This window comes from Propithecus coquereli, unplaced genomic scaffold (assembly GCF_000956105.1).
Source record: "Propithecus coquereli isolate 6110/MARCELLA unplaced genomic scaffold, Pcoq_1.0 Scaffold126, whole genome shotgun sequence".
NCBI lineage: Eukaryota > Metazoa > Chordata > Mammalia > Primates > Indriidae > Propithecus > Propithecus coquereli.
Genome location: NW_012136747.1, coordinates 4,244,373 through 4,313,736, shown reverse-complemented (window position 1 = coordinate 4,313,736; position 69,364 = coordinate 4,244,373). Strand labels below are relative to the sequence as shown.

The 69,364-nt window shown below is 53.8% G+C and overlaps 3 protein-coding genes across 5 annotated transcripts in view; all 3 read right to left on the bottom strand.

Annotated features, from left to right (window-relative positions):
• Positions 1–205, bottom strand: part of SUN2 (Sad1 and UNC84 domain containing 2) — a 17,791-nt gene extending 17,586 nt beyond the window's left edge. For all 3 annotated transcript variants that reach the window (XM_012638144.1, XM_012638145.1, XM_012638146.1), the window contains exon 1: positions 77–205. The gene's annotated coding sequence lies outside the window, so the exon portion shown is untranslated. The remainder of the gene's footprint in view (positions 1–76) is intronic.
• Positions 206–18,319: 18,114 nt separating this feature from the next.
• On the bottom strand, positions 18,320–31,480 carry DNAL4 (dynein, axonemal, light chain 4). The gene is made up of 4 exons (XM_012638006.1): positions 31,375–31,480; positions 22,539–22,748; positions 20,792–20,875; positions 18,320–19,437 (listed from the first exon to the last, which is right to left on the bottom strand). Exons 2-4 carry the CDS (start codon positions 22,605–22,607, stop codon positions 19,273–19,275), a joined length of 318 nt encoding a protein of 105 aa, XP_012493460.1. The 5' UTR covers positions 22,608–22,748; positions 31,375–31,480; the 3' UTR covers positions 18,320–19,272.
• Positions 31,481–46,615: 15,135 nt separating this feature from the next.
• Positions 46,616–65,715, bottom strand: NPTXR (neuronal pentraxin receptor). Its single transcript, XM_012638069.1, has 5 exons — positions 64,965–65,715; positions 52,375–52,600; positions 50,041–50,288; positions 47,371–47,550; positions 46,616–47,122 (listed from the first exon to the last, which is right to left on the bottom strand). Exons 1-5 carry the CDS (start codon positions 65,553–65,555, stop codon positions 46,898–46,900), a joined length of 1,470 nt encoding a protein of 489 aa, XP_012493523.1. The 5' UTR covers positions 65,556–65,715; the 3' UTR covers positions 46,616–46,897.
• Between the last annotated feature and the right edge of the window lie 3,649 nt (positions 65,716–69,364).

Genomic DNA, 69,364 nt, shown 5'->3' with positions numbered 1-69,364 from the left:
CCCGGGGTCAGGCCGGGCCAGGGCCCGCTGGGAGGCAGGCCCACTACCCTCGCCCCGCGCGCCCGCTCGCAGTTACCTGCTGCCGCGGCTAGTCCGTGCGGGGCCGGGACGTCCGAGGCCCGCCGCGCCGCCCGGGCGCGCCCCCTTCACGCGTCGGGATCCCGCGGGCGGCGCTGAACGCAGGACCGAGGCGGCGGCCCGTCCGGGCCCGGAGCGCGCGGGCGCGCGGGGAGCGGCGACGCGGGACGACGCGGGGCTGGCGGACAATGAGACCGGCTGAGGCCCGCGCTGCGCGAGTGGGGCCCGGCGGCGCGCGCGTGGCCGAGTGTGTATGTGTGCGCCTGTCAGTCAACGCTGACAGGCCGCAGCCCATTGGCCATGCCCCGCCGGCCGTCACCGCCCACCGCCGCCGCCCATTGGCCGGTTTGAACACAAAGGCCCCCGGCTCGCTCCGCCCCCCGCGTGGGCCTGGCTGCCCAGCGCGCCCCGCCTTGCAGTCCGCGCGTGGGAGGCGCGGGGCAGGCTGCGACCCCTGGGCTGCGGTGGGCCTCCACTAGTGCCTGCATTGGGGGTCGGGCCTGACTGCACACTGGGCTCCCGGTCTGATGGAGCAAAACACCCCAGACCGCTCCGAGCGCCCCCACGCGCGCCTCGCAGGCTGGCTCAACAAGGCCGGGCGCCAGGGCCTTAAAGGCATTGGGTGACTAGGGGCACCGCCTCCCTGAGATGGCCCGAGGAAAAGGGGGGAGCCCACCTCCAGTGGTAGCCCTTAGTGTGCTCTGGGTAACGTTTGTTGAAGGCTTGCTAAACGCCAGGCACTTGCGTGATTGTCTTCGGAGCCAGCCATCTCTACACTCATTTTACATACAAGGAAACAGGTTCATAGGTGTTTTCAGCGATTTGCTTAAAGCCACACTGTTAGAAAGACAAAACTAGATTAGAAGATTCTGTCCATATCCAAGCCCGTGTTCCTTCCAATTTAGGGTTAGTTTGGGGATTCTAGACATGTACAAGGCTCTGCCCCTTCCCACTCCGTACCCAAAGTACAAAGTTCCACGGCAGCTCTTTGTTTTAAGGAGGGAGCTTGCCATAATTTTTGCTGAAAGAAGGCAGGACTGGCTACGTATTCTTCTGCCTTACTCAAACTTGGAAGAGTGCTCACTATTTGAGTAAAATACTGCCTGACTCCAGGGGTCCTGCTCTCCACCGGCCATCTGGCCATCTGCGCAGATGCAGCAAGTGCATGGTGTGCCAGGAGTCACTTCCTGTGAGAGCTCTTCTAAAGGAAGATGAAACAGAGTGTCACGCTTTTAAAGTGCCAAGAGGAAGCAAGAGAAGAAATAACAAAATCACTGAGGCAGGCACAGGAAGGCGCTGGGGTTAGGGGATTGAGGAAATGCAAAGCCCTTATGCTAAGTCCGCTGCAGCCCAACTCCAGACAAAAGCAGTCCCCCTTCCTCGGCCTCCACTGCCCCACCTGGAAAGAGGGGCATCACCTGCCCTTGCAGCATCCTAAAGACCACAGCGCCTGTCTGTGTTGTTCCTGGGTTTAAACTCTAAGCTCCCCGAGAACAAGGGCTGGCTCTACAGGGCCTGGTACAGGGCCTGGCTCTTGTCTGAGTATCTGCTGACTGTGAGTGAAGTGACAATTTACATCAGATTTAGGGGCAGAATCCAGGTAGGGAAGGGGCCCTCTCTTGGTTCCTCTCATCACCAGGGTGCTTAACTCCCCAACTCCGTCCTAGCCACCTGTAGTGGAGTCTCCACAGCCCCGCACCTCCCTTGCAGAGCCTGCTGCCTCCTCTCCGAGGGCTCCTTCCCAGGATGTGCTGGTTTGTGGAGCAAGGAGGCCGTGCAAGGCTCATGCCCATGGCTGACTGGAGGCAGCTCCCCTGACGCCGAGCTGCCTTGATGGGCCTGGAGTAGGTGAAATAACGGTCCCCACAGGTGGTAGATACTAATCCCTGGAATCTGTGACTGTCACCCTAACTGGAAAGACTCTACAGATGTGATTCAAGATTCTGAAATGAAGATTATCCTGGCTTAACAGGGTGGCCCTAAATGTAATCACAAGTGTCCTTGTAAGACAGAGGCAGAGCAGAAGAGGAGAGCGCAATGCGACCATGGAGGCCAAGATTGGGGTGATGCGGCCACATGCCAAAGAATGTGAATAATTATACCTGTCCTGTCTGCCACACCGATTGGCTCTGTGACCTTGGACAAGTCGACCAGGCTCTCTGGTCGTTCATTCTTCATGTGTGAGGTCAAGTGCATAAAGGAACGTGGAAGACCTTCAAATGCTGTTCAGTCACTAAGGGCTTTTGTCACCTGTGGTCTCTGGGGGGTGAAGGGAGGAGGTTGGGCCCCTGGTCTGTCCTGGACCCATAGTCAATGTCGGGTGGGCTTCTCTGCGCCCAGAGACCAGGCTTCCCCTGTTACACCCCATGTGGAGGTGGAATGAGCTATGTACCTGTCTGCCTCCCCCATGGACCCTGGACAGTGACAGGTCCACGGTGGTTCCTCAGTATGTTTGTGTCCAATGAACACACGAGCGAGGGAAGAGCCTCCAGTCACCTCCCTGCAGCCAAGGCCACATCCACTTCTCCCTCCCTCCTGTTAGCATCAGTCAGCAGCCAGCGTGTTGGCGGCGTCTGTCATTTAACCATCACAGGCAGACCTTGACGGGGGTGGGGGACTTTCATGTCAGGCTTCCTGGCTGTGGGAACACATTTGGCAGCTGTCAGGGGGTGGTGACCTCAGAGGAGCTTGGTGCCCTCGACTCCTGGGGGCTGTTTCTCTCATTCTCAGGGGTCTGATGTGGGCTCCCTCTCTACCCCACCCAGACCAGGGACACGGCTCTGTATTTACAGACTCTTTTATCCTGAGAGCTCAAAGAACTCCATCATCAGATGACAAGCGCAGTTAAGCTGTTTTTATGGAAGAAGTCCAGTCTGAGGGGAGAAAGGTTACAAAGTGGGTCAGCGAGGGCGTCGGGGACAGAACATGGGTCCCTGATCGAGGTGGACAGCCCCAGGCATGCAGAGATTTGCCCAGACTCTAATGGATGACTGTGCCTTAGTCATCTCTGTCCCCCCACACCTGTTACGGTGCCCGGCTCCTAATAAATGCTCAATAAATGCGCATCGACCAACTGCCTGACTGCAGCTTCCCAATCTTCAATCGCTGACTCCCTGGGGTGGTTCTGACCCCCTGTGGGCCTCACTTGCACCCCCAGGGCTGCACCCTGAGGCCTCTCCCACTCCCGAGCCTTGGCCTGGGATGCCCTTTTCTCCTTTTCTGCCTGATGAAATTCTACTAATCTTCCAAGGACAGACTCACACATCTCTTCTTGAGTGAAGGCTTCCCTGCCCCCACGTTCCCGAGACAGAAGCACTTCTCACACTGTGTTCTGGAACAGGAATAGTATTTGCTCATCGCCCCGGAGGACGGCATGAGGATCTGACAGGCTGATGCCTGGCTCTCAGTACGTGTGAGCTCCAATTGTCAGTCACGGTCGCCAAGGCCTCCAGCACAGTGCCCTGCCCAGGGTGTCCTGCTGGCATGGAGAACTGTCCTGAATGTGCTGTGTGCTAGAAGGATGGTTGGGGGTGCTGGGCCCCCGGAGGGCATGGATCCATGGGTCAGAATTTCCGGACTTGCCAGATGTCTCTGGAAGGTCTTTCCTCCTGGAAACCGACTCTAAACCTCTGACACACCCACCAGCGGCTCCACCTCCCATGGGAACATTGCTGCACCAGTGGTCCAGCAAGCAGGCTTGAGACTCAGACACTGAGCAACTTGGAGAAGTCATTTAACTTTTCCTAGCCTTGATGTCCTCATCTGTTGAATGGGGATGATATTAATGTGTCTACATCACAGGACCTTAGTACAGTGTCTGGCCTGGGTAAGTGCTCGATCAATGCTATTCTTTTATTTATAAGCATTTATTTATTTAGCAAATGCTTACAGCCTGACTGTTCTGACAACACTCTCTAGCGGCCGCTGGTGGAATAGGCAGTCAGATGAGCAGATCATGGCCAGGTACCATGGCTTATGCCTGTAATCCCAGCACTTTGGGAGGCTGAGGCGGGAGGATCCCTTGAACCCAGGAGTTGGAGGCTGCAATGAGCTATGATAGCACCACGGCACTCTAGCCAGGGTGACAGAATGAGACCCTGTCTCAAAAAAACAAAACAAAACAAAACAAAAGCAGATCATTACAACTCAGTAAGACATGTGTGCCCCAGGAGAGACATGGGGCTCTAAGGGTCCCCCATGGCCAGGGCCTCAGTGTGACTCTTTCATGGCCCTTCCTCTATCCTTAAGCACAGGCTAGAGCTGGCCACCTGCCTCTAGCTTATCTCCTGTTGGTGGCTCTGTCACCCCATGACCAAATCTATGGCCTAGAAGGGTCCCTGTGACATGGTCTCTAATCGGCTCCTCCCCTCCCCTCCTTACCCTCTAACTGTGCAGAAGAGAAAGAACACAGCAGGCCTGAGACAAAGGCCTGTTTGCGAGGCTGGCCCTTGGCTGGCATCCGGGAAGCAGACTCCTGCTTTCCTCCTGGGAGTCTGGAACTTTGATACGTGTCAGGCACAGGGTGCCCACCTGACAGTCCCTGGCAGACGTTTCACGTGTTGTCACAACTCATTGTGGGAGGAATTAAGCGCGTGCGGGTGACTGCGGTGTGAGAAGATCTGTGGCCGGGGCACACCCGTCCTGACCGTGCTCTGATGGTGCTCTATGTCCTTCTGCCGTAGTAGATCACAGCTAGCCATGAGCAGGGCTATAAACCGAGTCCTGTGAGCCCTCCTGGTGAATCATGGAACTGGGGTGGTCTTGGGGACCCGACACATTAACCTTCCCCAGCACTCTGTGACGTTCACGGGTCCCAGCCTTTGCTCACTCTGTTCCTGCTGCTGCATGAATTGAACGTCCTCCCTCATCTCCCTTCCTGCCAGCCCTGGGGCAGTGCCGCTTCCTTTGGGAAGGAGGAATCAGCGGCCCCCTCTACTGACTGCCCACGGCCCTCTGCCCTGGTATCTGTGACCCTGCACTGTGGGCACTGTCCCTACCAGCCTGAGCCTCCTGAGGGCAGGGACTGTGCCTCTCACCAAGCACATGCAGGTGCAGAATGAGGCCCGTGTGAAGATTTGCAAACTTGGACAGTGACATTTTGAAGCTGCAACAAGGGTCCCAGGGTTGGGGCGTGTTCCTGCCTAATTCCTGAGGCCTCCTGGCAGGGATGGGGACAGCTCACCTGTTCCAGGGGAGCCAGGATGGAGAACTCATCGCTGGAGTATTGGCCAAACCTGCCTGGCAGAAAACAAAGCATGTTAGAGGTGACACAGGCTTGGGTGTGTGCAGTGGAGTGTTGGGGGGGCGTCTGAGGGTCTGAGCCCACCCTGCTGGGTGCCCCACAAAAGGCACAGGTCTGTGCCAGGCCTGTGCTAGTCTGATATGAGGATCCCTAAGTCATTAGGGGATGGTTTTCTTTGTCCAAATCTTTTTGACTGGGGCGGGGGGCGGTTGAGGGAGACCCCTCTCTCCTTACATCTCCGAGCAAGCCCCCTGAGCATGCTGTAAATGAAAGATCGATTTTAGCACAGTTTTTTGGACCCCCCCACCCCCACCCCATCTATGAAACAGGGTCCAGCTGGTGACAGCTGGTAGGAGAGCTGGCCTGGTCCATGTCTGGGGACATTTCCCTCTGGACAGGGGCCAGGGACACCCGTACCACCACACTCTTATGCAGCTGGCAAAGACTCGAGGCTGGGCAGCTGGGGGTGGGGGGTGGGGTGACCAGAAAGGGGCTGAAAGACAGCAGGGATTCGGCTGTTAGACGTGCCCCTGCCTTTCGGTCCTTGGGGCGGTCATTGATGTCCCAGCCACCAGGAGGGAGGCCAGGTCACCAAGGGCCACGAGGCTCTCTAAATGGAATGTCCCTGGCTTCAGCCGCGGTGCCCCTCTGCCCAGGTGAGAGCTAGAAGGGAATTGTCCCTGCAGCGTGTGGCTGCCACAGCCCACCCTACCACGTCTTGCAGCAGGGACAGGGCTGGGGGTGGGAAGTCCCGAAGTTGCTGCTTCCTCATTATGGGACCTGGTCAAGCCACCTCCTCTCTCGGAGGACGATACACTGTGTAGAGTTACTGTGAAGGTTAAATGAAACGATTTTTATTTCAAAGGATTTTTTAAAAAATCATTTAAAATATGAACGGATTAATGAACCTGTGCTACACATTTCAGGATCAAGAAGGGGTGGGGCTGTGCATCCCCTGAGGCCCTTCCCGCGTTTAAGACTCGGTGTCCTTGTCCAAAGTCCCAGGGACCTCGCTGGTGGTGGTTCACAGACGTTTTCAGAACGCGGATGGCGGCGAGGACAAAACACCCCAGGGCAGCCCCCACCTCTCTCAGCGCTGGGACAGATGAAGGGGTCTGTCCACCTCCAGACACTGGCACAGACGCACAACCACACATGGACACATACAGAGATGCGCAAAGTCACATGCAGACAACACGGCAACACAGAGAGACACAGACACACTCAGATACGCTGAGACGCACTGAGACGCATGTGCGCACGGGCACCCAAGAAGCCCTGCGGCTCCAGGTTCTGTGGGGTGGGACCCGAGGCAGGGAGGAGAGGAAGGGTGTAGTGAGGGTTCCCCCCGGGGCCTGGGCTTCCTGGGAGAGAGGTAGGGAGGGCCTGGGGAATGGGGCTCCCCCAGACTGTTTGGGGTAACGGTGGGAGGGGTCCCCATTTAACCCTTGCAGCCACTGTCACCCTGGCAGTGCTTAGGTTGGGAAAGGCCCTCTGATCCTGGGTGAAGGGGCCCTAGGGGTCCACAGGGGGCCGGCGGATGCCCAGGGGTGGGGAGGCTACAGCCTGTGGGGTCAGGAGCCCCGGATCCTATCCAGCGACACTCCAGGACAGGCCGAAGGCAGGTGGGACCAGTTGCCAGCCGGGCTGAGCAGCTGCTCAGAGCCCGGCCCTCTCTGACCTCACTGGCCCTGCTTAGGATGAGGAGGTGGCCAAGACAGCAGGTTGCCAAAATGTTCCCCGACACCTGAGGAGGGGCCTCCTGCTAACCCCTCGCTTCAACTGGACTTGTTCTTCTCACCCGTGCAACGCTGGGTTTCCCTGGGCAAGTTTGTTTGAGCAAAAGGATTCTGCTGCCAAAAAAAAAAAAACCCAGACAACTGGCCTGTTGGGGCGCATGATGCTGGGGGGGCCTGGAGGGCCTACGGCTCCCGAGGGGGGGACCTGCTGCTCCGAGAGCAGGACCTACACAGGTAGGGCATGCAGTACGTGCTCGATAAATGTGTGCGAACGAAGAGCAGAAGGAAGTCAGGTCAGAGTGACTCAAAGCCCCCTTTTCCTTCCTGGGCCAGATGAAACTGAAGAGGAAGCCCATGGCCGGCAGGCCTCAGAGTGGGGCAGGGTGAGTCCCCTCCCAGCTGCTGGCCCTCCGAGCACCCCCGCCCTGCCCTGCCCAGTCCTCCCCGTGCTGGGCCGGCCCCGCAGGTGCCCTCCTGCCCTCCGAGTCCTCTCCTGTGGCCCTGGCCAGGGCTGGCGCTGGGGAACCATGTCATGCCCAGAGGTGGCCACGAGAGGTCGCCACACACCACCAGCCGCAGTGAGACTGTGCGGCAGGGGAAGGAGCTCATCCTGGAGAAACAGCAGGATGGGCCTGGCGGGTTGGAGGGTTGTGTTTTCTGTACGGTCGGGGGAGTGTCAGGGCTGCATGGAGGGTTGGCTGAACAGTGCCCCGCAAGGGGGCCTTTGGTGCCCAGAGGAGAGAAAGGCCCAGAGAGGGGGCGGCTGGCCCTGGGGACAAACAGCTGGCCCACAGCAGAGTCGAGAGGTTGCCCCCACCCAGGCCCTCACCTCCTGGGCTGTTGGAGCCCATCATGGTCAGCTCAGCTGGGTTCACCTAGACACCTGGACTGCAAGGTGGAGATGAGGTTGGAGGGGACAGTGCCGGCGTCCAAGGAGCATGGGGTGGTGGCACAGGGGTGGAACTGGCCGTACCCAAGGCCCCAGTCTTCTCTATTACAGTGGGCCCAGCAGGTCATGCCCGGGTACAACTCTTCCCTGTCAATGTGGAAAGGGAGCCAGTTGGGGCAAGTGATCCAGGGGGTCTGGCTTGGTGGCTCTGCCAACTTGGCTTGGACCTCACTGATCCTGGGAGCCCAGACCTGAGGGTCACGGCTGGACCTATAGGCCCAGGCTGCTGGGCCCTGCTGAGAGACAGCGCAACCTGGCCTGCGAGGCCCAGCATGGCCGGGTTGAAGAGCTGGCTTTTATCCAGGGGCAGTGGAGAAACCTTTAGGCTGGGAGTTAGGCCGGGTTTGGCCACGTGGTCCCTCTGGTTACTGTTGGGTGAAATGGGGTTGATAGCTGGCTTAGGAGGCTGGCTTTCCCACACCTACAGCGTGGCTTGAGGCCCAGCTCCACCCTTGACTGGCAGAACAGGTTACTGGCTCTCCGCGTTGCTATGTCCCCTCAGCCCTCGGAGCATGGCCCTATGGCATCACCATCCTGCAGGAAACCCTCCATGGCTCCCTGGTCCTGGCCCAATAGCATGTGTCCCTCGCCCTGCCCTGCCTGCAGCTTCTGCTCCCCACCCATAGCTCCTTTGGCATCAGTGCCCTGACCCCTCCTCACCTCTCTGGGACCTACAGAAATCCCTTCCAGGCCCAGCTCAAATGTCCCTTCCTCTGAGAAAACTGGCCAGTCCTGGGCATTGAAGTCTCCCCTCCTTGGGGCTCCCTGGCATCTCCAGCCCATGGGAGCTCAATGCCCACCACGTTAGCTGGGTTTGCAGCTGAGGCCCTGGCATGTAGGGAGCTGCTGCTGACTGCAGGGATGGCCACTTCCAGCCATTCCAGGGCCCAGTGGAATACACAGCGTTCAGCAAAAGGGATGGAGGAGAGGGGAAAGGAAGGGCGTCCAGGACAGGGGGCCCCGAGGGGACACAGAAACCAACTGAGGTCCCATCCTGGAGCCCCTGAATGTCCCGGCAGTGCAGGCCTCACAGTGCCCCCTTATTTCTCACCCAGCCCAGGCACAGGGCACCAATCCGAGGCCTATTTTCAAGGGGACAGCAGGGCTGGGCTCCGGTGCACTCGGTAACAGAAGGCTTGCCTGCCCTGGACAAACCTCCAAAGATGCTGGCCCTTCACCAACGCGGCGTTGCCCTCTCCAGGTCCACGGAGGCCCTGAGCTGGGAGGGGGTGGAAGCAAGGACCATCCAGCCCAAGGACTGAGCCCCCTCCCCATGCATCCACGCCTACATTCCCAACATTCGATCGGTCACTGTGCACTGTAGCCTCCCCCAGTTCAGCACCCTCTTTCCATCCTGGTACCTGCCCCCTGCTCCTCCCCAACAGCCTGCCCTCCAGGCAGCAGCTGGACCTGCCATGTGGACAGTGTCGCCTACTTCAGTACCACTCATTTCCACTCCTTACCTCAGTCCACGAGGCCCACAATGTTCTGGCCCCTGCCCACCTCTCTGGAGCGAGCTCTCATTATCCCCCACCCACTTGGCCGCCTCACTTTGGTCACACCAGATGGACTTGTTTTCTGAAAACATCACACTCTTTTGTTTTCAGCACTTGTGCACACACTCCTAGCTCTGCCTCAATCCCATCTTCTTGTGTTGAACTCCAAGTCCTTCCTAAAGACCATGTCCTTCCTCTGGTCTCTGCCCCGATCCTGGGCAGTCTCATTCCCCCCAACCGACGGCAGTCTGCACACAGAGCTGTCCCTGGTTACTCCCATGTCAGCCTAACTGCAAGGTTCTCAAGAGTGGCAACCGCGTCGCACTGTCCTATATTCCTGGCACAAAGAATGGGCTGGCACAAAGAACCTGGCACAAAGAATGGGCTGAAAGTTTTAATGAATGAATACATGGATGACAAGGGAATTTGTGTAATAAACATTTACTGAGCACCAGCTGTATACACAAGCCTGCACTAAGCCCCATAGAGGGTTACATAATGCAAGACCCTTTGGCTCCTATAAGTGCTCCAGACTTTGGGAGCATTCCAACTGGGGAGGTTCTGCCCCCCCCCCCACCAGAGTGATCATAGAAGGCTCTGGAGAAGCTCTGCAGGGGCTTCTGCTGGGAAGTGCTTCTGAACATCTGCCTGGCTTCCCTGTGGCCCTGCCAGCATTCCTCCAGGAGGCCCCGTTAGTGCCTGTGTCCCCTCAGACCATGATGAGTGTCTATTTCCCCCACACAGGACCTCGCACTTCACCAGAGCTCATGAAATATTTGCTGAGTGATGGGTTAATGAACCCACAAAGTTGTTTTTATTAAACCAATAATATTAAATTAGTTTTACTTATCAAAAATTACACAAATATAGATTACTTTGTTTTTGGCTGGTTTATAGTTTTATAACCTTTGTATCAAACTCTGACACCTTAAAAACATAAAAATGGCTCATAAACTCAGGGAAAAATGTATGTTGACAATTAAAAGACACTTTAATTTTTATTTTACCAATAATATTTTTAATAATTTATCAAAAATTTACTGAATTCATGTGAACTTGAAAAACATTTAGACTTATTTAATTTATGAGCATGCCTTTATCAATGTGGTACCTGTAGATAAACAACATATAACATATGTATACCTATATAACTACATTTAAACATATATATACACACACATGAAGATCTTAATAGTTTTTACTTCCAAATTCTAGCCATGAGATAATAACATAAACTCACCAGTTTGCAAAAGATGGTTGGATCTAAATTGTTTCTGACAAAGTTGGAACTTACTCATATGGCCAAACTTTAGTTGCCCCAGCAGGGGGCATAGTAATGAAAACTATGGACTGAAGTTTTGGATAAAGTAGTTTTTGTGGCAGTTTGAGTTTTTAAAAAGCCTCTTTTACCCATTTTCTTCACCTTCTGTTTCAAATGAGTTTTCAATATTCATATTGTTGCTAGAATAGGCTCCTCCAAGTAACCTTGAATTAGTGACACCATAGACAGTGAGTTTTATCTCAATACCAGTCATTTAGCAGCTGCAGTTTCAAAGTAGGCAGAAAAGAAAACACAGAGACAGAGAGCTTAGCAGACTCTACATTTTAACTCTATAGTGCAAGATTGACCATTTGAGCTCTGAATTTTCCTTGATGTAATTTGCCCATCAATTTAAATATGTGCCCAGAAATAGAACATAATATGTGGAGATGAGCTGGAGTCCTAGAAAACCTGGCATGTCTTTAAAGGTTCTCATAGACAGTACATTTACATGCCACTTACCAATATAGGTTAATACTCAATACAAAGAGAAATTCAAGAGGTTTCAAACAAAAGCCCAGGAATACCAAATCAAACAAAACAAAACTCAAAACAAGCAGAGTACATTCAGATAAATTCCCACAGAGGGAGACTGGAAAGAAGTTTTTAAGAATCTTATCTCAAACCAACTGGTACTGCAAATGACCTGTCCTAGGTCTAAATGGCATAAAAGCCCAAATGGCAGAGACAGAGGATTCCCAGTGTGCACACCAATTTTGAAGAATGCGACCAAAAGGGCTACATTGAGGGATCGGATTCTGATTGTCCATGGCCATATGCACATACACATACACCAAAAGCCAAACAAATGGATTGCAGTTCCAACAGATAAGCCTGGGGAGGGCCGAATAGAAACAGTCAGAGGTCCTACTCTCCCAAACGGTTGAGGCTTCCAACCCAAATTCAAATGCGAATTCCTCTGGAATTCTCCAAATTGAGAGAGAAGCTATTCTCTGTGTGGTACCCTCAAACAGCACTCACCGGTCTGGTTGCAGATGCCAAAGTCCAAAAGTCAAAGGTCCATTCTTCCCTAACAATCAGGGATGCGTTTGGGGCTGGTGACAGCAAAGCCAGTGGAAGAAACCAAAACCAACCTCTGGCAGAAACTCAGAAATCAGCCAGGGAGTCTTTAAAGTCTCTTCCCATTCTGTGGCCACCAAGCCACAAGCAACAGATCCTGGATGAGCCCTCAAATTGTTAATATACCTTCAAGAGGGGGCTCCCTCTGTTGTTTGCCACACAGAAAGCCAATTACTGAGACAACGAGGATTGTCAAGGAAGAAAGGAAATTTATTGTGAAGGACATCAACTAGGGGGTGGGAGGACTACCTCAAATCTGCCTCCCCAGCTGATGGGGTCAGGGGGTTTTCTAGAGGTGAAATGAATAATGCATGAAGTGAGTGAGCATCATGACAGGTTTAGGGTGGAGTGCAAGGCACGCAAGCACAGTGAGAAATCATATTGGCATGTACATTGCATGATCAAAAAATGGCAGATACGCCCCTCCCAGGGCAGAGATTTTAGTAGTACAATGACCTAGGGGTTAATATGGGTCATCTTTTCAGTCTGGTGCACATACAGGTGTGGGCAGTAGTTTGCTCAGCAGGTCCTTGGACACGATTTGTGGTGGGATGTCACTTATCTTGACGGATCTGAACAATCGGGTAGTGTAAAACCTTGTGATTATCTCGTTACTGCAAGGAGGGTCCACTGTTTCTAAAGAACAACTCAAAAGGGAGGGGAATCAGTGAAACAGATAATTATAAAGTTCTGGTCAGCAAATCTTACTTGCCTGGGAACTTGAAACATAAGAGAACTGCAAAAAGGCGTTTTTGTTCAGGGAGCCGGTTATAATGGCTGGTAAGACTACCAGGCGAGAGGCCAGTCCCCATCTGCAGGTGAGACCGAGAGCTGTCACAGGCCCATGGAGGCCTAGGGGCCAAGTTTGTCTCTTACTGCTGGTGGCAACTCTCTGGCAGCCGCTTCTTACAACAGTGGCTAACCCGCGGCCCATCTCACAGTTCCTCCTCTGTTCCCTTAAACCTCCCAGTGACCCTCTGGCATAGGACAAGGACTTCTCATTTTACACGCAAGGACAATGGGGCTCAGGAGATGAAGGGACTCACTCAAGGCCACATGGCTGGCATGGGGTGGAGCTGGCGTTAGAACTCAGGTCTAACTGCACGGCCGACGTTCTCTCCTGCCGTGCTGCCCCCGAGCACCGGCTCTTCCACTGTGGGGATCCACTCGTGCTACTCCCAGATTTTCACCTTTTCTTAGGAACCAGGCCAAAGAGGAGTGACTTTGTGAGCCCCAAACAAACCTGAGGCCTTTTGTGACAGGACTGGAAATTTGGCAAAGGTCATCAGAAGTCAAAGGACAGGGTTCGGCTCCTGACATAGTCACTCCTGATGTACTTCCTCGAGAAGTCTTTTCCACCCACCCGTCCATCCACCCACTTGTTTTTTTTTGTTGTTGCTGTTGTTTTTGTTTTTGTTTTTGTTTTTTGAGACAGAGTCTTGCTCTGTTGCCCTGGCTAGAGTGAGTGCCGTGGCGTCAGCCTAGCTCACAGCAACCTCAAACTGCTGACCTCAAGCGATCCATCCACCTCGGCCTCCGAGAGTGCTAGGATTACAGGCGTGAGCCACCGCACCCGGCCCATGTTAACCACCATACCCACCTTTCTAACCACCCCACCCACTCACCCATCCATCCATCCTTTCATTCCCTCACTTGCTAGGCACGATGCATTTTCAGTATGCATCAGACCCTGGGCCGGCCATCAGGATGCACAGAGAGATGACATGGTCCCAGCCGTTGAGTAAATCAAGTGTAGCAGGTGTAGACACCATGACAAAAGACATGGCACAGTGGGGACACACAGTGTATGTCTGGGTGTGCAGTAGGCAAGGGGTCCTGGAGACCCTCAGCCCAAGGCCAGCCTTTGTTCCGGCATGTCACAGGTTCTGTGTGACACCATTTCGCCACTGTTAGGGGAGAGGGGATCCTCACAGAACCCCCCTGGCCTGCTTTGTTGGCCATTTTGAGACTGGAAGAGCAAACTCAGTGTGGACACTGCTTGGTCAACAGCCAAGGCCTCACATGCATTTGCTGTTGGAATTGTCTGTCCAGGCTGAGGAGGAAGCGACAGGGCCTGGTCCCAGCTGTGTGGGGCCCAGCTGTCTGGGATGGGGGTATCTGTGTGTGCGGTCACCTGCTTTGGCTCTGCAGGGCCCAGGTGCCTACAGGGGCTAGAGGTGACAACCTACCTGCCCTGTGCGGCCAAGTCTTCCAGACTCCCAAGCCTCATACCCAGAGCTGAGGCCCGAGGTGGGGGTGGCTCCCCAGACTGGCCCTGGCCCAAATCCTCGACCAGCCCTCCAGCTTTACAGCAGGTTCGCATTCATGACCCCTTCTCCCGGGGCCCCACAGTGACTTTGGGAAGGAGGCAGGGTAGGAGCTGTGAATCCCGTCTTGCAGGTGAGGAAAATGAGACCTGGGAAGCCAAGTGGCTTGTCCAAGCTGGCGGGTGGCTACTGGAGAGGCGCAGGAGCTGGGCTCCGGTGTCACAGGCCCTGCCGCTTGCTCGCCGGCCTCAACTTCTCGTCTGTGAGAGGGGGACACTGATGGCATCACCTTACAGAATGCATGTAAGAATCAGACAGGATCGGGTTTGTAAAATGCTTGGTGGCGTGCCTGGTATTTAGGGCTCCTCAGAGTTTGGGGGTATCACTAATAATTCAAATCTTCTGCCTCCGAGGCGCGCTCTCTTCCCACCCCCAAGGCCTTTCCAAGGATTGAAGACAGCAGCTGGCAGTGGGAGGTGGTTGCTTTAAATATAGGATGAGGAGAACAAAAGGAAAATAGGACAGGGTGGTGGCTGTGGCTACACTTGGACAGCCCCCTTCCCAAACTTGTGGGGAGGGGACTGCAGGACGCCATCAGATGCTGCCTGCCACCTGTTCTTTGGGAACGCAGCCTTTCCTGCACAGCTTAGTCACTGCCTGGAGACAGAGACACTGGTTTGGGCTGGGACTTCACAACCCAAGGGGACACCCCCTGTCTGCCTAGAGGGTCTGTCCTCTGGAGAAGCAGGAAGTAGGTCAAGCAAGATGCCGGAGGTTGTCTGTACCTCCTCCAAGGCAACATGCAACACTGGATTTCTCCCCAGGCTCCACTGAGAGCTTCGAAGGCAGCTGCCCACTTCCGTGAGCTGGCCAGGGCACTCTGATCTGGCGGGGGTACTCACTGCCCTCCCAGGCAGGACGGGTCCCTGTGAGTTGGGGTCTGTGACTCGGCTTCCAGATATGTCAGGAAAGGTTGCTGATTTTCCCACACTGACTCCAGCTGGGCCCAGCAGAGGGGACTGAGGTGTTAGAGGGATGAGCCACTGCTCCCCACACCGCAGATGGCAGTGGAAAGGCAGGGCCGTGGCTGCAGGCCTGTGGTTGCTGCCTCACTAAGTAAGCAGTGGCGCTGCTGTGGTCAGAGCAGAGAGGACAGGGGAGGCCCAGGGACAGTGGGAGGAAGTAGTTAGGAGACGCGTGGACCCAGGCACAGCCAGGCCGTGGGGACCCCAGCTCTCTGCAGGGTGGGAGGTAGACAGAAGGCCTGAGAATGCAGCATGTGCTGGAGGAACAGGGACTATGGGGCTGGCAGCCTGGGTTAAAGTCCTGGCTGGAGCCGCTTCTGGCTGGACCCTGGGACAGATGCTCCGTCCTCTGAGCCTTGGTTTCTCGATTTGTAAACGGGGACAGCGATTCCTACCTCGCGGTCTGCTGGGGATTATACAACATCACAGTGCCGAGGGAGGTGCCTGCCAAGTGGGGTACAGTCGACAGAGGAAAGTCTCTTTCCTCCCGAACCCCAGCAAAACCTTCACCCTCTCCTGATCCATGCGCAACTGCTTGACTTCCCTGAACACCTGTGAGCCGCCGCTCTGCACGTGCTGTCGCTCCCTCAAAGGATGGTGACCTTCCCCTACCTACCCCCGTCTCATCCCTCCCTCGGAAAATGCCAGGGCGTAGTTCAATGCCACCTCCTCTGTGAAGCCTTCCCTAGTCCCCCAGGCAGTGAGAGTTGTTCCCTTCTTAGAACCCTAGATCCTCTGAACCCCACCTTCTCTCTTCTAGCAAATTACTTTAGCATGTGCTGCTTTCCTGTTCCTGGGTCTGTCCCCCCAGTAGACTGTGAGCCATTGGCCAGCAAGGATGGTGCTTTCTTCATTGTGATGTCCCTCTCCTTTCTAGCCCTGCAGCAAATGCTTGTTGAATCCCTGGCCACGGGCAGTGAGGACCCTGGGAGGAAGGCCAGGGTGACCCTGGCTAACACAGGCCCTGGAGAGTGGAGGGAAGTAAAGCCACTGGGAAGCCAAGAGAAGAAACCCCTGGGAAACACACATGTCATGGTCCCCGGTCACCTGATCTGGCCCAACAGTGACCACACAACCCTCTGGGAGCAGGACAGGGAGGCTGTTAATGACCCATTTCTGGAAAGGCAAGTGAGGAGGGGTGCAGTGGACAGAAGTGACTAAGAGGCCGGGCGTGGTGGCTCACGCCTATAATCCTAGCACTCTGAGTGGGAGGATCACTTGAGGTCAGGAGTTCCAGACCAGCCTAACCAAGAGCAAGACCCCATTTCTACTAAACACAGGAAAATTAGCTGGGCATGGCAGTGTGCACCTGTAGTCCCAGCTACTTGGGAGGCTCAGGCAGGACGACCACCTGAGCCCAGCAGTTTGAGATTGTAGTGATGATGCCACGGTACTCAACCTGGGGCAACAGAGCAAGACTCTGTCTCAAAAACAAAAAACTAAAAACAAAAAAAACCCAGAAATGACTAAGGTGGAAGGGGTGCTCGCCACCAGTGGCGCCGCTACATTGCACGCCTGTGAGGGGCGGGCACCGCACAAGCCCACTCTCACCGAATTCCCACCCAGTCCTGAGGGAGCTATCAGCACAGGTGACACCATCTACAGGTGGCAAGAGAAAGGTGTATAGTACGGGTACACCACATACCCTTGGTGTGTCACCTGATTCAGACGCAGTCCTAAGACTCCCCATCAGCCTCTTGAGGCTGGTGCTTTTTATCCTTGTTCCACGGACAAAGCAACTGAGTCACAGCAAGATTAGGAAGGGCAGGGACCTCAGACCCCACACCCCTGCCCGCCACCCCCACCACCTCGGTTGCAGGCTGAGCCAGCCTCACTTTTTGGCACCCACGTGCAGCAGACGAAAAGAGAGAACAGATGCAAAGCAGGCGGTTAATCAACCGTAGCTATTCCAGGCCTCAGCGCCCATTCCCCTCCTCCGGCGCCACCCCCGCCTCCCTCTCTCCTTCCACTCCCATCTGTGACGCTCGCCAACCCCTTGCCAGCACCTGCAGTGGCACAGGGCTCTGGCTAGCGTAGGCCTGAGGTCAAGGGGCTGCCCCGCCCACCAAGTCCTAGAGGGCCAGGACCCGTTCTGAGGTTAGATCCTAAGGCCACCCAGCCAGATGGCCAGCTTTGGGGCAGTGACTGCAACTCCATTCTTTCTTTCATCTGTCCCAGGATGTAGCATATGGCAGTAATCTCCCTCCTTGGCTGCACTGGTCTTTGTCTAAGCAAACTTATCTGCTTGATGCAACGCCACCCAGCAAGGCTGTTGGCAGATCTTGTTACATCGGACGCTCGGCCTCGGAAGGGCAGGACTGGGCCAGGGCTTGGCCTCCCAGGCCTGAGGGTCCTAGATGGGCCACGTGAGGAGGGCCGTGTACACAAGGCAAAGACAGGCTGCCCTGCTCTGCCCATGCCCAGCGTGTTCAGGTCCGAGGCTCGGATTTGGGGGCCAACCCTGAGCTGCAGGGGCTTCCCAGTCCTGCAGCGTGTCCCCTCATTCCCAAGCCACTTCTTATCTCCCACATTCACTCAGACTGTCCCTTGGCCTGGAACAGCCCTCTGCCTTGGTAAAATCCCACCCTTCTTTCAAGCGTCGGCTTTCAGGCCTCACCCTGCTGGAGACCCTGTTACTCCCCAAGCTGGGCTTGGAGCCCCTTCTTCCCCCTCCCAGAATGCCCTGTCCTTTATAATGTCACTTTTCACATTGGTTGAAACGATGGGGCCCAAGTATTCCTCCGCAGTAGACTGAGCTCACCGAGGGCCAGATCTGTGGCTTTTCCACCTTCCTTTGCTCGGTTCCTGGGCCTGGCACTCAGCAGCTGTTGAATAAACATCTGTTGAACTGAGCTAAATTGTGGGGGCCTGCAAACATCTTTGCAGCAGCTCGGTCTGGCCACTAGGGGTATCTCGGTGTCCATGTGGCCCCGTCCAACTGCACTTGGTCCCCAACTTCAGAGACATAATGGTGAAAAGGGCAGGGTCAGGGTGAGTGGGGCTGTGCCTGGGCCCGGAGCTTCTGTCGTTTAACCAGAAACACTTCTGAGCTCCTGGTACCCACCCAAGCCTGAAGATACAGATCACATCTTCCCCTAACCTTAAGAGACTATAGATCGAGGTCAGTTTTTGGAAGTTTTAATTGTAAAAACCAAGACATTTATATAAATAAGACTGCTGTGTAAAATACGATTCACCCTTCTACTAAAACCCTTCTCCCCACACTCAAAAAGAATATAGAAAAGCCAGCAGAGATAAGAAGTACAAATCAGCATGCGGTCCCTGATGACGAGTAGCTGGCGGGCCAGGTTCCCTGCGGAAGCAGCCTCGCGGCGAGAGCACCCCTGGCCCAGGCGTCTCGCCAGAGGCCCAGGGACACCTCCAGAAACTGCCTGGCAGCAGTTCCCACCCGCTGGCCCCTGGCTATCAACTGCGCGGGCTGAGGCAATGAGAAAGGTTCATGCCTGGGGGGTGGAGAGGGGACAAAGGCTGCTGGGTCTCCATGCCAAAGCCGGAGTGGTTTGTTCAGCCTGGGGCCAAGCAGGGGAGGGGCTTCTGCCTGGGTCAGCACTTCCCCGGAGGACAAGGAGAGAAGCTGCCCGTGTCCCTTGCGAGGAGAGGCTCCTTCTTGGGGCCATTTTCATATGGCCACTGATGATAAGGGCAGCGGACACTCCTCAGCAGTGCTGGGATGGAAGGGCAGTGGGACTCCGGGATTTGAGGGGAGGGCAGTCCTCGAGGAAGGGGGGCCTGGCACACCCTTATGGGAAAAATCCCATCTCCCCACCTCCTTTACCCTGTCACACTTCCTCATCCCACATTCCCCCCAGAGACTGCCACCTGCTGGCCCGTGGACACCTCGGGACTCGGCGTGAGATGGCTGAGAGCCTGGGGATAGAGATGTCAACAAGTTCACACACTGGGCGTGGCTCAGGAAACTGGCACACAGGACAAAAAGAAAAGACCCCAAACTCTCCTTGGAAAACCCAGGACCTGCCTGGGGCTGCTCCCCGTCCCAGATGAGTGGCAGGAAAAGGCCCTGCAGGGGACGGGGACAGGAGCTGGGGACAGAGCATCAGGAACACTTCCAGACACACACAGCCAGGGTCCCCCCGAAGTAGAGGTAGAGGAGGTTCTTCACCTCGTGTGTGATCTCAAACCCAAAGCCTTCACCGATCACCACATGCCAGGAGGAGCCGAACTTCTTGTCCATCGTTTCTTTGATCATCTTGGCGGCGCTCTGGAACAAAGAGGGCGCTCATCAGCGGGGACGTGGGGGAGAGAGTGGGCATGAGTCAGGTCCCTCTCCAGGAGGGAGAAGTCTGGCAACAAGGTCTTGGCAAGAGGAAGGCCTGCTGTCCTATTTCTGTTGTCCTCCTGCTCAGAGAACCGTCACAATGGGCTTCCACACGGGTCACCTCCTGCCAGGGCTATTACACAGGGACAGAAAGCTAGACATTACCTCAGCAGTCAAGAAGAAACTGGCTGAGGCGGGAAAGCGAGCATTAGGTCTAGAGACAGCCCGGGTCTGAGTCCTGGCTCGGCACTTGGTGCTGGGTTTCTGGGTCGGTACCAATTTCCTCAACTGGAAACAGTTCTCAGGACTAACTGAGCGAACAGACGTGTGAGCGCGTGCAGGCTGGGAGGGTGACCATCACCGCCGCGCGGTGCCTACTGGGTTCAGTGGGCTCCAGGAGGAGCTGACTGCTTCCCCCAGTCACGGCCACAGACCACCTCTTCCTGTGCTTGCTCTTTCAAGAAGCTTTCCCCCAGTGTGAAGAAGAGGCCTAGGGACAGGCAGAGCACCAAGCCTTGCAGAGTCCCATGTTCAGGCATTTGATGTGCACCGACAGCACCCACCACCATGCCAGGTGCCATGCTGAGCACTTTGTCCCCATTGACCCAGTAAATAAGCCCTCACAACTGGCCCAGTGAGGAAGCATCACCTCCACCCCTTGTTTATAGACTAGGAAACTGGGCTCAGAAATGAGAAATGGCTTGTCCAAGGGAACAGAGCTAGGAAGGGCTAGAGACAGGGTTTGAACTTGGGCCTGGCGGTCCCAATGCCTGGACTCTCACTGGCCAGGGTCTGCCACCCCATTGGCTGCCACGATACTGAATTCTTTCCCGTTTACCACCAGATTGATGAATGACATTCCCGTGTCGATGCCTACTAGCCGATCCCCCGATGTCCTAGCACCTAGGACAGTGCTGGCACTGAGAGGGTGTTCAACATCGTTTCTCAATGGATGAATGAATGTACGAATGGATGCCTGGGCAGGCCTCTGTTCACGGCCAGGATGGAGCCGTGGGGAAAGGCACCCTATTCAGTAGCTGCCTGAGCGGGGAGCATGGGCAGGGTATCATGGAGACCCCTCTGGCTTTTCTCCCTCTAGGACTGGGCGTGACCATCAGTGCCCGGAGTCAGCACTGGCTGCCTCTCTCACTGCCTCTCCCAGACTTCGAACGCTTCCAAGGGAGGCTCTAGCCTAGTCCCAGCAGGACTCTCTGGAGCTGATCACAGGGGACTGGGCCACTATTCACCCACAGGGGTCACCAAAGACACGAGGGGCCGCCTGCACTGATGGCAATACCTCGTTGTTGTTGGAGAATTTCTCACAGGCTGTGACACATAGCTCCATGGTCTCCACTCGCATCTCCTCTGGCATGTCCGAGTGCTAGAGACAGGGCAGGGGTGACAAACAGAGAGAGGCTTAGCCCATGACCTGGCCTTCCTGGCTGGCCTCTCTGTCCCAAGCTTAAGGCATGGACACCAGTAGCTTCTCTGGCACAAGCTGGCGGGTGACCCATCTCCTGGCTGGGGGCCTACCACTGGGGCAGAAGGGAAGTGGAATCGGGCTGAGCCACACGAGCTCTCCAGCCCCAGCCCCTCTGCAAGAGCACGAAGCTTCAGCGACATCGTGTTCCAGATAATGGACAAGGAAGGAGGCCGGCCCAGGCACGGAGGGAATGCCAGCTATGGAAATGGTTTCCAACAGAATCTCACCCCAGAAGCCTGAAGAGGCTGCTCGGCCCCTCTCGAGGGCTCTGGTTTTCCTCCCACCTCTCCAGCTGCCCCTTCTCCACGGATTTGCTGGATCCCCTCCTCCTGCCAACTATTGCAGGGCATGGGGCCCCATCTCCACCCTCTGCCTTCTCCAGCTACTCCACCTCTAAGGGACCTCGCCCTGTTCCACGCATCTAGATGTCTTCTGTGAGGGGAGAGTTCCCACACTTTCACCCCCAGCTCTAACCTCTTCTTTGGGCTCTGGAATCCTACATCCAACGGCCCACTTGACAACCTCACTTGGATGTCTTAAAAATAACTTTTGTTTCCCCACTAACCCATTCTTCCTGTATCTTCCCTTTCCTGGTAATTAATACCATTTTTTCCCCATTATTCAGAAAAAAACAGACCGTAGGGGTCATCCTTAACTCTCTTCCCCCCATACCTAGCATCCACCTGTCAGCAAGCCCTACAGCCTCTACCTTCAAGATATGTCCTGAATCCGACCATGTCTCACGCCTCCACCCCGTGACCTGGGCCCAGCCATCCTCATCTCTCCGGGCCTCTGCAATAGTGTCCTCACTGGTCTCCCCACTTCCACCTTGGTGCCCCAAACTCCATTCTCCTCAAAACAGCTACAGTGATCTTTTGAAAACACAAAACAGATCACATCGCTCCTCCGCTTAAAACCTTCCACTGCTCCCCTTTCCACTCAGGACAGACCCACATTTGTCACCACATTCTTCACTGTGGCTGGCCAGGCCTGTGGGCTCTGGCCCTCACGTCTGCCGCCTCTCTCAGAATTCCACTCCAGCCATGCTGGCCTTGTCTCTCTTCCTCCAAAATGCTGAGCTCATTCCCACCTCCGGCTTCCTGTTCCTTTGCTTCCCTGCTCGGCATGTTCTCCCCAGACGGCTGCAAGGCTTGCTCCCCAACTTCATCCAGGTCTCCGATCGGAGAAACCTCTCCAGAAGCCAACCTCTGCTCTCTAGCCCCTGGCATCTGCTTTATTTTTCTTTATAGTACTCACTGCCTGCAATTATGTTTTTCAAACATTTCTTTCACGTGGGCCAGGTCTTTATCGGTCCATTTATCATTTCCACAGTCCCTAGAACAGCGCCTGGTATATAGCAGGTGGCCTAAATAAATACTTGGTGAATGAATGAATGAATGAAAGAATGAATCACTGTCGACTCCTAGATGTCTAGGTCTGAGCCAGCACAGCCCTTCTTAACTTCCTCCCGCTGCCATCCTGCAGGGCACAAGCTGCACCTACCTCTTTCCAGGCTGTGTGGGCCCTGCTGGCCATCCTGCCTCCCGCCCCTGGGGCTTACCCTGACCAGAGGAAAGGTCTGCAGTCGCTTATAATCAGCCTCATCTTTCTTCCCTTCTGTCTCTCCCATGATCCTTCCACCGTGACCACCGGAGGAGAGAGTGGGGCTTTTGGGAGGTGCTGGGACTGGAGATTAAGACACACCCAGGAGGTTCAGGACGCAGGCCCTGCCAGCTTGGCGGGAGCAGAAAATGTCTTTCCCCAAGGGGTGCTGTAGAAGACAGGAAAAACCAGGAGAGAAGAGTTGGCTTTAAAACCATACATCACAAATTAGAAATGTCTCGGTAACGATTTGACACCTCCCCGTCTTAACTCCTCCACATCCTTTTCCAAATGGCCAGCGAGTCTGCAGACATGAGGATGAGTCAACACGAGATGCTGGGACCTGGTTAAGAACACACTGGTACGATGCTGCAAGCCCACACTGTCATTATCAAGACAAATACTGACGGCGGGCCAGGCCTGCAGGATGGAGCCTTGAGCTAGCAATTAACAAACGCAGCTTCTCTGCATGCCCACTAATTCCCAGAAGACACTGTTAGGAAGTTAAATGTTCAGGTCCCCATCGACGATCTCTTGGCAAGCAAGGAGCCCCCTGAACAGGCCTCTGATTGTGGGGGAAGGGGAACAGTGCTGCTCCATGCTGTGGGCACACCAGGCTCCCCAGCTGTTCCTGCCTACTCCCTCTTGGGCCACCGGGTCCTGTCTGGCTGGCCCAGGAGTTGGGAGGCTTGGACGCTGGTGCTGGTTCAACTGCCCACCAGCAGCATGGCCTTGGGCCTCAGTTTCCTCACCAGTAACACAGGGACAGTCATGTCTATCTCATGGGGCTGTTATAGAGAATTCAATGAGATAACATATATAAAGCAACTTAACACAGTGCCAATAAACTGCTGTTCCCTCCCTCTGGCTCCCAGGGGGATCAAATGAGAGAATGCGTGTGGGTATGAAGCACAGTTATGATACCTTACACACATGTAAGTGTTCCTCCCCGTTCTCCCCACCCCCACCACACCCCACAAAAATCAAGTTATCTACTAACAGATGGGGTGTTTCCTAAAGAGGCCTAGATCCTAGATGCCTGGGAGCATTGCTAGAAACCCTGGCGTTTGTCTTTCATCCTACAGTTCAATTTATCCTATAATTCAAAGGGCTTTTAATCTCAGAACTACTGACACAAATGAATACAAATCGCCACGTTGTTTAGCCCTTTTTAATGATCTGTGTTGGACAAATAATGTTATTCCAGCATTTCTCACATTTCCAAGGGAATTTACTATCACTGCAGTCACTGAACCGCAAGATGCTTAGTACAGTAACTAACGGGCAGGTATTGACAAGCAACAGCTGGTAGGTTTCCCGTGTGCCAGCCACTGTTCTGAGTGTGCCACATGCACTTACACAGCTCGTCACTGCAACAACCCTGGGAGTTAGGTCCTGCAAGCACAGAGGCATGAAGCTGTGAGGTCGCTGGCCTGAGGTCACTCAGGTAGTGAGTGACAGAGCTGGGCTGTGACAGAGCCCGGCATAGGCACTGCTAACCCCTATTCACACAGCCTCCCCATGGACATGTTTGTGTAACTGCCCACTACTGTGGCTCCTATGATCCCAGCAGGGAGACAATGATCCGCCCTTTCAGTGTCTGCTGTTCTAATGTTAACGGGACCCTGGTTTGGCCGAGGCTTGAGCTTTCTGGGCACGCTTTCTGGGCTATACTCTCAATTTTACCCCCTCCCCAACATGCTGCAGAAGCCCTCAGTGCCCTCCATTTGGTCAGCTCCCTTGAGCGAGGCTGGAAGCCTGGCACTGACTCCACTACCCCATGACACTGGTATTTGCTAATTTCTCAATGGACAGATGGTTCCTCTTATCTCATCAATTCTGGGCAGTTGCACCACTCGGATATTAGCAATTTTTGTTTGTCTCTACATATAACCTGGAAAGTTACCAAGCGCAGTCTCATTGTACTTCCTGGTCAGGTTTCTTATTTCACAAAAATCCAGTGAATCATTTTGTCTTTGCTCATTAATGTTAAGGCCCGTCTCCAATTCCATCGTGTCCTCCCAGCTTTAGTAACAGCCACTTTATTGCCTCCTCCTCCACATTCATCAAGGTGTGACAGAGGTGGTGGCTACACTGATGACAACAGGAAAAGGGGATTATGGCGTGTTTATTTCAAGTGGGAACAACTTAAAATGTGGAAGCAGCTGCTCAGGCATCTTCCCCCTAAATATTTCAATTTGATTCAATTCATCCTCAGGGCTCAAAAGTGGTGGCATATAGGAGTCAGAAAGGGAACTGAGGGCCAATTGTGCATATGCTGCCCGCAAGGTCCGGGTCAGCGGCAGCTGCTTAAACTCAGTTCTAACACGCAGAATCCTGCTGAAATGTCACAGATCTTCACAGGTATTACCGAAGCCCATTCTTCAGAAACAAAGGGGAAAAAGCCACTGAGACAGCACCTTGTGGAGAGCCGGGTAGGACCACGAGCCAGAATACTCAGGTGTGAATACCAGTTCAATAACAGAAATGAATTCCGCTTACTTCTTTGCTTTGTAGCCTTGGGAAAATAATTTAACCTAAGTCTTGGTTTCTTTCTCTATTAAAAGGGATACTAATCCATCTTCCCAATCTCGCAAAGCTGCTGCAAGCCCCAAGTGTATGGATGTGAGCGTTCTGAAATTTTCAGCCTCTCTGCACCAATATCATCACACTGCTCTCTACTGCCGCCGTGTTATAAGCTAGGACTTGGTCAACATTATTCAACCAAGTTTATTAAAGATCGTGGTTGCCAAGAGCTTTTCCTAACCACTACATATACTTCTGGGGATCCAAAAGGGCTGAGGCTTACAGAATGAAAAGGAATAGTTACAGATGATGTGTTTCCAAATACAGAAAGGCAGGAGAATTTTTTATGACTCTGCATCATTATGGCACAGCTACAGTCATTCGGCCACGATTAAAAGAAACCCTGCTGAAAGAATGCTACCAAAAATAGCAGAACTAGAGGTTCTAATAACCTTATCAATCTTCCATGCAAATGAGTGTGTGCCTGAATGCTTCAGGCCAGAACGAAGTCCTGTCAAGCCTAAAAGAGCCTTTTAATAATGTAAGCGTGCCCACGGCCAGGATGCTAGAATCTGCTGGGTACCGAAGCTCGACCTCATCCCATCTGGCCGCCATGATGCACAAAGCCAGAGGCAGCCTTGTTCTCTCCCCCTCCTTACCCACGGCCTGTCTGCATGCTTTACACGGCCTCAGCCACGTCAGACGTGCGGCTCTGCCTGGGCGACAAGGGCACAGACGAGGGCTCTCTATCTCATCGCCTGTCAAAGCCGGTGTTCCTTGTCTCACTGTCCCTTTTCTTTTTGTGGCGCTGACCTCAATCACCATCTATTATTTTGCTTCTGAACCATTTGGGAAGAATCCTTAAGAGGGTTAGGGTATATGGGAGGGATGAGGGGAAATGAATGGATTCTGGGAAACAAGGCCAGAAATATCTGCCAGCCTCCTTGGGGGTGGGGGACAGTCACTCAATGTCTGGAACATTCTTGGCCCTTAGATCATGGCTTGCCACCCTTTACCACCCATCACATATCTGAGAGACTGAAGGACACACGTGGGACAGGTCATGGCGGTTCTGAGTACAGGCTCTACCAGCAGATCTGCTGAAGTCACACCTTGGTTCTGCTTCAGACTAGTGCTTACCTCTGTCTGTCTCCTTTTTCTTATCTGGAAACTGGGAATAAGAATAGACTTTACCTCACAGTCAACATCAGCTCCTGTTACTGGTGCAGTAGGAAGGGAAACTGTGATAGCCTTCATAACCAGCCAGCTATACATTTAAATGTTCAGCCAAACAAACCAGTATTTCCCAAGTTCCCACTATGTACAAATCACTGTGTTAGCACTGAAGGAGAAACGAATCACACACACAAAAAATTCTGTGCAACCTGTTTGGGCCAGAGGCCAAGGTGGTAGCATGTGATTACACTGTGCTTTCACTTCGTGTCTCATTCCATCCTTGTAACAACTTTTAAGGGAAGTATCCGGGTCCCAGTTCTCAGAGAAGGCAACGGGAGCTCAGAGAGGTTGTATGGCTGGCCTGAAGGTGCACAGCCAGCAATGGGATCTGAACCTGGACCTATTCTTCTGACACTACCTGCTGTGACTTCTCCTTTGGCACAAGCAAGTAGGAGACAAGACAGTAACACAAATGACTTCAATACCCAACATCCACCAGTCCAGCCATCTGTCTAGGCCTGCCTGCTGCCTCCTGCCATGTCAGGAATACACATTTGGGCACCTCAGTCATCCTCAGCCTTTTCCTGACACGTCCTCTGTCTGCCTTCTAGCAAACAAATGAAGAACAAAGCTGGAGAGGGGAGGAGAAAGGACCCTAAGGACTTCGGGGTATTCATCCAAGACGTCAGTGGTGAGGTTAGAAAACAATGCCAAAGACCAGGTTTTCTAGACCAGTTTAAAATGGAGGGAGCAAACACAGGGCTGCCATTTTTAAATTCTGCTGAGTAAGAGCATTAGAAGAGACATCTACTCTAAAAGAGGAAAATTTGGCAGAATAAATGTTGGCCCTCCTCAAGAAAAGACACACGAAGATTGTTTTTGTTTTGTTTTTTTAATGTGGTCCTTATTTTTTTTCCTCATTTTGCTAAGGTCCAGCGAAAATGTGCCTTGGACTGGGGAAGGGGCAGAGGGAGGGAGCGGCATGGAAGAGAAGAGAGACCTGTGGACTAGCCTGGATCAGCAATTCTTAACATTTTCCTCATGTCCAGCACCACGTGATAAAGGATATTGACTCATGTGGTGTATCCAAATTTGGATGAAATCCCAACTTGTCAAGATACAAAGTATAACAAAAAGTCATAACCATCACAGCTATTAGCTCTCTAGGAGAACAGCTGCTTACTACAGACAGCAGACTAGGCAGGCTCCCACCCACTTCCTTCCCACTCAAGTGAACAGATTTGAATGTAAGGGACTAAGAAATAAATTGGACTTAGCAAAGATTTATTTTTTGGAAACACATTCACAACTGCTAATTACCAGTGACATCTCACAACCGATCACGACTTAACCATGCGTCGTGAGTCAAGACAATCGGCTCGGGCTGAGGGACTTTATTGTCCACTGGATGCTCCAGAGCAGCCAGGGCACACGGCAGAAGTCCAAAAAATATCCAAATTGTAATTAAATTATATTTCATTTGTCCCCTGGGAAGGGAGAGGACCCATCGAATCCATTCAATAAGATTTGTTGAACATTGATCTTGAGCCTGGCACCAAAATGGGTATTCTACATACAGGATCTCATTTACTTCCCCCAGGAACTCTGTCAGAAAGGCACTATTTCCCGTTTTATTGATGAGCAAGGTGGCTGAGGAAAGGAAAGTGACTGTCTACACAGCTAATAAATAGAGGGGCTAAATTTCCATCCCAGGTATGGATGGAACAACTTCAAAGATAATCCTTTTTCAACTACTCCGCTATAAGCAAGAGACAGTGCCTGTCTTCAAGGGGCTTACACTCCAATATGGAGACCCATACACATACACAAGGAACGAACTATGGTTCATGGCAGCAAGTAGTGCCGGGAGACAGATGTAGAGATAGAGGAAAGAGGAAAACTCTTGAGGGAGTGAGAGAGGACAGGAAGAGAAGTTGGTGGCAGATGTAACATTTAAGTCAGGCCTTGAAAGGTGAGTGGAAATCTTGACAGGAGGGCAAGGTGAGGAAGACCTTTCGGGCAGGTGAACAAACACAGTGTTACCAAAACAGAAAGCACAAAGCATTTTTCTGTGAAAGTCCAACAGTCCAATTTGGCTGGAGGATAGAATGTGGCAAAGAAGGGAGAAACAAGGCTGGGGAAAAGGCTGGGATCGGGTTGTGGAAGTGAAGGGCTCGAAACCCAGACTTAAGAAGTGTGGATATTTTTTGTGGGGAATGGGGAAGCCCTTTGGAGGTCTCCTGGTCGTGGGTGACAGGGTTGTGTTTTAGGGCAATTATTCTGGTGGGCTGGGTTGACAGGAGAGACTAGAGGCAGGGACAGCAGTTAGGAAGCTATAGCAATGGCCAAGGTGACAGGCATTATAGACTTGAACCAGGGTGGTAGCTTCAGGAATGGAGAGGATGTGAACTCCTCATGGAGGCAGAATCAAAACAACCTGATAACTGCCTGAGTGGAATGGGCATGGCAGAGTGACAAATGATGCCCCAAGAGGATGGAGGTGCCACTCACAGGGACGGGGGAACCATGTAGAGAAGGGTAGGTAGAGAAGCAGGCCAGTTTGATTTTAGAACTACTGAGTTTAAGTTGCTGGAGAGATATGCAGATAGAGGTATCTGGTTAGGAGGAAGAAATCACCAAATCATGGGTTAACAGGGGCAGAAAGGAAGTCATCAATCCAAGTATCACATCAATACAGTCGTAATGTCACTTAATGAAGGGGATTTGTTCTGAGAAACGTGTCATTAGGCAATTTCATCATGTGTGAACATCATAGAGTGTGCTTACACGAACCCTGGTGATATAGCCTACTACAAACCTAGGCTACATAGTACAGCCTAGCTCCTAGGCGACAAAGCTGTACAGCATGTTACTATACTGAATACCATAGGCAACTGTAATACGATGGTAAGTATTTATTATCGAAATATACCTAAACATAGAAAAGGTACAGTAAATATATGGTATGAAAGATAAAAAATGGCACACCTATACAGGGCCTTCACTTGCAGAACTGGAAGTTGCTGTGGTGAGTTGGGCTGAGTGGGGAGTGAATTTGAAGGCCTAGGACACTACCGTATGCTACTTTATAAACACTGTACACTTAGGCTACACTAAATGCATACAAAAATATTTTTCTTTCTTAAATTAAGGTTAAGCTAATTAACCTTAACTTACAGTAACTTTTTTACCTTGTAAACTTTTTAATTTTTTAAACTTTTTGATTGTTTTGTAATAATACATAGCTTAAACACAGATTGTACAGTTGTACAAAAATATTTTCTTTATATTCTTATTCTATAAATTTTTTTCTATTTTTAAAATATTTTATTTTTTACTTTTTAAACTTTTTTGTTAAGAATTAAGACACAGGCCAGGCATGGTGGCTCATACCTGTAATCTTAGCACTCTAGGAGGCTGAGGCGGGAGCATCGCTTGAGGTTAGGAGTTTGAGACCAGCCTCAGCAAGAGCGAGACCCCATCTCTACTAAAAATAGAAAAAATTAGCCAGCATGGTGGCACACACCTGTAGTCCCACCTACTTCGGAGGCTGAGGCAGGAGGATTGCTTGACCCCAGGAGTTTGAGGTTGCTGTGAGCTAGGCTGACGCCATGGCACTCTAGCCTGGGTGATAGAGTGAGACTCTGTCTCAAAAGAAAGAACTAAGACACAAATACACACATTAGCCTATGTCTACATGGGGTCAGGATCATCAATATCATTGTCTTCCACCTCCATCTTGTCCCACTGGAAGGTCTTCAAGGGCAATAACACACGTGGAGCTGTCATCCCCTATGGTAACAATGCCTTCTTCTGGAGTACCTCCTGAAGGAACTGCCTGAGGCTGTTTTACAGTTAACTTTTTTTTTTGGTAAGTAGAAGGAATTTACTCTAAAATAATGATAAAAAGTATAGTTATAGTAAATACATAAACCAGTAAGTCATTTATTGTCAAGTATCATGTACTGTACATAATTGTATGTGCTATACTTTAATAGGACTGGCAGCACAGGTTTGTTTACACCAGCATCACCACAAACACATGAGTAATGCATTGTGCTATGACATTATGATGGCGATGACATCACTAGGCTATAGGAATTTTTCAGCTCCATTATACTCTTATGGGATCACCATGGTATATGCAGTCCATCCTTAATGGAAACATTGTTACGTGGCACATAATAATCTCTATCTGCCCCCCTCCCCCACCAAGTATCCCTAAAAATGGAAGCCCAGGAGAAAGGTCAGAGGGGGACACATGGATCTGGGGGTCAACTGGAGAAATAACAGCTCATGCCAAGGGGGTTGGTTGGTAACATTTCGCAGAGAGGGAAAATGTGGGGTAAGTAATAGACAAAGGAAGGAAACTAAAGAATATTGAATCTACACTGATCTGGACTTTGTACTTTAATTCATATTATCCTCAGAATTTCCAAAGGAGATGCACCGTAGTACACTGATTTTATCTATGCACAGACTGGAGTCCAGGGAGGTTAGGTAACTTGTTAGGATCCAGCAACTGGGAATCCAAATTAGGTGTGCCAAGTTCTTTTGACACACAATGCCTCCCACGGGGACTGCACTTGGGTCAAAGTACAATACCCGACCTAGAACATCAGAGTGGAAGAGGCCTTAGAGATCACTCAACCCAACTTCTCGTTTGCAGATAGAGAAACTGAGACCCAAAGAGGGGAAATAATCAGCCAGGAGTCCCAGTATGTCGCCAACTCTCCCAAGTCAAGTGGTCTGGGCCGAGGCGAACATTACTAGTCGCGAAAGGCGGCGGGACAAAGGTGCTGTGGGGAGTCGGATGTGGGAGGATGCGGGAGCGCGAAGCTGGACAAGTTTCGGGTGGGTGGAGAGGCGCGGCCTGCGGAGTCGCGACAGCAAATTTGTCACGACCGGGCTCGCAGGTCCCTAAGTGGGGGTGGGGGTTGAGGGTGGGAGGACCTGGGGCTGGGGAACAGCAGGCAGAAGACTGAGGTGGGGCCTCGGCGGTAGGCGAGGCCTCTTCCGCCCCGCGTTGCCTCCCGCCCTCCCTCCGGGCCTGCCCTCCCCGCCTGGCTGCCCGCCGCGCCCCGGGGCCTCACCTGCTCCCGCGGGGGCCGGAGCCGGGGCCGCAACCAGCGAACCCCCGCCAGGGTTGTCAAGGAGCGAAACAAGAGTGTCTTAGCAACCAGCAAGGAAGTCCTGCCCCCTCACCGGACGTTGACGGGAATTTCACTTATTACTGGTGAATAAAAGTGTCAATCAATGTTGAGGGCCCTAGAACGTAGGCGTTTACACGGAAAGGGGCGTGGCTTAGAGACTAAGGAGGCGGGGCTTCACTCTTATAGTCGTCTTAAATGTGCCGGAGGAGCCGGGGACATGTTGAGGTTCTCTTTTTAGAGAAACATGCTTCGAAAAACAGTATTGCCTTGGGAGTTTCTTGGAATCATTTGAAGTAACGAATGTAATTTGGTGTCGTGACACTGAGCTGCTATCTTTTATGATCTCAAAAGCCTAATAATAACCAGCATTTATGTAGAGCTTTACAATTAGTATTTCACTTAAGTCTCATCGTAATACTTTTAGGGAGTAGTATCCGCAATACTATCTGAACTAAAGTTCAGAGAGGGTAAGTAACTGGTTAAAGGAAAGAATTGGAGTACTGCTCCTGGGGAAGAAACCCAGGTGCTCTTTCCATTTGCGCCATACCCTCATAAAGTCGCCTATCCCTAGTCGCCGGGGAACATTTGTACCATCTGACTTAAAGACATAGTTGTCCAGAGCCTGCCTTCTCTTCCCTTTGGGAGGGAAAATTAATCTGAAAGTATTGGTACAACTGGAGAGAAGGGAAAGGGGGAAGGGGAAGAACAGGCAGATTCCACAGACTGGAGGATCAAGGGTCAGTTGGGTGAGTATTCCATAATTTAAACCTTTACTTTACTGTGATGAGTACTTGGGATGAAACCCCGCTGCCACATTTACTGGCACCTACTGGGAGCTCAGCCCTGGCTAGGTGCTAGTGATTCTGAGAGGAGTAAGATGAAGACCTTGATCCCATGGATGGCACAGTCCAGTTTGGGGACAGCCTCATTAACAAATAGATAGAGAATAATTCATTCTACCTGTGCTATGGTAGAGGTGTAGGCAAGGTTCTGGTTCTCTCCAAGGAGGGAGTGACTAACTCTGAGAGTGTGGTGCTTGAGTTGGCTGAGTCTAACATGACCTGCAGGCTAATGAGGTGGGACAGCATAGTTCACTGAGGAGCTACTAGTGGCTCCGTGAGGTCTGGGTCGAGGGTGAATGTGACCAGGGGTGGGGTGAAGATGCAGAGGGAAGTAGTCAGAAGGGTTCTAATACCAGGTTGAGGGACTTGAGTGCTCCCTGGGGTGAGATAAGAATGGGGGGAGTAGCTGTTGGAGGGTTTCAAGCAGGGCAGCAGTATGGTCACATTTGGGTTATGGAAAGAGTGCTGTGGTGGGGGAGATGGTGGGCTGGATTTGGAGTGGGTAGACAGAAGGCAGTGATTTTGAGACTTGGCAGCTTGAAGTGTGCCAGGCCCTTGCTGATTCCCAACCTGCCTCCCTGGTGCGTTGTGAGGGTCCGTAGAATGTCTGACTCAGCCTCCAGATTTTCTTAATCCTCTTTGCCAACTCTATCCAGGATGCCTTTGAGGGGGATGATGCTCTTGCCTCTGCCTCTCATCCAAACTTCTCCCAAAAGAAGTCCACGTTTGCTGTCTTCTCTTTCTCACCTCCCATTCACTCTTCAGCCCATTGCAATCTGGCTTCCACTCCCACGACACCACTACAATTTCCTCTTCCGTGGTTACCAGTGGCCTCCTGAAGAGTGGAATCCAATAGACCTATACAGTCTTCAGCTTGCTGGACCCATCCCCTCTGCTGGCATGAGCCTGCTGACGCGCCCACCTCCATGAACGTCTCTGCCCAGAGGTAGTGCAGGTAGAACTCTTTACCATGCAGATTCCAGGGCCCCACAGCATCAGAATGGCAAAGGGCAAGAGTGGGTATTTTTCATTATCACCCCTGGTATGCACTGAGAGAAGACTAGAGAACCACAGCTCTGTCCAAACACGCAGGCATCTGGCTCTCCTGCGTCTCCTCAAACCTCACTTCCTTTCACTTTCCTTCTTGACTCGTCTTCCTCTGCTCTGTGCCTATCTTGACCCTCTTCTTCTCACCAGTGGTGTCAAATGTCTTTCTACCTGAGGTCACCTCCTCATCAGTAACAGTGTTCCCCTCAGTGACATTCCCTAGGGTATTTACTGGAATTGAAGGTGGGGTGTGCACTTTGGAAAAGACTCCTGCTGATTCTGAGCACTCTCCCATGGAGTTACGCGCCCCATGCATATCTTGTTGAGAACTGCTGCCTTAAGCACTTTCCCTTGGGGAATCTCATCCAGTCCCCTGGTTTTCCATTGTCAATGTCTTTCTAAATTCTGGTGGTTCCTGTATTTCTCTCTCCAAATTAGACCTCTCTCCGGAGCTCTAGGCCCAAATATCCAACTGCCTTCTGGCCATCTCCACCAGAATGTCCCACAGGCCCTTCAAGCTCAGTGCATCCCAAATTGAATTGATCATCTCCCTCCAATCTGCTCTCCTTGCATTCCCCATTTCAGCAAATGATGCTACCACCCACCCAGTTCTCTCCATCAGAAACCAAGGAGTCGTCCTTCACACTTCCCCCTACCATCGCCCACCTCCAGTTGATCACAAGCCTGCCAATTCTGACTCTGAACTGTCTCCCGATACAGCCCCTTCTGGCTATGTTCATGGCACTCCCCATGTGTACAATACCATGATACTGTTTGCATTATTGCAACAACTTCCTAATGAGACTCCCTGGCTGCAGTCTTGTTCTCTAATCCATCCTCTATACCACAGTCAACGTGACCCTTCTAAACCCCAAATCTCACCCCTGCATTCCTGTTTGACAGCCCCTTCCCTCCCTCCGCAGTTTCCCATTGCTATGGATGACATTCATTTGCCATGTCCTGGCATTCAAGGCTCCCCATGACATGGCCCGTGGGCTCTTCCAGCTCCTTCTGGTTGCTCCATCCCCTGGTCTTTATGGCCTGCTATGCCAACTCTCATGGCTCTCCACACACACTGGGCTGTTTCTCACCACCCTGCCTTTGCTCAGGTGTTCTCTCTGCTCACACTCTCCCTCTGCTCTTCCTTCCTTCATTTTGATGATATGAGCCTGTAAGCTTTTAGTCTAAGCCAGTACACACTGCAGTCCCATCACTTGCAACCATAAGAGTCCTTTGTGGTCCTGTCTCATTCGGTGCATGATCCTGTCCTTCTTCACTGTTTTGCACTGGAGTTTAATTTTCTGTTTCCCCCATGAGCTCCTGGAGAACGAGAACCTTGTTCTATTTGTCTTCACATCCCTTTGTTCCTCCTGGGACCGAACAGAGAGTAGGTGCTCAGTAAATGTTTCACGAATGAAAGTATGAGTGAATGAATGAGGCGCACAGGGTCTGACCCTACTTCTTCCAGACTCAGCTCTTGTCAATCACCAAGACTCAACCTATGTACTAGCTACCTCCTTTCATGTGCTGCTCCTGCTGTTTAAAATGGCTGACGGTGGACACCCTTTAACCAGTTAGCAATTGGATCAGTTGCAGGTAACAGAGATTGCAAAAACAGTGGCTTAAACCATTTCATTACTTTTTGTTTTTCTCATGTAACAAGAAGTAACTCAGGGCTGCCTGGCGTGGGTCTCCATGACCTCATCAGGGACCCTGCTGAGGTGTCACAGGCTCCACACCTCCACGCTCCAGCATCTCACTCGCATTCCAGGCAGGACAAGGGGGAAGGACCAAGGAAAAACCAGTGATTGCTAGCTAGCTCAGCGCCCTTAAGAGAGACTTCCTCTTGCATCTGGCATCTTGGTCACAATAGTGTCACATGATGGTCTTTAGCTACAAGGGAAGCTGGAGAATATGTTTTTAGCAGGGCATATTGCTGCTGCAATAGAATTGGGGTTCTGTTTGCAGGGAGGCAGGGAAGCAGAGATGTCGAGCCTGCACACCCACCGACAGCCATCCCCCTGGCCTTTGCCACGAGAGCTGCTGTTGAGTGTGGGTGTTGAGTAGCAAGTACTCTGGTAAGGTGAGTGAATCCTGCCCAGTTTAAACCAGTCATCGCACTCCCAGTTCTCTTGCCTGAGATGGGTTTGAGGTGAGCATGTGACCTCCTGGCCAATGACACATAATTGCCTTCTGGGGGCTTCTGGGAAAGTTTTTCTCCCTCATAAAAAAAGAGATGTATCAAGGTAATCACCTTTTTTCCTGCCTTGAGCACAGGTGGGTGATGATGTGATCCTGAAAGAGCCACAGAAGCCAACATGCTGAGGACAGTGAGGCAGGTGGATGAGAAGATCCTGGCTTCTTGATGAAGTCTGTGAGTGGCAGAATTGACCAATCTTGAAACTGCCCACTCCCAGGCTTCTTGTATAAGCCACATTTTAGTCATATGTTCTGGTACTTGCACCTGAAAGTACCTGATGTGTGTGATTTATCTGCCTGGCACCCCTCTCTTTGGGGATCAGCCCCTCTTCTTCTTTTGGGGGGACTCCTGTCCTCACCCAACCCTGTGGTTCTGGTGGGGGATGGTATTCATTGTACCTGTCCTGGCTGTGGGAGAGGATGCCTGATCCAAGTTGGGTCAGTCAGAATCCTTCCTTGAGATTTTTGTTTTAAGCTAAGGGCAGATGTGAGGCTAAGAGTTGCCATTGCCATGTTCCCAGCCTCTTAGAGAAAGTCAACCTGGAGAAATAAACAGCCATTCAGAGGGCATGAGGGACAAGGGACAAGAGAGTCCGGCTGGAGGTCCAGTTGTCCCTGCAACCAGCTGTTCCCACAGGTTGATTATGAAAGTTCATAGATGTCCCCCTTTGCCTATACAGTTCAAGTTGAGTTTCTGTCACTTCTAACCCACATGGGGCCTGTACCTCCTTCTCTACCTAACTCCTTCCCATCCTTCAAATCTCTACTTGGTCATCCTTTTCTAGCCAGTTCCTGGCTGGAGTCAGCTGCCGAGGACACAGGGATGATTAAGACTCAGTCTCCACTCTCCAGTGGGAAAATTATTTAGCGTGATAAATAATCACGATATGGTGGGGTACGTTTTATAAACCACAGGGAACCTCAGGCCAAGGTGACCAATTTGTTTTTGTAACCCCAGGGCTGCATTCCTTCCTGAGGCTCTAGGGGAGACTATTTCCTTCCTTTTCTAGCTTCTAGAGGTTTCCCACATTGCTTAGCTCATGGCCCCTTCCATCTTTAAAGCCAGCAATGACCAGTTGAGTCTTTCTTATGCAGCGTCCCCCTGACACTGACTCTTCTGTGTCCCGTGTCTACGTCTAAGGAGCCTTATGATTTCATTGGGTCCATCCTGGTAATCCTCATCTCGCAGTTATCTGGTCAGCAAGCTTCATTCCATGACAGCCATATGTCCCTTCGCCACATGCCACGACATACTTACAGTTTCTGGAGATTAGGATGGAGACACCTTGAGAAGGATTATTTTGCCCACCACAGTCAGTTTGGGTAAATTTTTCCTGTGCAATTGAAAAGAATGGTCTATTCTGTGGTTTCTCTGTTAGATCAAATTTGTTAATAATTTTGTTCAAATTTTCTTTACCCATACTGAATTTTTTATCTGCTTGTCACATATTGAGAGAGGTGTGTTAAAATACTCCACTGTAATAGATTTGTTAATTTTTCCTTTTGATTCTGTCAATTTTTACTTTATATGTTATGAAACTATATTAATATGTGTATATAAATTTGTAATTGTTACATATTCCTAAGAGATTGATTCTTTATCATCATGAAATGTCCCTTTGATCTCTAGCAATGCTTCTTGCCCTAATGTCTCCCGTAGTATTGCTCTACCAACTTTCTTTCTTTGAATTAGTTTGCATGGTATATATTTTTATATCCTTTTAATGTCAACCTTTCTGTATAGTTATTTTTTAACCCACTTTGACAATATTAATCTTTTACTTGAATATTTATCTCTTTAGATTTAAGGTAACTATTCATTTACATTAAATTTGTTTACATCAACCAACTTACTATTTGTTTTCTATTTGTCTTAACATTTCTATCTCCATTTTTCTCTACTCTTTTGCCCTTCTTTTTAATTATTTTTACCATTCCATTTTTTTCCTCCCATAGTAGCTTGTTAGTTACATATTCTTTTACAATCCTTTCAGTGATTACTCTAGGAAAATATAACATTGATCCTAAACATATTAAAGTTTAATGTAAAATTAATACTTTCACTACTTCCAGGGTAATGCAAGGATATTAGAATATTTTAACTGCATTTACCTCTTCTGAGGCCTTTTCGCTATATCCCATATTAATCTTACATTCTTTTCTGCACTTTCCATTCTTTCCTCTCAGTCTTTATTCTGGATGATTTCCTTTGATCTCTCTAGTAGAGTTCACAAGTTTCTTCTTCAGCTATATCCGATCAGCTGTTAAACCCACTTGTTGAGTTCATAGTTCAGTTAATATATTTTTCAGTTCTAGAATTTCCATTTGATTCTCTTTTCATGGTTTACAGTTCTCTGTTGAAATTCTCCCATTTTTCATCTAATGTCCTAAATATATTAACCATAATTATTTTCAAATCTGTGTCTTACAATGCCACTACCTGGATCTCCCATTTTAGCTTTTCTAAAATTAAGCTTTTTATTTCAAGATAATTATAGATTCACACGCAGTTGTAAGAAGTAACACAGAGAGATCCCACGTGCCCTTTACCCAGCTCCCCCTGATGGTAACATCCTGCAAAACCAGACAGTATCACAACCAGGATATTGACATTGATATAGTCTTATTAAGATTTCCCTAGTTTTACTTGTACTCACGTGTGAATTTGTGTATCCGTGTATGTGTGTGATTTAGTTCCAGGCAATTGTATCACCTGTGTAGGTCTATTGGCCTTTAAAAAATGTATCCCCTATGGGTTTTCAGTCATTCAGTTTCATTTCCAGATATGTCTAATAATTTTATATTGAATGCCAAACCTTGTGTAATAAAAATCTAATGCGAGGGTTTAGATGATGTTGTTCTCTTCCTCTGGAGAGAATTTACTTGGCTTCTGGCAAGCTGTTGGTGAAGAGACAGACACCTTAATCCAATCAATGAATGAGAGGATTCGAATCTGGTATTCCACGTGTGGGAGGGCTGGAACATTTCCCTACTCTGAAAGTGTAACCCGCTGAAAGCCTGGATAATTTACCAGAGCGTCTCATGCTGAACTCCAGTTTTGAGCTGGAAGCTCTACTTCTACTTATGAAGTAATTTCTTGAACGTATTAACCAGCTGCTCGGCTTAGCCATTTGCTGTAAGTGGATAGGTGCCTTAGGCGGAGAGCTGCAGCCCTAGAAGCCAGGCTCACCTCTCTGAACTTCTCTCCGGGATCTTTGTCCCCCAAGTCCAACCTGTCCTGGCACCTCTCTGATGCCTTCCTTGGACGTCTTGACTATGTCGTTTGGTTATTCTAGGTTTTCTCAGTGGGAGAGTTGGTCTGCAACAGAAACCTCCTGCATCAGCCTTTGTTTCTCACACCATTGTCTTCACATCTCTGAGGGGGATGGGGACCCCAGACCCCAGACTACACAGTGTACCATTTGAGTGCTTGTTCTAGAATCAGCCTGGATTCAATCCTAGTGTTTTTTATTTTTATTTTTTTTTATAAAAAAATTTCTTTCTTTTTTCATTGTTCTCTTTTTTTGTTTGTTGTTTTTCGTTAGTCTTTCTTCCACGCACACTCAAGTCCCATCAATCCTAGTGTTTCCACTTCCTAGCCACGTGATCTTGGCAAAGTCCCCTGTCTGGGCCTCAGTTTTCTCATAGTACTTCCCTCCTTGGATTAAGTAACCTAATACATGCCAAGTGCTGAGAACAGTAAGTGCCTGGCACAGAGTAAGCACTCGGTATGTATTAGTTATTAGTATTCAGTAAATCTATATTAAGCACCTACTCTGTGCCAGGTGCTGGATCTATACAGTGGTGAAAAAGACAAATACAGTCCCTTCTCCTATAGAGCTGACATTATATTCAGGAGGACACTCTGGTGACTTACAATAACAGGTAAGTGAACAAGATCATTGTCAAAGAGAGATGTGTGCTGTGGTGAAAATTAAAAAGGGTGATAGAGCAGGTCACTCTGGCAGGGTTGGGTCCAAGCTGAGCAGGAAGGGCTTAGTTCTCAGGTCTGGGGCACATGGAGAGGACGTGGCAAATGGCGGAGAGTGACGCGACAGCTACTTAAGGCTGGTGGCAGCAAACACTTCTGTGATTGCTCCATGACAAGATAAGCTGAGACCTGACCGACCAGAAGGAGCAAGTCTGCTGAGGACTGGGGGAGAAGCATTCCAGGCTGAGGGAACATCATGTGCCAAGTCCCTGAATCTGGCACGTTTGAAGGACAGCAAGAAGCTGTCCCGGAGTGGAATGAGCAGAAAGGAAAGAGTTACTGTGAGATTCGGGAGGTGGGCAGGGACGGGATCTCAGAGGGCTTTGTGCGCCACAGTGAGGGGCTGGGTTTTAGTCTGAGGCTGTACTAGGAAGCTTTGGAGAGTTTTATGGAGAGGAGTGACGATATTTTCATCGCAACATGATCATTCTGGATGTGGTATGGAGAATGGATTTTAAGAGAGGCCACTGCATTGTCAAGAGACCATGGTGGCTTGGAGCAGAGTGGCAGCAGAAGTGGAGAGGAGTGGTAGGGTTGACAGGTGATGGATTGAACAGAAGGCAAGAGAAAGGGAGACGTCAGTGAGTACCTGGTGCTGAGCCTATGTATTGAGAAGGGGGAGACTGGGCTGGGGGGAGAGAAGGATCAGGTGCTTAGTGTTGGATATATGAACTTTGAGACTCCTATTAGGTCACCTGGATATGCAAATGTGGGGTTCAGGGAGAGGTCTAGGAGGGAGCCGTGGTTTTGAAAGTCATCAGATGATAGCTAAAGCCATGGGCCTGGATGGATTTCCTAGGGAGAACGTCTAGGTAGAAAGCATAGAGAGACCCGGGACTGCGCACCAGGGCACTGCAGCATTCAGGGCTCAGGGAGTCGAGGAGGAAGCAGAAGGAGCAGCCAGTGCAGTGGAGCAGTGGGCCTCGGAGTGTGGCCCCAGGAGCAGCAGCCACAGCATCAACCTGCACTTGTTAGAAATGCGGAATGTTGGGCCCTGCCCCACCGTAATCTACCGCCTCAGAAACTGTGGCGGTGGGGCCCAATCAGTGCTTGTGATGCAGACTGAAGTTTGAGAACCACCGAGGCAGAAGGAAAACCAGGAGAGGATGTGTTTTGGGAGGCAAGAGAAGAAATTTTCCAAGAAGGAAGGAGCTAACTGTGTGTCACATGCAGCTTAGTTCTGCTAAGATGAGGGCAGAGGCCTGGCCATTGGATCTTGTAACATGGAAGTCGTTGTTGGCCTTGACAAGAGAGAGCTTGGAGGAGTGGTAGGGGCAGCAGCCTGGTGCGGACTGGCTAAGGCTGAAGACCCACTGTGCAGTGAAGGATTAACTCAGCAGGCTTGGGCTGATCAAGCCTGGCATGTTCCAGAGAAGGACTGGGCCTTGACCAGCTCCCGGTAGACAACCGCCTAAGCCCTTGGGATATCCTGCCCGATGAGATTATCTTTGTATGCTTTGCACCATACCAAGTAATTTATGCTAACAGTCATTTATGGCAAACGCCCTGGGTCACGCCGGATCAGTTTGACCTCTGCAAGGGGTGTCCTGGAGACTATGTGGTTAAGGTCAGTCATATGGGTGCTCCATTTCATGACTGACCCCCAGTATGAACCCTGGACACCGAGGCTCAGGTGAGTTTCCCTGGTTGACAGTTCTGTGCACATGCGTCATACATACATCACTTCTGGGAGAGCGAAGCGCTGGCCACAGGACTCTGGGAGAGAACACCTGGAGCCTTGCTCCCGGTCTCCCCGCTGTGCACCTTTCGCCTTTGCTGATTTTCATCTATATTCTGTCAGTGTAATAACCAATGACCATGAGTTTAACACCTCTTCCTAGTTCTGTGAGTCCTTCTAGTGAATCATCAAACCTGAGGGTGGTCTTGGGAACCCATGACCCACCTGCCTTTTTAAGAAGTTTTGCAGTGAAAGAGAAAAGCAGCGGGTGATGGCTGCCGGAGGGTATTGGCTTTTGTTTGAGGGAGGAGGTGAGATACTCAAGCAAACCTGCTGCCCACTGGAATGGTCAAGTAGGCAAGTTGGTAATTCAAGGGAAAGGTCTCTGAGGAGGTAAAGTGGAAGGGGTCCAGTACGCAGCGCCTCCGACAGGAGTGGGGACAGTTCATTCAGAGAGATAAGGGAAGCCGAAGAATCTGGGGACAGTGCAGGCTTGTGGGCAGACTTGGTGGAGGGGTCACAGGGGAAGACTGGACGGATAGTTTCCTCAATGGACTAGGAGGTAAGGCCGCCCCTGAATGTGCAGGGCCGGAGGTCGAGGGCTGTAGATTAGAGTAGAGAGAGGATATGGCACTGCCATTTTGGAGCGTGCGCTAGGATTGCAGGGCAGGGTGAGACGCCCCTCGGAGATCTCTGGCGGTGGACTGACGACGAGAGTTGACACACACTGAAGCCTGTGCTGTTGGGCATCAGCGCCCAGCTGTGCTGGCATGGAGCAGGCGGACAGCAGGGCTTCACCAGGGTTGGACGTCGCCAGCGGAGTGGGACAGAGGGAGAAGAGGGTGTTTGCAAGTAAATCAGCGCAAGAGAGGATAAACAAGACAGAGCTGTCTGCAGCTTAATTTTGCTCAGTGGTAATTGAAAACATTTTTATTTTTTTATTTTAAAACAAATATGGATTCATTCTGGAGTAGAATGAAAAAACACAGGAATTTTTCAGATAACTCAGCAGACTTCAAATACAGTTTTCCTGTTTAAAGTGCCACTTCCAGCTACACTTAACCTCCTGGTCCTCGTGAGGTGAATTCACTCTTGTTGGAAGTTTGGGAACCTTTGGAAAAGTCTGGGAAGCCCTGTCCTGCTGGTGTGATCCCCTGACCCCTGAATAGCACCCTGGCTTTTCACAGGTGACAATATTGATAGAGTAGGAGGGTCTGGGGACTAGATCAAGACCCTTCCAGGGATGGGGTGGGTGCTGGAGGGGTAGGGTGGGGGTGGCTGACCTGATGCTGGCCAAAGAGTCCAGTCTAGAGGCCACACATGTCAGAGTCCGGGTAGCGTGTGGGGAGGGGCGAAATTGAGATACAACAGATTCCTCCCCTCTCCACTACCCCATCTCCCTAGGACCCCAAGGGTCCAGGCAAGTGACTCCAGCAGACTGGGTCCCAGGAACCAAGTCAGGGACCTGGATCCCAGAACTGGGGCACAAGGTGTGGATGGGGTATTGGGAATGAGGCCAAAGCCCAGTTATCAGAACTGGGACACTTTTCATGTGGGACTTGTGTTCCTTGCATCCCTCCTGCATAGATCCTGGGAAATGGGCTGTGCCCGAGCCTGGGGACAGGCAGAACCTCTAGGGCTGAGTGAGGCTTTGGGCCAGTCTGGGACAGGCATCTCCTCTGCCTTTACCTGCAGCCCTGCTGAAAATAGCCCACTCTTCCTACCCGGCACCCCCAAGGGACCCCAACCCCTGCAAAGGAGAGCCTCAGCATAAACAGCATGTTTATTTTGAACATTCAAATTTACAAAAACAAAAAGGTAACAAAAACCATGACAGAGGTCACACGCACACACATACACATACACACCCGCACGTTGCATCTCATGTCACTTTATGTACAAAATTGGGGGGAGAGAGGAAGGTGGGGCTGGGCAGGGCTTGTCAGTAGGGTGCACTAATGTCACAGTGTCAGATGACTTACATGCTCACTCACGTTCAGTCTCGGCCCACATGAGCCCCTTCCCTAGCCAGGCGTCAGGGGTCAGGGGTCAGGGTGGGAGGTAGGGTCTAGGGTGGCAGGCAGCTGGAATAAGGGGGTGAAGAGAGTGATCCCATCTCTGGGAGGCAGCCCCTTCCCCAGTTTGCTCAGGCCAAGGGTGCTGGGATGTGTAGACGAGGAGGGACCCAGTTCTGGGAGGGGGCCGCCATGTCCTGGAGAGAGCGGAACACGGTCAGGAAGCCGGGCTCCTGTCCCCACGTCCAGCTGGGTGGCCTTGAGGGTTGCTCACCTTCCCCAGGCCTCAGCTTCCTCATCTCTAAAATGAGAGCCTTGGTCCCCACTAAGTGCCCTTCCTGCCCAAATCTGTGGTCCTACGTCGTGCAAAGTTGTGGCAAGGAGATATGTGCCCTTGGGACGTTGGTGGGGGCACCACATGCCACAGAGACTGGAAAATCTGGCAGATAACAGCTGTGAAGCACCTGGCACAGGGCCCAGGCCAAAGCAGGACTTTAAGGAACAGCAGTTTCCCTCCCCTTCCCTGCCTGGGACTCTTGGGGGATACACAGCTTCCTTTTCCTTTTTAGCTCTCCTAGAAACTCCAACTGAGTTAGAGAAGGGCTGAGCCCCCTCCCACAGCTTCACCAAGGGGACCCTGGCCCTGGGCCTGGCCTGTCCCATGCCTCTGTTCCTCTCCCTCAAACCCGTGGGCTGGTGAATGGCATCGGGCACATCCCTGCAGGCCGAAACACACCAGGAGCAGTGGTGCCCAAATCCTGCTCTACGCAGCGTTAGGGGTACTCGTCCCCTCTGGCTGGGGGTGGGCCCTGAACATAACCTGCTTTGGTCTGAAATCTGGGCTCCATCCCCTGCTAGCTGATTGGCACTGGGCAGGTTACATCACTTCTCTGTGCCCCAGTTTCCTCACCTGTATAACGAGGCTAAGAGCAGGCCAAACTCATAACTGTGTTGTGAGGATGAACGAGATGATGCCCGGCAGGCGCTTACACATGGCACAGCAAACGCGGGCCCCACCCTCGTCATCGGCCAGCACCGCTCAGGACGCGGCGGAGCACCATTTCCAGCTCCTCTTTCCCTGTCTTCGCGGACGCGCCCAGGGGCAGCAGACGATATCAGAGCTGGAGTCCAGACAGCAGGCGCTCGGGGCACATGCACAGAACAGGGAACAGATGAAGGATGGGAGGACTTTGCAAACAGGGAGCCGGGCCCGTCATCAATGAGCCAGACGCAGGGCCCACACCCCAACAGCTCCAATTTGTTCCTGGTCTCTCTAGAGGGCTGACCGGGGTGACTCAGTACGGGAACGAGGCTCAGATGTCGCATGTCTCATCATCACTGTGACAATTATAAAGGACCTGGGGTGGTGTGTCTAGGTGGGCTCAAGTGACCAAGCAAGTGCTGTCACCTCCCTCCTAAGACCCTACCCTTCTCTAACAGCCACCTCTTGGGAGAAGCTACCTACTTCGCAACGTAACAGAAACAAAGCTCAGCGTCCCTGAAATCTAAGCTCCAAATTCTGCCGTCACCCTAGCAACAGAGCATGTCATTATGATGAGACACTTGACCCAGCACTTGGGCTGATGTCATCGGCTGTTACCGGGGCAACCCAGATCTCCGCAGGCCTGGCTGAAGCCCGCCATCGCTCTTTCTTCCGAGGGGAGTTGGACCGGAGGTGCCGAGCAATGTATTTGTGCTCTCGAAATGGAAACAAGGATCTGGGGCCCAGAGGCAACAAGTCTTGGAGAAGCTTCCATGGCACTGGGCCCCACAGCCTGCAGCTCTTGCGTCATGTCTCAGGCTAAGTGGCTACAGGAAGTAGAGATAGGGAACAAAAAGGGGGCAAGAGGTACCAGTGCCCACTTGAGTCAGGAAACCTGCAGCTGCTCAGACACCTGGTAGGTGACTGGCAGGGGAGAGGCACCTGTGTGCCCAGCTCTCCACTCTGCCACAGTGCCCAGGGATCAGAACCTCCTTCCTGCACTTCCTGCAGGGGTTGCCAAGATGTCTGGGTGTTACATAAAGGAAGACGTTCCAGGTGTCATGTTGAAAAGCATTCTGGCCTCTCAGATGTCCACCCTCTTAGGTGTTGGACTCAAAGACCCTCAGAGACAGGCAGCATGGTGTAGGGGGAAGAGCACAGAAGAGTTCCAAGATGCCCTGGGTTCTAGTCCTGGCTTTGCCCCATTGTGCTGTGTGATCCTGTGCAAGACACTTGCCCTCTCTGAGTTCTTCCCCATCTCTCACAAGCAAGAGGTCAGTCTGGCTAGCTTTTCTCAGCTCTGATGTTCGTACACTCTCTTGGGGGAGCTGGTGAAGACTCCAAGGGGAGGACTGGGAAGCCATCAGTCCTTTGAGCCACTCTCAGACAGACGAGGGTGCCAGGCTGGAGGGATCCATGTGTGAGGTTGGTCTGCCTTCAATGTTGTCCTTGACCCTGACTCTTTGGAGCCAGCTGCTGACCCTAACCCATGACTAGCTGATCCCATCTGCTGCCCAGTCCCAGGACCTGCCAGTGTCACCAGATGGGTTTCCAGGCTTTCTGCCCCCATCCACCTGGAATCGCAGACCATCTCACATTCTATCTGGAGAGCGCTTTGAAATGACCAAAGTAAGGGCCTCAGCTCACGAATGAGGAAGGCCAGGCCCAGAGAGAGCAGGGACTTACAGAAGGCGACACAGCAGGTCAGCAGCACGGCTGGCTGGGAACCAAGGGCTCCTCTCGCCCGTGCTCTGCCCACCCCTCCATGCTTCTCCCCAGCCTCTCAGCTCCTTCCTTCCCTCCCCAGGGCCATGCAGAGGGGGCAGGTAATGTGACTCTGTGAGGGGCAGGGTCTCCTGGGCCACAGTACCCCTGCCTTAAGCTGCTCCCAGCCCAGGCTGAAGGGGCCCAGGCCCTGTCCTTGGCACGGGGTGGGGGGTGTGACTGCGCCAGTGGCCATGGCTATGGGTGAGCACAAGAGGTGACCAGGCCCTTTGGCCTCCCAGGATCTTGGTCTCTAGCCCTGCAGGCTGGAACTGGGAAGGGAGTATCCTGGAAACAGGTGGGGCTGCGCCAGGCAGGGAACCGACATTCAAACCACCACACACAAAGAAAGGCGGCAAGAGGAGGAGGAGGCAGGGTGTGGGCCGGCTGAGTGGGGGAGGCTCCATCCAGACCCTGCTGCCCTCGCCTGGCAGCTGGCGGGAAGACGGAGGAGGGCGAGTCTGGTCTCCTATGTCTCTGACACACCCTTCTACAGCCGGTCGTGGTCCTCAAGGGGAAGGGGCCAGGGCTGCTGTGTGGGGACAAGGGGGCAGATGGCCACCCCACCACTGAGAGAGTGGGCCCTCCCCACACAACAACCCTGTGAGGGATGCCGTGGGGATTAGTGGAATCCGATGTGACTGATGGGACCGGTGGGGGGGAACAGACGACTCCAGTGCAATGCCAGGAGGGTGGGCAGAGCCTCGGCTCACCCCAGGCTCCACCTGGTGACTTGAGATGCTTGTCCCCATCAGGTGGGGTGAGGGGACACGCTCACAGGACAAGGCATTCTGGGCGTGTGGGTATAGGTGAGGGGAAATGGAGGCACGGCCAGGAGAAGGGCAGGAGGGAAGGCCAGTGCGTGGGCAGGCTGAGGAGAAGATGTGCCCCCCTCAAGGTCCCCAAAGTGGCAGGCAAGCGAGGGGCCCTAGATGAGGTGGCCCCTCATGCCTTGGCCCTCCCCTTGCAGACATCGAAGGCAGCCTTCGTTGCACCGCCAAAGGCCTCCACCAGCTTGTCTTCCCAGGGAAGGACGTTGCCCAGCAGTGGCCCAGTGCAGTTGGCAATGCCCATCACCTGGGTAGGTGTCAGGGCGTGGTCCCACACGTTAAACTGGGCAATGTCACCGACGAAGGCCTGGGTGGCATCAAACCGGCCACCCAGGGTATCCTGGGCCAAGAGAGCAGCAGAGAAAGGAGAGACACGAAGTGAGGGAACAGAAAAGACAGGCAGGCACTCAGAGAGCCAGATGCCACCCAGGCTGAAGCCCCGCCTCTGTTCCCACTGAAGCCCCGCCCCTAAGGCTCAGCCCCACCCCCAAGGCTCTAGCTCCTGGGGCATGTCTCTGCCCTCTCTGGCCCTCAGTCTGCCCATCTGCAGAGTGGTGTGGTTCAGCCAAACACCAGCCCGAGCCTTACCTGCTCCTGGCCCAGGATAAGGATCCCGTGAGGCTTGATGGGGTGCCAGGCAGCCAGGTTCTCGCCGGAGCCCTGCAGCTCCCCGTCCTGGTAGGCAGACCACAGGCCATCCCTCGTGGTCCAGGCGATGCAGATGTGGTGCCAGCCATTGTCCTTCAGGCTCAGGGGCAGCTGGGCCACCTGGACACAGGTCCCCCAACCTCAGGTCAGAGGTGCCACAAGGCCCAAGGCTGGAGTAGCAGGGTGGGGGTGGGGAGACCCATGTCCTTCCCTCCAGGGAGTGACCCAAGGCGTCACTTCACTCTCTCCTTCCTCCCGGCCCAGCGTCTCTCCTTGACTCTTCTCCCCTTTTTCCTCACGGGCCAAATCAAGCAGCTCCACTCAGATCACAAGGGACTATGCGGTTTTGGTTTCCAGTTGTTTCTAGATAGTTTACTCACTCTCTAACAGGCCCGTGAGGTCATGCAGGGCGGAAGCAGGGCCTCACAGTCCTATCCTCCCCTGAACACCTCACACAGGGCCCCCCGCGACTGGGGCTCAGGAAGTACTGGCAGTGGCAGAGTGAGCCTTGGATTCAGAGGCCAGGCACTGGCGTCTGGCCCTGGCTCTGCCACCAACCCCCTTTGTGACCTTGGCGAGGCTGCTCTTTCCTCCCTGGGCTCTTTCCTCATCTGTAAAGTGAGAAGGTCAAACGGGATGGCAAACACGCAGCCACTGCCTCTTCCTCCACCCAAGGCAGACATGGCTAATCAATCACGAGCCTAGACTCAGCCTCAGACTTTCTCACCACATGCTCTAAGAAGCCACTGCTGATTGATTCGAGTTGGCCTGTGCGATGAAAGGTACTTGCTGTCTGTGGATTTGGTGCTCCCAAAGGGCTCTTTTGCCTCATAAGTTCTCTGAGATCACAACTTAATATAACATTCTCTGAGGCCTGTTTAGTGCCAGGCCTCGTTCTGGACACTGGGGATATGGATCTGGTCTGGGCCTTAAATGAGCTGAGTTGCCCGGGAGGGAAGGATTTCAGGGACGACACCGAAGACAAAATAACATAGGGGCCATGAGGGAGGTACAAAGGCTGTGTGAAGGCCCAGGAGGAAGCGGGGGACGTGGGAACAGAAGGCACGTTATCTGGAAGGACAACAGAACCTGACCCTTCCGCTGCTGTGCATACCAAGGGCGGGCACGGCACGGGCAAAGGCTTAGGGACTGGAATAAAAGGGGAACAGAGAGCAGTCTGTGAGGTTGGCTCTCAAAAGGACTCCGGAGGTTCCCAGGATAGGGCTGCGCAGTGCCCTGTCCAGGGTGCTGAATCCCCGCTAATGGGAACTGCGTGCTGAACTTGGGCAAAGCCAAGGACGGCAGCCGGGGGGTGATGAAGGGAACAGGGTAGCAGGACCAAGATGTGGCCCAGCCACCGGGGGGTTGTAGGGCTTATTGATCCACAAGAAAAATTCACTACCCTCTGGGCCCATCCCCCTCCTCCTCCTCCTCCTCCAGGACGCCCATGAAAGGCACCTTCTGCTGAGCTGCGTTCTGATGGTGTCAGCCACTCCTAGTGGCTCTTTATGGCTGTGGGCTAGTCACAGGTGGGTGTGATATGTGGCATCTACATTTCCAGGGAGGTCTCAATAGATCATCACGCCTGCAAGGCCCAAAGCGATGTTTCAGGTGGCAGGGGGGGTCTTTCGGGAGGGGATGAGGACGGTAAGATGCTCCCCTCTCTTCCCCCTCAATATCATGTCCTGCCACATCACTCCCCCCACCCAAGGTCTGTCCTTGTCCTGCCTTTCAGCCAGGCCAGGGTGGCCCAAGGGCAGAACAGGGCAGAGGTTACAAAGTGGTTTCTGGAGCCCAAGACCTGAATCGCAGCATCACCCCTTCACCAGCTGTGTGGCCAGGGTGCATGATTTCCCCTTCTGGAGCCTCAGCTTCTCATCTGCAAAATGGGAAAGTCCAGGCTGATAGGGCGAGTAAAGTGCTGATTAGCACAGTGCCCGGCACAATGCAAGTAGCTCGCTCAATGCTGGGCTCCGCTCAAAACCCTCTGCATGTGTTTAAGCCACTTATTTCTCACTACAGCCCTATCAGCCAGGGGCTGCTATCATTCCTGCTTTACAGACGAGGAAACTGAGGCACAGGGTGGGTAAGTGACTAATCTATGGTCACATAGTGGTTACAGTGCAGAACCAGAACGCAAGTCCAGCATTCAGGCCCAGAGCCTGTCCCCTGCACCACTCTCCATGGTGAGGAGGGGCAGAGGAGCCGGCTCCCAGGGAGTAGAAGGGACAAGGAGTCCACCAGCACTCCCCTCCCCCTAGGTGGGTCCTTGCACCTCACTTCCTTCCTTCTACATCCAGGAGAATGAGCAGGGCCTTGGGGCAGACACCTCAGCCCTGCCCCCACAGCCACACTGGGGAAGTCCCACGAGCCTCACTTGCCTGCTCTGTAAAATGGGAACGACATTTACAGCCTCTGTTGGACACAAGCCCCTCTGCAGCCAGCCCCATGTCTAGGTTGTCTTTGTATTCCCAGGACCTGTCCTGAACACAGTAGGCACTTAATGTGTGCTGAATATGCTGAGTGGGAGAATGAGGAGAACTGACCCAGGTTTGGGCTCAGCATAGAGCAGGTGCCCCTGGAAGGGTCGCCGTCCCCGCCACTGCCCACCTTGTCGTTGATCAGCAGCTCCATGGGTTCGTGGCCCGCCTCCAGCAGCACGATCTCGTTGGCCTGCCCGGGCACCGAGTAGGAGAAGGGGGTGCCCTGGCCGGTGCCGCCCGACCGGGACCGCAGCCACATGCAGGCGGTGAACGCGTAGAGCTCGGGCAGTGCCTTCCGCACGCGGGCGTACATGTAGTTGTTGCGGAAGGGGATGCTGACCTTGAAGGCGTCCGGGGGGCTGTAGGCTGAGGACCCTGAGGGTGGCAAGGCAGACACGTCGGGGTCGGCGGACTCTGACAAGGGCGGGGTGGGCAGGGCACACTCCAGAACAAGAGCTGACCATTCCTGGGCACCTGCTGCGCGCCAGGTGCCTTCAGGGACTTCTCTGCTCTGCCTCGGTGTTGACGGGCATGATTAAAGCCCAAGGGCTCTGGATCTGAGTCATTCCAAGTTCGAATCCCGTCTCCGCCACTTCCCAGCCACGTGATCTTCACCAAGTTAAACTTAACCTCTCTGGGCCTCAGTTTCCTCAGGAACATGAGGGAACACTACTTCCTCCCTCCAGGTTGGGTGAGGGTTGAGGGGACGGAGTGTGTAAAGGGCCTGGCCCACAGTAAATGCTCAATCAATGTTAGCTGTGATGATGACCATCATTTTTTAGAGTTTTTTTCCTGTTTAATGAGCATTATATATATAGTGCCTTCTATGTGGCTGGCACTGTTCTAAGCACTTTTATAATACATTATTTCATTCCTTGTAACAGCCATGTGAGGTGGACACTATTATAATCCTCATTTCACAGATGAGGAAACCTTGCGCAGAGAGGTTAAGTAATCTTCTCAAGGCCACACAGCTAGTAAGTGGCAGAGCTGGGATCTGAACAGAACAATCTTGGGACTCCCTGGTCTTCAAGGTGTCTTCCAACTCAAGAGTTTCTGGCATTCTATGTCTTGAATATCAGACGGCTTTCTGCAGGGGGTAGATTGGAGAGTCACTGCGTCCAAGGGGAGGGGACACACCCACCACACACACCTCCAGGGTAGGGGTCATGGGCACTGCCATCTGCCTGTCACTTCACCATTCCCAGTTCCTGGAGAATCCCCTCCCCCGGCTGGTTAGTATGAGCTGGGGGTTCTGGGCTGGGGCCAGGGATGTGGACCCAGGGTTCCTGGACCCAGCTGGGGCTTGGGGAGAAGGCTGACGGGATGCATCATGGTAGGAGAGGAAGGTGCTCACTGACAGCCACTCTAAACCTATTTCTTAGATGAGAAAGTTGAGCCCCAAGAAGGGAGGTGACTTGCACAGGGGCAAACAGATGTCCAACTGGGTGACCTCCCTCCCTCTGCCCTGCAGCCTCGTGAGTGGGCATTTCCCCTGATCCTTTAGGAGACTCCATTAGAGGGACAGGTGGCAGGACTGAGTAGGATGGAGGCTGCTGCTCCTGTCTCTGTGCTGCAGCCAGGATGCTGCCCCCAGCCCACCAGGCCTGTCCCTCCCCTGCCGCTGTGCCCTGCTATGGCCCCTCCACTCCAAACTTTGGTCTCCACCTCTGCTTTTGAGAACTAGCTTGAGGCCTACCTCCTCCAGGAAGCTGCCTGGATTTTCTCCTCCTGAACTCCTGTTCCCCATCTAAGCCAGTGCCAGATAATTGCTCATGGTTCCCCCAAGTCTATAAGCCTCTTAAGAGTGGTCCTCGCAAGATTTCAAAGCCAGAAGGTCCCCATGAGTCCTAACCCCCTAATTGCCAAAAAACTGAGGCCTGGGGAAAGGGAGTGACCTTCCAAGGTCACAGAGCAAGCCAGTGACAGCCGTGGAACCAGAAGCCAGGTCTCCTCATGCTCATATCTGTACATGTCTGTTATGTTTCTCTGACTCCCTGGCAGTGCCAGGCCCAGGTGGTAAACAAATGTCAAAATCCCAACTGATTCATTGCAGGTGCTATTTTGAGTGGGGTTAGATGCGTGACCATGGGGTCACACCTGCTTTGAGGTCTAGATCCACCACTTATTGGCTGTGTGGCCTTGAGCAAGTCACCTGACCTCTCTGAGCCTCAGATTTCTCACATGTAAAAACTGTGAAGATTAAATCAGCTGATGGCTCAAGTACTTAGCCCAATCCCAGGACATAGAAAGTGCCAGAAAATGGTAACTGTTAATAATAACTTTGATAACGATAATATCCCCCAATTACTCTCTCCATCTTGTGTTCCACAGCTCACCCTCCCATCCAGCATTAGCCTCTGGACAGCAAGAACGTGTTTTGTGAGTGGATCTGTCACCCCAAGGACCCCGCCAAGGACCCCTCCAAGGACACCACGCCCTCCACGGGGCCCAGACCCACCGTGCTCCAGCTCGGCCAGGCGGTCCTGCAGGGCGTCCAGCTCCTTCTCCACCTCCTGCCGCTGCCGGCGGCTGCTGTGACTGAGGGCCGCACGCTCCTTCTCCAGCGCCAGCACCTGGGCCAGCAGCTGCCCCTCTAGCTGGTCCATCTTGGAGTGCAGGGCGGTGGGCGCCACGGGGGCAGGGGCTGGGGCAGTCGAGAGGTTCGCACGGGCTGGGAGCTCCTGCTGCTCATGGGGCAGAGACAGAGGGGCATGAGAGGTCACCTCGGGGGAGGAGGGATAGGCACGGGGCACCGAGATGCCCACTGCCCCTGCTCAGTGACCCCCACACGCAAAGTGGGGATGGCAATGCCAACCGCAGGTGACAGATGCGTCTCGGGTGGCTGTTCCTGGTGCTGGTGCATCACAGCGAGCAGCGGGCAGAGCTGGCCCCTGGCCCCGAGGACCGCTCGGCCTGTGGCGGGGGTGCAGGGCCGAGCCATGGAGGGCTGTGAAGGCTCCCAGGTGGTTCCTGAGTGCAGTCAGGATTGACAGCCACTGTCCTAGTCCTTCCTAGCTGCAAGGCTGGAAACTAACTGGCCGGTAAAGGGGCGGCCTGTCGTAGTCTTTGCTCGTTCACTCACCGGCTCCTCTGAAACGGGACTGTGCACAAGGCTCTGTGTGGGCACTGGGCAGACCCAGGGACACAAACCAGGGGCTTCTGGAGCAAGACTTCAGTGGCCTGGCCGTTCCAGGGTGGCAGGTGGTTAAAATCACATACTGTGGAGCCAGACAGCCAAGGGTTCAAATCCAGCTCGGGAAGCAACCTGCTGTGTGACCCTGGGAAAATCCCTTGACTTCTCTGAATTTGTTTACTCACAGGACAACTGCACCTATTTGGAGGGCTGTGGGGAGGATAAAGTGGTAAATGCCAATAAACAGAGCCTGCTTATTGTCATTACTGGCTAGGGCAGAGTGTTCTTGGGTGGGCTCTGACACCCCCATCCCCAGCCCAGGATGAGGACAAAGTGCTTAGAGTCCCCCCTGCCCCCATCCTGTCTTAAAGGCTCCAGTGGGCAGGAGACTGGGGCAGGACGTGGAGAGGCCTCTCCTTCCCCATCTCCTGCTGGAGGAAGCCCCTTCTGGGGTGGAGGAAGGCAGATGAGGCCACTGTTTCAGACTCTTGGAGGGAACAGTCTCTGGCGGACATGTCATGGAAACATCAGTAGGAGATTAATAATTCAATGAGCTGCTAGGAGCCAAATTAGACCTTCGCCCTGGCTTCCCCACCCCCTCCAAGGTCCCCACTGCCTCCGCACTCCCCAGGGCCTGGGAAGTTCCCACTCAGCCTGGCCCTGGGCCGTGTCTTGAGGCTTCGGCCCCAGACGTGAGCTCACTGAGTTCTCGTGATCCACTCGCTGAGTGATGCTCAGTGAGCGCCTGCCGTGGGCTGGGCCCGCCCCGGGTGCGGGGACACAGCTGAGGGCAAAACAGAAAACCAAGAGCAGCACATCTCCCGGTGTCCTGAGCCTTGAAGGCTGGCCCTGCAGCCTGGGGCAAGTGCCAGAGACCCTCCCATCCTTACGGGCCCAGGTCTGGTCTTGCCAGTCATTTGCTGGGTGACACTGGCAAGTCCCTTAACCTCTCTGAGCCCATTTTCTAGCCATGTGACAAGGGGATACAAGTGTCCCCTGCATCAAGGTGGTGGAGAGTCGAGTGCCACTGCCATGCTCAGTGCCCGAGACACAGGAGCTGCCACTGTGGACAGCGATGTGGCCTCAAGCTGAGGAGTTGGAGGGACCAACACCAGGCTCTGCCGCTGCACCCCAAGGGCGCTGGCAGGTGGGGTAACTCCTCTGGTGTCATTTTTCTTCTTCTATAAAATGGGTGCTTGGAAGGCCCAGCTTGCCGGGCTGTGGTCAGGATTAAATGATGGTGCGTGGGGGAGGGCCCGGCCCAAAGCCTGGCCCGGTGGTGTCAAGGACATGGTTTCGGGTGCTTGGGGTGGGCGGGAAGACTTGAATGGGATGCTCTTAGCTGTGGTCTGAGCCCCCGCAGGCACCTTGCAAATGTTCACTTGCTGAATCTGCTTAATGCGCCTGTGCTGTAGGGACCACCAGTGTCCCCGTTTCACGGGCAAGAAACTACGGTGACGGAGTCACCCGAGATCGCGCCAGGGGCAAGCAGCGGAACTGGGACCGAGCCTGGCAGGTTGGCCTTCCCATCTCCTCTGCGTCACTCACCGCGTGGCTCCTCTTGGCCCCTGCCGGTGGCGCCTCTGGAAGCCCTTCCCTCTCTGTCCCACCTGTCCCCAAGCCTGCTGAGTGGCTCCTGTTGGAGAGGTGAGGCTGCCTCAAAGGGCGGAGGGTCTGGTGCCAGCTCACACTCAGCACCCCCTTCTGCTGTGGTGGGAGGGCCGAGGACCAGCCTCCCATGCCAGGCTGTGAGATGGGGCAACGGCACCAAGTCACTGGGGTTGTCCAGGCTGGCTCTAGAAAGGGACCTCATGAAGCAGCAGGAAGGGTCCAACCATCATTATCCCCCCTCCCATCCCACGTAAGAGGTCCCGGCCGCCCATCCATGCTTGGCCCGGCGGGTGTGGGGAGGGACAGATGAGCCACGCAGCACGTCTGGCCACCCCGTTACACCGTCTGTGCTTTCCCAAGGGCTCGTTCTAATTGCCACGGTTCCTACAAGCCCTGGCTTTGGTGCAAACTAACCACGAAGTCTCAGCTTCCCTTCCCATAAAATGGGGACACCAGGCCTCACTCTGTCCATCCCCAGGACAGAAGGAAAGATGGGAAGAAAGAATGGAAGTGGCAGGTGACAAGCCCTCGTGGACTATACATGCATAACGCAGGCCGTGAGGCTTGACCACGTCAGCTGACGAGGAGCCTGCTGCCACCACAGCCTTCACGTGACCACAGACGGCCCACGAGGAGACAGAGCCAGCCACCCACGGGATTGAGATGCTGTACTTCCAGTTAGCTCACAGAGTGCGTCCCACCCAGGGCTGCGTTCCACCCCGGCCCCCGCACTGCTCTGTCCCCAGGCCCCCACCCGCCTCTGTGCCAAGCTTGAGGCCAGAGGGGCACACACTGAATGAGACCACGCGCCCGCCAGGCTGCCCTTGGCACTGCGCACGTATTTACTCATGAATCCTCACAGCCACTTGCTGAGCTTGGCATGCTTAGCATCCCCATTTCACAGATGGGAAATCGAGGCAGGAGTCCTTTTGATTTGTCTACAACGACGGGGCTGGGCAAAGCTGACATTCCTGGAGCCGACGTGTTCTCTCTCTAGCCAAGCATCCTCCCCACTCAGAGGCAGGAAGAACTGCCAGGAAGAAGGGGGCGTCGAGGCTATTTACACAGATGCTGTTTCGAGGAGAAAACGTGCAGGCTCTGTGTGTGTGTGTGTGTGTGCGTGTCTGTGTGCAGGCGCGCAAGCTGTTCTTTTGTCAGAGCCACCAGCTTTGCCACGGCCAGGAAGGCCAGGGAGGCGGTGGGCTCCCTGGATCGTGTGTGAGCCCCTCCTCATCCCAGAGTCTGAATCAGAAGAACACGACTTCCCCCACCTCCCATCTGCTGTGGGTGCAGGCTGTGCCGCGTGGGCTCCTGGCCCGATGCCAAGTGGGCCCCCGGCCTAAGATGGTGGGGGGACAATGATGCCAACACCCCCACTCAGCTCCCGGTGGGCAGCAGAATGGAGGCTGGGAGCCTGCGTTGGGGTCTGATGAGAGTCTGCTGGGCCCGGAGCCAGAGCCCGGGGTTCTAGGCCCAGCTCAGCCGCTCGTGCGCCGGGCTCCTTAGCACGCTGATGGCAGCAGCTGTCCCCACTGAGCACCCCCCGGGGGCCAGGCCCTGCATGGGGCAACTGTGCAAACATTTCTCAGTCTCGCTCAATAAGCCGGGGAAGTTAAGGAGGCCCACTTTACAGATGAGGGAACTGAGGCTCAGGAAGGTGAGGATGTCTGCTAAGGTCACACTGCTGCAAAAGTGGCAGAGCCAGGACTCCAGCCTGGCGCTCTGGGTTCCAGAACCTGTGCCCATTCCTCGGTCCTCCTTGACAGTCTGGGTCTCAGTTTGTTGATCTACCAAGTGGGCACAGTGCTGGTGGCCCTGCCTACCTGGAAGGCCAGCGGGAGAGGTTCTAGTGGCCATGAGAAGGCTGGGCAGGCCCAGCAGGCCGTGTCAGACCGCAGAGCAGGGTGGCTTCACATAGGGGGCCTGATGGGAGGGTCCTGTCAGCGTGGGGTGGCTGAGGTTGGGGGGACAGGGGGGGACCTCGTCCCCACCCGGGGTCTGCTGCCTTCCTGTAGGGAGCTAAAGGAAGGTAGGGGACTTCAGGGTCAGGGTCCCACCCTCTGCACAGCCCACCCCTGCCCGGACAGCACAGGGCCTGGCTCCAGGAACAGCAGGGCCGGGTGGAAAGTGAATACACTCCGGGGCAGCAGTGTGGGTCACAATCACCCCCCTTCCCCATCCAATCACCCCCAAGTCTTGTGTGACTCCTGCCCGGGCTCACACCCTGGCTCTACCAGCTCAGCGACCTTGTTGTGTAAGGTTGCTGTGCCTCAGTTTCTCCATTGGCCAAAAAGGGTAAAATAATACCATCTTATAGCATTGCAGTGAGGATTAAATGAGGTCATAGATACAAGGCTCTTACAGTAGAGCTGGCACCTGAAGTGCCATGTGAGTGTCACTTATTAGTACCAGGACTAACGCTACTTGAATGCCTCTTGAAGTGGCCCACCTTTCTGCATCTCCAACCCCAAATCTGTACATTGAATCATCATATCGAGAGAAAAAGCAGGTTACAGAGCAGGTGGATATCATTTATATAAAACATTCAACAGCGTGTGATGTGTGGTCAAGGGACAAACGAACAGGGGTAAACGCATGAGAGATGCACGGGGCAGGGCAAGGCAAATTCAGGACGTGTGGCCGTTCGGGGGCGGGCGGCCGGGGCTGGCACTGGGGAGGCTCTGGCAAGGCAGCTGCCGGCTGGACATATTTGGGTCTTGAGCCTGGGACCTGGGTGACATTCTCCATACCTTTTTTTCCTGTCTAAAATACTTCACACTGATTTTCCTTTAAAAATGGGGGAAAAAATTCCCACAGTGGAGAGTCTAATGGTCAAATCTGACCCTGACTCTTACCCCAGGGCCTCACTCAGCTCCTTTGCGTCTCCCTAGTCCTGGCTGCTGTCCCCTGGACTGTGTCACAGCTTCCACTGTGGCCCTCACCACACAGCAGCCAGAGGCAAGTCCAACCACGCTGCTCTCTGTTTAAAACCCTTCCATGGCTCCCTCCACCCACCAATAAAGTCCCTGTCCTTCCAGCCTCAGCCCTCGCGACACAGCCCACACTCACGGCCCCCACCCCCACAACTGCAGGCTACAGGTCCCTCCCACGGAAAGTCCCCAGCTGCCCAACTGCCCTGAGCAACCTCTCGCCCTAAGGCCTCCGCACATGCTGTTCCTTCTGCCAAGAACACTCTTCCTGCCCCTCCCCTGCCCAGTGACTGCTCACTGGCCAGATGGCAGCTCTCAATGCCTGAGCTCAGATGCTCCACAGGGAGAGGAGAAGAGGCCCCAGGGCTTCTCTGGCAGGGCTGCAGAGCGCTCATTCACTCATCCACTCGCCCATCCATCAACGGGCGCTGCAGCGTGCTGCGGCTGTGCACACGGACTCTCACGTCAGACAGGCGGGTGTCATTTCCGGGCTCCTCGCTTACTAGATCTGCGGCCTTGGGCAAGTTGTTCAACTCCTCTCACCCTCACTTTCCTCATTTGTAAAGTGGGGTAATACTAGTACCTCCTTTGGGGATGTAAGTAATGATGAAATGAAAGAATGAAGTCTTGCGTATCACGGGGGGCTGGTAAGTGGCTGCAACCATTATTACTATTATCCGCTGCTCTTGAGAGGCAGGAGGTCACACTGTGTAACAGTACACGCCCTAGAGCCAGACGCTCTGGATTGGAACGCCAGCTGAGTGGCCTGCGCAAGTTTCTGATTCTCTCTGAGCCTCAGTTTCCTCATCTGTAAAATGGGGATAGTGATGGTCCCATGGTTCTTGTGGGACTCAGTGGACAGGCCTGGCACAGAGGGCGAGCTCGTCCCTGTTGCCTCCCACCGAGCGCCAGGTGCAAACAGGGCCCTGTGCCTGTTCCAGGCAGTGCTCCCATCTGGCAGGGAGGCAGATGCCGTGCTGGGACGGCCAGGGCACTGGGCACAGAGGGACAGGCTCTGCCAGGGCGGGAGTTGGGGAGCCTGGGTGGGGAGCCCATGTCGCCCCGTCCTGCCGTACTGCCTTTGTCTCCAGGGTCAGGCCCAGCAGGCCACTCTGTCTCCATCCAACCCAGGCGGGGGGTCAGGGAGAGCGAGGGGCAGAAGGCAGAGTGGTTTGGATGGTCCTGGTCCCCAGTGCCAATTCGGAGCCGGAGTGAAAAGAAGACAAACGGGGAGGAGGATGAGGAAGGGTGAGGAAGGCTCTCTTGGGAGGTGGGAGCAGGGCATGGCCTGCCATGCCCCCCCTGGGCTCCGAGGCCCCTCAGTGTGCCTTAGGACCCTTCTGGCACCAGGCCCCTCGATTCTCTCTTCAAGTACTCCCTGTCAGGCTGCTGCCACCACAAGGCCACCCAGGACTTCTGCTCAGGCCCTGTCTGCCCACATGCCCCGGGGCCCTAGCCAGAAGTCCTCAGCCAAGACTGAGCCCCCGCCCCCAGCCCCTTCGATCAGAAATCCTGGCTGTGGCCTTGGCTCAGCCTCTGCCGCCGTGTGGCTGTGGCAAGGCCCTTGCCTCTCTGAGCCTCAGTTTCCCGTGGAATAAAACAAAGGCTGTGGGGGCACGAGTGCTTCCATTTGGGGTTGGTTGGCTCAGTCCCTGTCCATAGGGATCCATGCGGACGACGCGCCCAAGACTGTCCTGCGGAGACCCCACCACGTCCTCCACGCGGTGGGGAGCACGGACTCTGACTTCATTCTCCCTCCCACAGGCAAAGACTTCACAGAGCGGCCAATAAACATGAGAAGAGGTGCTCAACATCATGAATCATCAGAGAAACACAAATTCAAACCACAATGAGTCCACTACACGCCCACCAGCACAGGAGTATTTTTAAAATGACCATACCAAGGTTGGCGAGGTTCACACGCACGCAGGTGGGCGTGTAAACTCTCACAGCCACTTCGGGAAGACGTTTGGCAGTACCTACTAACGCTAAATATATGCCCGTCCTGCGACCCAGGCAGCCCACTCCTGGGGACAGATCCAGGAGAAATGAGGGCTGACAGTCACCAAGAGATTTCACAAGAATGTTCACAGCAGCTTTATTCACAGTATCAGAAACAACTCGAACGTCCATCCATAGAACGGGTAAATGAATTACGGCACAGCCATACAACGACACCCCACAAACAATGAAACGAAAAACAACAAACCACTGATATATGCACCATGACGGGATGGCACAGACGTGTGTTAAATAAAAAACCACCAGACGCAAAGCTGCGCAGCTGTCTGATCCATTTGTATGAAGTCCAAACACAGGCAAAACTGACGTGTGGTAAGAGAAGCCAGATCGTGGTTATCTCTGGGGAAGTACTGACTTTGGGGGGCACAGGGGAGCCTTCTGTGGTGCTGGAAATGTTCTGAGTCCTGAGCCGGGTGGTGCTTTCGTAGGTGTACCCACACACACATCTTCACTGAACTGTCCACTTAAGCTCTGTGTCCTTTATAATTCAGAGACGTGAGCTTTTACGTATCTTGAATGTAAGATATACCTAAAAAAAAATGTCCCACAGGTAAGGCTCTGCCTTCTGCCTAAGCAGCTCTTGCCAGGCTTGCAACAGCAGGAAAGGGTCTCCTTTCCTGGAGGATGGGCTGCTGGGGATGGGAGGCTTCAACGGCACAGGATGACAGAGCAAGAGGGATCTTCTGGGACAGGCTGCCCCCCTCTCCCATTCGACAGAAGGGCAAACTGAGGATCAGAGAGGAGAAGCGATTTTCTGAGGTCACAGTAAGCAAGTGGCAAAGCTGGGGTTTAAAAATCCATGTTTCTTCCTAGAATGAAGGTGCCACCAGTGGCAGGAATAGGAGGTTCAGGGCCTCCCAGGGTGGGTGTCCCATCTGGAGATGGAGAGAGGCCAGCCACAGGGAGAGGGGCCAGTGGGGTCTGCAGGTGGCTGGAGGGCAGCTCCCCCACCCTCACGCCAGTGATCATTCACCAGGCGCTTACTCCCCGCCAGGCTCTATGCCACAGGCTCTGCTACGATCTCATTTAATCCCAGGAGGGAGGGGCTGTTTTTAATCTCCATTTCACAGATAGGAGACTGAGGCTGAGAAAGCTAAGCATCTTGCCTAAGGTCTCAAATGACAGAGCTGGAATGTGAGCCCAGGTGGACTGCTAGTCTGCGTCCCTCACACTCTCTGAGCCTCCACTTCCTCACCTGTGAGATGGGACCGTACACGGCCTGCTTCACGAGACTGAAGCCTGCACAGGCTGCTGCAGACGCAGCCAGTGCACGGCGAGACTTAGCCGGTATTGGCCACAGCAGCAAAAGTCCCACAGTGAGTCTCCCGATGATCTTGCCAGCCAGCAGGACACACCTTTGAGGACTGGCCTTCGTCCCTCTCGCTCCAGGTGCGCTGAGACAGAAACGGTCCAGGCAGTGTCCGGCACCGGCGCCGTCCTCACCTGTCTCCCTCACTCTCCTGAAGGTGGGCGAGGCCTGACCCCTCCAGCCGAGACTGGAGTTAATGAAGAACAAGGCTCTGGAGCCGCACACAGGGCTCCACTGCTGTGTGACTTGGGGCCAGTTTCTTAAGCTCTCTAAACCTAGCTAAAAGGGGGATAGAATAGCACCTGCCTCAAAGAGATTTTATGAGGATTAAATGAGATAATGCACATGGGGAGCGCACGGTAAGCGTGCGCTGTAATGGTTACGTGGCTCCCACTCTAGGATGAGGGGAGGCCACTAGCTTGCCAGGCTGGGTTAAGCATATGGTCTATGTCCAAGAAATATATTAAATCAATCTCGAAGTTCCACTGTATACATATATTAAATTAGCACCAAAATGGAACACTGGAACATGCTTACATAGCCCGTCGCCACATAAATGGGCCGACTCTCTTGGAAAGTGGTTCTTGGCCACAGCCACAAAAAGTCAATATCCTCTGACCCAGTAATACCACTCCTGGGAATCCCGCCTAAAGGAATAATTCAACAGACTTAAAAAGAAAAAAACAAACAACTCTCTGCATGAAATGGATCCTGCGAGGAGCATCTAGAAGAAAAATAATTAGAAACAACCTACGTCTCCAGTAACAGGAGCCGGTCAAGTGGACCGATGGACGGCGGCGCCGCAGACGCGTCCAGGGCATTAAGGCGGTCATTAAAACGGTAATTACACGGCGGCTCTGTGACAATGGCTGCATGCGGATGAGGACCGAAGGGGACTGCAGAGGGGAGAAAATAACGCGAGTAAAGGTGATTTTCCTCCCAAAAAAACCTTTTGACTTTTCTCAATGAACAACAATAACAAGCATGAAAAGATGACAGCCCAACCTGTCCTCCCCTTTTGTAGTCAGTCCGTGGGGGGAGGGGGGATGCAGGACTGTGCCAGGTGGAGATGGGCAGGAAATGTGAGGGTTATGGGGGCTTGGGTGGGGCAGGAAGGGGACAGTGTGTGATCGGGGAAGGCCTCTGGGAAGAAGTGTCCTCAGAGAGACTCTTCGATGAGGATCAGGGTTGTGCCGGGGTGAGCAAGGTAGAGGCCAGAAAGAGCCGAGGGAAGGGCCAGGAGAGAAGGGCTGCATCCGAAGTGCAGCGTGGGAGTGGGCCGAGGTGCGCACCCTGCAGGGGAGCCCGTGTGGGCTTAAGGAAGATGGAGGGGCTGCCCGGAGGACAGAAGGAGGGGTGTGCCTGCAGGTGGGAGACCAGCGAGAGGCTGCGTCACAGAGAGGAGGCCGACCAGGACCAGGGGGCCGAAGGTGGAGCCAAGGACGTCTTCTCAGAGCACACGGAGCAGAGGTGGAACAGTGAGGCTGGGGGCCGGTGGCACATCCAGGGCCGATGTCAGGGAGCAGGGGGATGGGTGGGTCTGGAGCTCGGGAAGGAGCCCTGGGCTGGAGACTGGGCTTTGGCATGGGGGCCCACTGGGGAGTGGGTGTTGGAAGCCTCAGGGAAAGTGAGAGCCAAGAGGGGAACAGACCTTAAAGGAGGAGGACCCTGCAAGGAGACAGAGAGGCAGCAGAGAGGGAGAAGGAGGGACAGCGACAGAGGCATCTAGAAGCCCAGGGCACGGAGATCTGTAGGATGAAATGATCAGCGGGGTCAGATGTCACAAAGGGTCCAACAAGGTAAGGACTGAAAAGTCCCCGTTCAGTTTATCAACTTCGGGGACGTTACCAAGAGCACTTTCAGCGCGCCCTGTGGGAGAGAAAGAAGACCTCGCAAATCTGGGGGTTATGAGAATATTAGATGAGAACAGAGGGGAGAAATCAGACAGTGACTAAAGGGTGCACAGGACCCAGCCGAGGCCAGATGTCTGGCCCTTCATCTGTTGGGCTCCAGACCCCAGCCTCTCCCAAAGGCCCCAAAGAGATCGGCTGTGGCTGCTGCCATGCTCAGAAGGCAGATTTGGTGGGCAAGCAGCCCCCGGCCTTTCTCGGTCCATGGCCGTTGCACTCAGAAAAAAGGAGGAGTGTATGTGGGGAAGCCAGGGCTCCCCCAGCCTGGAAGGCTGACCTGTTGCCAAATCCCAGCCGCCAGGATCCCCCCAAGCTCAGCAGGCCGACCGGAAGGGAGGCCACCCTGCCAAGTGCTGCAGTTGCTGGGGGAACAGGTCCAGGCCAAGTCCTGCCCTGCCAGTCCCAGACGTGGGAGGAGCCACCTGTGCCATCTGGGTGTGGGGGCAGGGGCTATGGCAGGCAACAGGGAGTTTATTGACAATCAAATCTTTTTTTTTTTTAACATTAATAAAACCTGTTTCCTAAAAGGTGGGTTTGTTCCTATTTTGATTTTTGGCTGTATTTTAAAAATTAGTAATATTATAGCTTAATGATAAGAATAGCAGTCACTTAAATTGATTGAGCATAACCATTCTGGGCCCTTCATATAAACTTACTTACTTAATCCTCCTAACACCCCAATAAGGTAGGTGCTATTACTATCCCCATTTTACAGGTGAGGAAACTGAGACTCCCCTTCACTGTGGACTTTGAGTTTTTCCCTGATTATTTTCCTGCTCTTGACTCTCTCATCCTAGAAACCCCTCAGAGCTGGCGGCGGGGGAGAGGGGGCGCGGGCCTGGCTTTCCTCCTGCCTCTGCCACTCCTGGTCAGAGGTTTCTGAGCCGGTCTTCCCATCTGCAAGGTGAGGGGCTGGCTGCAGTGGCTGCCTGGCTCCGCTCTGCCGCCCTGGGTGATGTTCTGGAAGGCTGCAGGACCACAGCATCTTCAGTCAACCTTCCATACCACATGGGCATGGCCCGAGGCTGCCCACCCAGGATTTAACTTAGGGAGCCACAAGGTCGGGACAGGGGGCTGCATTTACTTCCTTGCGACGTCTCTCCTTCCTCCCACTTGCCTGCTGCTCTCTGTCTGGGAGAGATACCGAGTGGCAGCGGGTGCTTTGGCCTCTTTCTCCCCCTCCTACCACAGAAGGAATTTTGCTACCCTCCTTCCTTGTGGTCTGGAAATCAGTCCATGGCTGAGGGTGGTCAACATGTCTTACCTAGTCTGACTCACCCTTTTGGGGACCCTATATTTGTTCTCACGGGAAAAAGGTGGCTGTGGGACTCCAAGGGGGAAACGACTGGCCCAGGGTCACATGACAGCCAAGTGCAGGCTCCTCCCTGTCCCAGGGCTGCCTCTGACCCGGAGCCTGGGCCAGGAAAGCCTGGAAAAGGTGGGTAGAGGAGGAGGAGCTTTCGTGGGGCCCTACTCTCCACCCCGCGCCCACCCCACAGCTGCGGGCTTCCAGGCATCTGAGCTCCTGCCAAGGTGTGGTCAGTAGTCCTAGCCGGGGTGGGGGACTCAGGGATGGGAGACAGTGAGGGGCACCCAGGTTCGTCTTACAGGGCACTCTGTCCCTGGCTCTTTGGAAGGAGAGGAGCACCCCGAGTCCCTCAGACAGGCATCCTGTCTCCTGACTATAGAGACTGAGCGTGGGGCTGGTGATGATTTGGGGGTGTCTGGAAGAAAGAAATGAAAGGCACATTTAATGAGATCCCAGTCCATGCCGAGCATTTTACACACCCATGTTGTAATCAATTTCCATTACCAGTGGACACTGTTACACCCATTTAACAGACGTGGAAGCCGAGGCTTGCAGAGGTGTCCGGCGAGGGAAAAGTGTCCGAAATGAGCCTTTCGGGAGCACCCCTGTGCCGCAGTCACTGTGCCAGACGCCTGTCCCCGTTCCCTGATGGAATCCTCCCGCCCTGCCAGCGAAGGAATGACGCTCCCCGTTACACAGACGGGAGACCCGAGGGTGGGAGACCCGCGGGCGGTGGCGACCGGCCCGGGACGCGCATGAGTGCCCGCCGCGATCGCGCGGCCCCTCCCGCCCAGGCGGCTCCCCCGACGGCGCGCGGCGCTCACCTCCAGGCGGTCGATGCGGTCCCGGAGGGCGCGCACGGCGTCCTCCAGCTCGAGGATGAGCGCGGGCGACTCCCCCGGCCCGTCGGCCATGGCGTCGCGGCGCGGCCCGGCGTCCTGGAGGCCGCGCGGCAGGCCGCTCTCGCAGCGGCCCAGCTTGCCGGTGAGCTCGCGGATGGTGTCCTGGTCGGCGCGGATGCGCGCCTCCTGCTGCAGCGCCGTCTGGCGCAGCTGCTCGGCCGTGCTCTGCAGCAGCAGCAGCTCCTCGCGCTCGCCGGGCGCCGCGCCCGCCGCGTCCCCCTGCTCGGCCCCCGACGGGCAGGCGGCCGCCAGCGGCGTGCACAGGAAGCGGCTGAAGAGCAGCCCGGGCGGCAGAGGGTGCGCGCTGGCCGCAGGCGCCCCGGGCAGCGCCGGGGGCCCGGCCGAGCCGCCCGCGCCGTGCAGCGCGCTCAGGCTGCGCTGCGGGCCCGGGGACGCGGCGGCGCCCGAGGCGGCCGAGGCGTTGTCGGCGCCGCCGGGCAGCGCCCGCGCCGGGCTGGCCGCCAGGGGCACGCTGGCGATGATGCAGATGACGGCACCGAGGAACGCCAGCATGCCCGCGGCCAGCAGCACGGCCAGGAACTTCAGCGTGAGGCGGGCGGCGGGGGCGCCCGAGGCCCCCGGCAGGCGCAGCGGCGGGGTCGGGGCGCGGGGCCCGGGCGCGCGGGGCCGGCGCGGGAGCGGGAGCCGGAGCCGGAGCCGGAGCTGTCGCCGCGGCCGCTGCTGCCGCCGCTCTGAGCCCGGGCGGCGGGAGGAGGAGAGGGCGGCGGGCGGCGGGGAGGGGGAGCGGGCGCGGCGGCCCCGCCCCACTCGCTCCCCTGGGCCGGCCCTGGCCCAGCCCCGCACCCGTTCCGTGCCGGGCGCCGAGGTCGGGGAGCCGCTGGCGATGCGGCGAGGAGGAGCGGGGGCAGCGCCCAGGACTTTGTCTCGCTGCTGTCACAGCGCAGAGAGCGGCGACCCGATGGCCCCGCGGCGGGGCTCCTGGGCGAGCCCCTACCCCCACCCCTCTTGTGCTCTGGCCCCCTCCCCATACCTGTAATGCTGACAGCTACCTGGGAAGGAACTTTCCTCCGAGTGGGGCTCTGTGCTGGGCGTACTGTAAGCTTGGTCATCATTAAGCCTCACCGTGGACATGCTGACATTACAAATGGGGAAACTGAGGACCACCGAGGTCGTGTCGCTATCATGGTCACACAGGTAGATGCATCAGAGCAGCCTTTGAGCTCAGGCACGTCTGAGTGGACCCAGATTATGGGATGGAGGTGGGGTGGCAGCAGTTGGAAGCAAAGAGGCCAGTTTTGGGTGGAAGGGGTTTGACCTAACCTCAGTATACTGTGGCCACCTGCCTGTCTCCCCCACCTCCATCCTCCTGAAGGAGCACAGTTCACTCCCCTTCGCCCCCACCAAAAAAAAAAACTTCCCGTGATCTCAGAGGGTGATAGAAATTCCCTCCTCTGTATCCTTGCAGGGCACTGAGCATCAGAGGTCGCAGGGAAGACCCTCCCCCCTTGCAGTCTGTGATAGGTTGGCTAGTGCCGCATGCCTGGTGGGCACGAGGACCAGGGCGGAAGGAACAGCGGCAATGGGAGTGGGCTGTGGCGTGGGGGTGGAGGAGGAGCACTGTACTGTCTCCTGTCAAAAACGTCTATATATATTTTGTTGAAAATTAACTTTGCAACTAAAAACTTTTAAGAAGAATCCTACTATCCTCCACAATTCAGCTCCAGCACCAATGTTCCGTGAGGCCTTTCCTGACCAGTATGGATTCTCAGGGCTGGGAGGGTGCACAGCTGTCTCCCTTCCAAGCCTGCATCCTGGACTTGCAGCAAGGCTCACAGCAGGGTCTCTGGACCACCATGGTGACTGTTGTGGTCTCCAGGGGTCTTCACATAGTGCTGCTGATGGGGAGGGACCAGAACATTTCTGAGGAGGTAACAGCCCTGGGGGACCCTGTCCGGCCACTGGGATTTTGTCGAGGGGTCCTGGGCATGTGCCCTACCCGCTCCCTCCAACCCCCATCAGAACGATGTCCCTGCTGCTCACCCCACTTCTGGGAGTCAGGGATTTTTGTCCAGACCTGAGTTGTAAAATAGGAGTGAAGCAAATGCAAACTCTGCATACAATAAACCCAGGAGCTGCGTGTGTGGATGTGCGTTAGTACTCGCTGAAGCAGTGACCTGAAAACCCAGCCCAGGCAGCACGGCGTGGAAGAAGCATCGCCAGGATGGAGAGATGGGCCAGGCTCTCTGAAGGCAAAGGCAGGCGGTGTGTCCCCCGGAAGTCCTGGGGGTGCACGGAGCATTGGGACTTGGTACAACTACACGTGTTCTGCAAAGACAGAATCACACAGATAACATCCCCAGGAGACACTGTCATAGGAAGTTCAGGGAAGGACAGGAGAGGCCAAGAGAGGGGGTTGCGGCCAAGAGAAGGAGAGCCACTGTGACCTGAGCACCAAATGGTGCCACCTTTACCTAAGTCACCCTGTGAGAGTTTGGCGACAGTTGAATAAGTGGTCCAGAGGCTGGAGTCGAATCTTGTTTAAACTGGTCTCTTTATCCCCTAGAATGACTTTTAAACCTGTGATATGAGGATGTCACTCCTCTGCTTGTAAAAGATGGTAGCGCCCCATCTTTTAGGGAATAAAGTCCAAACTCCTTAAAAGGCAGTATTTCTTCATGATCAAGGGCATGGGTGCTGGAGCCAGAAAGCCTAGTTCAAATCCTGTCTCTACCTGTTACCAGTTGCACGACCCTGGGCAAGCTATTTAATGTTGGAAGACAATTAATAGGTCTCTGGTGTTTCTGCATATCTTGTGAACAGAGGCAGTGACAGCTTTTGTTCAGGACTATTTTTTCAAGGATGTTTGTTTGGTGAACAGCCTTGGAAAATAGAGCTAGTGTTCCCCTCTGGACCAGAGGGCAGGTTTGTTTGCTGACCAGGATAATAAAGTTGATGTCTCTGGGGCAAAGGTTGGGCAGATTCGCTTGTAGTCCATCATAAAAGATTGGGGTTTCCTAAACTCGTGTGTGGTTTCTTGGCTGCGATGCAGATCTATTGTGCGTACAGTATCCATCCAGGGTCCTCTGCATTGCCCTGTGGGGCATGACACCCTTGCTGTGCCTCGGTTTTCTGATCTATAAACTGTGGAGTAATAGTACTGTGTGGAACGCCTCGATAAATGTGGGGTCTTACTATGTTAGCTTCTCTGGGCTTGCAAGGCTCTTGGTGATCTGAACACCGCTGACTCTTCCAGCCTCGGGTCCGATCCCTCACTGCCTGGAGCAATACCGAACTGTGCATAATGCTCCAAAGGCACCAGAGTGTCTCCTCTCTCTGTGTTCATGCTGTCCCCTTGCCTGGAATGCCACCTCTCCATCTTCCTTGACTCATCTCTGTTCCCAGCATGCAGCATGAAGCCCACCCAGGGTAGCTTCTTGGTGGATGTTTGCTGAACTAGTTCCTTCGCAGGTAGCGTTGGAGATGGCGGGAGTGGGGGGAAGGTAAGGACAGAGAGGTCCCAAAGCCCATCTTTTCTGGGCTGTGGGAAGGACCCCCCTTAATCCTAACACAGGATTCCTCAAGGGATGATCAGAAACGTATTCCTGGCTGGGGGCGGTGGCTCATGCCTGTAATCCTAGCACTCTGGGAGGCCGAGGCGGGCGGATTGTTTGAGCTCAGGAGTTCGAGACCAGCCTGAGCAAGAGCGAGACCCCGTCTCTACTAAAAATAGAAAGAAATTAATCGGACAACTAAAAATATGTAGAAAAAATTAGCCGGGCATGGTGGTGCATGCCTGTAGTCTCAGCTACTTGGGAGGCTGAGGCAGAAGGATTGCTTGAGCCCAGGAGTTTGAGGTTGCTGTGAGCTAGGCTGAAGCCACGGCACTCTAGCCCGGGCAACACAGTGAGACTCTGTCTCAAAAAAAAAAAAAAAAAGAAACCTATTCCCTGGGGACCTTCCATAAGCCTACGATAGTCCCTGCATTTTCCCTCTGAAGTCTCATGTCTCCTAGGTTTTTAAATTTTTTTCACTTTCATTCTTTTCTTAGGTTAGGGTAAGGGAATTCTCTCATAAACAACAAATATAGTTCTTCATTCAAAAAACAGGTTTCGAAACATACTTTGTGCCAGGCACTGGGTGAACCGTGACTGAGACAAGCTCACAGAGTTCATGGTCTAGTGGGGAGGCCGGCCGCAAACAAAGGAATAATTAAATAAGCACGTTAATTTACAATAGTGATGAGAACTACAAAAAATTTAAAAGTGATATTATAGAAAGTCACAGGAGGGTGGGGGGGTGGAGCTGGGAGGTGGGCATTATTCCTACGGTTGTCAGCAAAGGCCTGCGCTGGAGCTGAGACC

What these genes read in the sequence shown, in the direction of transcription:
- NPTXR (XM_012638069.1), bottom strand. Translation starts at nt 65,555, where the DNA reads ATGCTGGCGTTCCTCGGTGCCGTCATCTGCATCATCGCCAGCGTGCCC. An exon ending in AGCTGCTGATCAACGACAAG is followed by an intron (nt 47,551 to 50,040) that starts GTGGGCAGTGGC and finishes ACCTGTGTCCAG; the next exon opens with GTGGCCCAGCTGCCCCTGAG. An exon ending in TTATCCTGGGCCAGGAGCAG is followed by an intron (nt 47,123 to 47,370) that starts GTAAGGCTCGGG and finishes CTCTTGGCCCAG; the next exon opens with GATACCCTGGGTGGCCGGTT.
- DNAL4 (XM_012638006.1), bottom strand. Translation starts at nt 22,607, where the DNA reads ATGGGAGAGACAGAAGGGAAGAAAGATGAGGCTGATTATAAGCGACTG. An exon ending in AGACCTTTCCTCTGGTCAGG is followed by an intron (nt 20,876 to 22,538) that starts GTAAGCCCCAGG and finishes CCCTGTCTCTAG; the next exon opens with CACTCGGACATGCCAGAGGA. An exon ending in AATTCTCCAACAACAACGAG is followed by an intron (nt 19,438 to 20,791) that starts GTATTGCCATCA and finishes TCTTTGTTCCAG; the next exon opens with AGCGCCGCCAAGATGATCAA.